Raw genomic sequence first — 72,089 nt, 5'->3', positions numbered from 1 at the left:
TGTCTAGTAACTTTTCCCCAAATAGTGTGATATGGAAAGTTACAAGTACATTTAATGAATGTGGATGCTGTACTCATAAGCAAAGTATCAGCAATCTGAATATAATCTTTTTGACAAAGAAAACAAATCATTACTGAATTGATATTATCACATGAATTATTTTAATTTGATATTAATAAAAGTATTAATGTAGTTCCCTACTATAAGGGACTATAAGAGGAAAGAAACATGATCATATACACAGGTGAACATAATGCTGGTTTTTTGTTTTTTTTTTTTTTGTTTTGGTTTTGGTTTATGATTTTTTGGTTCCAGGGATAGAAGCACTGAGCCACATCAACAGTGAACATAATACATTTTATAGAATTTAGCATTCTTTCCTGTTAAGAATTTTTGAGAACTAGTAATAAAAGGGAATCATTAACTTCTATCATCAATTGTGAAATGCAGATCAACTGTTGCCACAGCCTAGACAACTGGGACAGAGGAGAGAAACTGGTATTAAATAAAAAGGAACATAAGGGACCTTTTGGCTAGTGGAAATGTTTTATATCATGATGAAGGTAGAGGTTACATGACTATACATATATTTGTGAAAACTCATTAAATTGTACTCTTAAAAATCAATGAGTTTTACTCTATGCATATTTTACTTCAACAAAAATATAATCCACCCATGAAATTTAAAAAACTAGAAGAATTATAAAAACTCTTGTATACCCTCTTTTTTATTAATTAATTAATTTATTTTAATTAGGTATATATGATAGCAGATTACATTTTGATTCATTGTATACAATTGCAGCACAATTTCTCATTTCTCTGGTGGTACACGATGTAGCATCACAGCATATGTGCAGTCATTCAGGTACCTAGAAAAATGATATGCATCTCATTTTACCATCTTTCCTATCCCCATGCCCCCTCCCCACCCCTCCTTCTCCTTTGCCCAATCAAAGTTTCTCCACTTTTCCCATGCTCCGCCTCCACATTACAGATGAGCATCCACTTATCAGAGAGAATATTTGGCCTTTGGGTTCTGGAGGTTAGCTAACTTCACTTAGCATGATATTCTCTGACTTCATCCATTTACCTGCAAGTGCCATAATTTTATTCTCTTTTAATGCTGAGTAATATTCCATTCTGTATGTATACCAGTTTCTTTATTCATTCATCTATTGAAAGGCATTTAGGTTGCTTCTACAGTTTAGCTATTGTGAATTGAGCTGATATAAACATTGATGTGGCTGCTTTACTATAGTATGCTGATTTTAAGTCCTTTGGGTATAGACTGAGGAGTGGGATAGTTGGGTCAAATGGTGGTTCCAATCCAAGTTTTCTAAGGAATCTCCATACTACTTTTCAGAGTGGTTGAACAATTTGCAGTCCCACCAGCAATGTATGAGTGTGCCTTTCCCCCCACATCTTTGCCAACATTTATTGTCTATATTCTTTTTTATTAATTTTATTTTTTAGTTTTAGGTGGACACAATATCTTTAATATTTATTTTTTAGGTGTAGATGGACACAATACAATGCCTTTATTTTTAGGTGATGCTGAGGACTGAACCCTGGTCCCGCCCATGCTAGGTGAGCGCTCTACCGCTGAGCCACAATCCCAGCCCCTATTGTCTGTATTCTTGATAACTGCCATTCTGACTGGCATCAGATGAAATCTGAGTAGTCTTTATTTGCATTTCTCTAATTACTAGATATGTTGAACATTTTTTTATTTATTTTTGTTGATCGAATGTATTTCTTATTCTGAGAAGTATCTGTTCAGCTTCTTAAACCATTTATTGATTGGGTTGTTTGTTTATTTGCATTAATTTTTTTGAATTCTTTATATATCTTAAAGATTAGTTCTCTATCTGACGTGAGTGTGGCAAATATTTGCTCTCAAAATGTAGGCTCTTTCTTCACCTTATTGTTTCTTTTTTTAAAAAAAAATGTATATGTTTTTAGATGTAGATGGACAAATATCTGTTTTGTTTATTTATTTTTATATGGTGCTGAGGATCGAACCCAGGACCCCACACATGCTAGGCAAGTGCTCTACCACTGAGCCACAACCTCAGCCCCATTGATTGTTTATTTTGCTGAGAAGAAGCTTTTTAGTTTGAGTTCATCCCATTTATTAATTCTTGATTTTATTTCTTGTGCTTTAGGAGTCTTATTAAGGAAGTTGGGGCCTAATCTGATGTGATGAAGATTTGGGCCTACTTTTTCCTCTATTAGACACAGAATCCTAGGTTCTTGAGCACTTTGAATTGAGTTTTGTGCATGGTGAGAGATAGGAATTTATTTTCATTTTGCTACATATGGATTTCCAATTCTCCCAGCACCATTTGTTGAAGAGGCTATCATTTCTCCAATGTATATTTTTGGCACCTTTGTCTAGTATGAGATAACTGTATTTATGTGGGTTTGTCTCTGTGTCTTTTACTGTGTACCATTGATCTACAGGCCTATTTTGGTGCCCACAACATGCAGGGTTTTTCAGGGGTTTTTTTGGTTTTAATGGACACAATAATTTATTTTGTTTATTTTTTATGTGGTGCTGAGGATCAAACCCAGTGCCTCACACATGCTAGGGGAGCTCTGTACCACTGAGCCACAATCCCAGCCCCCCATGCTGTCTTAGTTACTATGGCTTTGTAGTATAGTTTGAGTTCTGATATTGTGATGCCTCCTGCTTCACTCTTCTTGCTAAGGATTGCTTTGGCTATCTCTTATTTTACCAAATGAATTTCATGATTGCTTTTTCTATTTCTATAAGGAATGATGATGAAATTTTAATTGGAATCACATTGAATCTGTATAGTGCTTTGGGTAGTATGGTTGCATACCCTCTTATATATCAACTATTATCCCCTGTTGCAGCAACTACTTCCATGCTGTTTTTAAATGAATGTGTTCAGGAGCTACCTTCAGGAGCTCTCTCCCCTGGATCTGCATCCTTACCCCTCCCTTCCTTGACTCATGCTGTCAAACATTACTTACATGAACCCACCTGCATGCATACATGTGAAACCTAAAAGTACAGGGTAGTTAACAGCTCTTGAGTTCATCTTGACTAGCAGGGTAAAAGAGCACATGCTTCTCTCTGGTAGATAGTTCTGAGATATGTTTTTCTCAAAGCTCCCCAAAGTGATCATAAAGAGATGTATTGAAAAAAAAATTCTGCAGGGCTGAAAGTATAATTGGAAAATGGTTTGGTATTGTTTAATAGAAATAAACAACAGCATACTTTATTAACTCTTAAGTACATAACACTTGCACATATGCCCTAAGCCATACTTAGAAGAATGTTCTTAGCAGTATTGTTCTTACAGGTGAATAATGGAACCAGCCCAAGTAACCTTTCTGGGAGAGTGGATGCATATTAATTTATAGTACAAATACACACTGGAATATTAGGCAACAGAAAAAAAAAACAAACTGATAGTACCTATCTGCATAGGTATGAATAAAGTTCAGAAATGAATCACATAAAAATCATACTGCAGGATTATATTCACGTAGCACTCAATGAGGTAAAACCAAAGTTATTGTTTCAAAAATACAAAATAAAAGCAAGAGACTAATTAATATATATTTTTGGACCACAAGTGCATCTAGCTGAAAAGAGGAAAAAGAGAACAGTAATTTGCATATGGTGTTCTGAGGTGCTGATGATACTCTATTCTAAATTTGATATGAGTCCATGAGTGCTCAATTAATTGTCATTGGTTGTATTTATATACCCTTTTTGTAAGTATGCTATGTTTCATAATAAAAGGTGTAGTTGTCAAGAAAACTGGCTTTAGGCTTGGCAATTTGTTCAAAGGCTAGAGCTGTCAGATGGGGAATTACTTCTCTGGAGTGAAGAAACTCATTTGCAATATTCACAGTGATTTGGGTATAACACCCTCCAGGGACCCACCTACCAGGCTGCAGTACCCATCCCCACCTCATGCATCCTCAATGATGTTTTCACAAAATTAGAAGATTGTGTACAACCGCCCTCCAAAATGTGTTCCACTAAAAAAATCACCCACCACAATTCTGGCCATAAGAGAGTTCATAAAAACTCCCTCCTGAACAAGTACCAGGCGTTTGGTACCTTGTAAAGACCCACGGCCGTCACCACTTCTCAGAGATTTTTTTCCTGCATTCTACATCTTTCCTCTTCACTGTGAATCTTAAGAGCATCTCATTCCCTCAGTAACATATGGTTGCCATATATCTGGATTTTACTTCTTGGTCTAGCACTTTAGGGTTGAAAATAAGTTTATGTGATCTGCCTAGCTTCTCCCCAGGATGTAGCCCCTTGCATTTCTTCTTTTATCTGCATTCACTGAACTGCTCATGAACAAATAATGCTCTGGCCCAATGCCAGAGCCTTTTTTACCCACCTTTTCTTGAAGGAAGAAGGGGTACATGCATCTGCATTAGCTTAGATGTTTTAGGTGCCTATTTATAGATTTCTAGGATACAAAGAAACAACTAACCTGGATGGAACTGAGGACAAACACTGTTTCAACCCCAAAATAATAAAGTTAATGATAGAACTTTAAAGAATATTTCTAGAGTATGTATCTACAAGTGAAATTATTTGATGAATCAAAAGCAAGAAAATAACCTTAAATATAAGACATTATAATGTTTATGATGAAAAATCATAATCCTTCTAAATATATAACTTCTCCCATTTGTAAATGAAGTGATATTATATAAATTTATTTATTGTTTTGAAAAGATAAGCAAATAATTTTATATTAAATCTAACAATCCTAGAATCAAATTTAATGTTTATGACCTTTTTCTAGGTTGAGAGGCAAATGAGCTCACATCTCTCATTTCACAAATTGATTGCTTAAAATCTCACATATCCTTATTAGCAATATACTCAAATTCTCCTTTTGGAAGACTTTAGCTTGCATTAACCAAAATTTGCTTGGTCCAAAGAAATAAATTTTCTTCCTCAAAGCTATGCACACTGAGAGCTAAGAAGCCCAGTTCTAACACCATTGTATTATTTTTATGTGGACTCATAGCTGGGCTCTTGTTCTCTGTTATCTAATATTGCATGTCCACCAATGAGATGGGGTCTTTGTGGTCTGGGCTCTTTGTGGTCTGGACACTTTGTAAGATACAAGGGGACCCTGATCTAGGGCTCCAACATCATCATTATGTGTGTGTTTAACTTCACATTCACATTCTCAGCCCTTATGCTTCTGAGTAAATGAGACCCTTTCAGTGTTTGGACATCTATTCAAGAATTTTATGATAATAGTCCAAAGATATTTCCTTTGAATAAGAGTTCAGTGATGAAAGTTCTCTATCTTTCAGAAATGAATAGTAATACAATTTTTAAGTATACTTTTTAACCAATTTTAGTTTTCAAAATTGAAAGGAAGTACAGCAAATTACATACACCCAGAGGGTATGTACAACTGCCCCATTACTAACATCCCTCACCAGAGTGCTAAATGTTATTTGCCGACCCATCATCATCATTCAAAGCCCAAAGTTTATATTAGGGTTGACTATTGGTATTTTATTTTCTGTGTATGTTGACAAATGTATTATGTATCCATCATTTTGGTATTGTAAGGATAGTTATAATGTCCTAAAAATCCTCTATATTCCACCTATTCACCCCTCCTCCTCCTCAACCATTATCTTTTTTACTATCTTCATAGTTTTGCCTTTTCTAGATTGCCATATAGTTGGAATCATTCTGTTTGCAATCTTTTTATATTGACTCCATTTACTTAGTACTATGCATTTGTTTCCTCTGTGTATTTTCATAGATTGATAGCTCATTTATTTACAGTGCTGAATAATATTCCATTGTCTAGATGTACTATTATTTATGCATTCACCTACTAAGGAACATCTTGATTGCTCCAAGTTTTGGCAATTATGAACAAAGCTGCTATAAACATCCACCCGCAGGTTTTTATTGTGGACATAAGTTTTTGATTCTTTTTAGAAAATACCCAGAAGCATAATTGTTGAGTCATATGGTAGGAGTAGATTTAGTTTTTTAAGAAACTCCTAAAATGCCTTCAAAATTGTAAGTACTATGTCTCATTCCCATTAGCAATAAATGACAGGTTCTATTGCTTCACATTCTCATTAGTTTTTTGCTATCATTGTTCCAGATTTTGGCCATGCTACCTATGTGTTGTGATGTACCATTGTTTAATTTGCAATTCCTCAATAACTTGTAATTTTGAACATCTCATCTATGCCTATTTGTCACCTATACCTCTTCTTTGGTGAGGTGTCTGTTAAGGTCTTTGACCCATTTATTAAACTATCTTAGACTTGTTTGTTGCTGTTGAGTTGTAGGTAAAATGAGATTTTCTCAGAGTATGAGTATCTTTTCATAAATCTTGTGATTATAGACCCAAGAAACTTCCTTTGGATAAGGGTCCACTGATAGAAGTTTCCTAATATCCTTCATGAAGAAACAATCATTGTTTGCTCAGTTTTTAAGTAGAAAGAGAACTTAGATCATTAAGAGTCATTCTGGTTTTGAATTGCATGTAGATTTTTATTCAATTATTTCCCAAATATTTATCTTTTTTTCCTCCCTAAGTTGATTTAAAAATTACCAGAACATGTGCAAATACCACAAACAGGTATCATAACCAACACAAATTGTTCTTGATAAACATCATCTTCATGTGTGAATGAATCTACAGTAGTCTTGACTATGCCTTGGCTTGCTTTACAGAGGCAGTAAGGAATGTTAATTAATTTGGTTAGCTGATTGAGTAGAAACAGGTTTTTACATGAGATTATGATATATTAAAATGAAATATAAAGTAACATAACACAAAATAAATCTGAACTGGGAGAAACAGGTGCCCCCACATTATATTTTATTATATTTCATTTCAAATACATGCATTCATTCATCTCTGGTTAATTTAGTAGTCTCATAAATATTTTGCTTGCATTTGTATTCAGATCATGCTTTACACAAAGTAAGTTTGTTGTGTGCTTTTTGTAAATATTGCTTAGTTTTAAAGACTAAGTCTCAAGGTGGAGAGAAAGGTCATTAGTGGTGCCAGGGGAAGAAAAATGGTGAATGGGGGTCAGTCTTGAGCTGCAGTCAACTAGCAGGAATAAGCAAAAGGCAATTAGCAATTTTTGTCAGTCCTTCTTCTCTCTGTATAACATTCCTTTATTTCTCCTTTAAAAAAATAAAATTAAAACAGCTGAGAAGAGAGAAACATTCTTAATGTTCTATCAATTTCAAATGATATAATTTTGAAATTTCAACTTTACTACTAGATTACATGGCCTTAGGTAAGTAACTCAAACTTTATGCAATGTAATTCCCTCACCTGAAATAAAGGGCAAGCATCTTCTTCTTAGTGTGCTCATATTCGTTTAATAATAATAATAAAAAAGAGCATGAGTAAAATACCTAGAAATGCTGGCAAATAGTAGGCATTCAATAAATTACAGTTAATAATAAAAGTAAAATGATGTATAGTGAAATCTCATTTGGAGCTGTTCATATCTCTTACATTCTAGATCATTAATACATTTGTATTATGACTTTTAAGTCTCTGACAGTCCTTGACCAGTCATCTGAACAGTATTCATTCTATCCTCTCTCTTTCTCAGCAAGACATTCTAATTGCTGACTTGAGATTGTATTTGATCACAAGACTCTTTATTAGATGAAAGTGAACAGATACCCATGAGCTCTAAAACATATTTCAATAAGGAATGGAGGAAGATTATTCCAATACTAAAAAGGTTTAAACTGTCCTTAGAAGATAAAGAAAATATAAAGTTGGCTTTTGACTCATGCTTGTTCAAAAAGACCAGTTACTCATAAATGGTGAAATAATTTCTAAAACCCAAGTTTGGGTTTTAGAATCCAAATACAATGGTTGTTCCCAAACAGTCTTTGCATTTTTTCTATTCAATACCTTCCCACACTTTTCATTCTTATTAGATCCTCCTCAAATCAATCATTCAGCTGTAGAGTGAAATCTAATTCAAACAAGATTAACTTCCATTCTAGACTACTTCTGATTTCTTTGAATTTAAAGCATCATTAATGGAAACTACCAAAACTGTCCTCCTTTATGCACTTAATCTATTCTGTGTTGCATTATTCTGATACTTCCCAGAGTAATGGTAAGAAGGCAAGAAACATCTTCTAAGACTAAGTAGTGCAGCTTTGGTGGGTATGATGAGAAACTTAGAAACAGCTGGAAAAACATTTGAAAGAGTAAAGGAAAAATGGATTGATGACAAAGCCACATAAGTGTGGCTTCAGCAGCAAAAATGTCTGACTGAAAACAGAGATCAAGGACAGAGTGAGCATTTTATACTACAGTTTCAGCAAGCATATGTCCGGGTTTGCATGACAGTCCTGATTTTTAATATTTTGTCAGGTTGTTCCCTCAGAACAGTTTGTCAGACCCTGTATCCTAAATTTATGTTTGATAAACATGCTGGCTGGCACGGATCTGACTTGGTAATAGAAAAACCAGCATCATATTAAGTAAAATGTCAGTAGAAACATTATCCCAAAATATGTAGATCATTTTCAGTTTGGTGAAATGTGACTATACATCAACAACAACAACAAAAAAAACAATTTTACTCTTTTCCTGGGGGCAGAAGAAGGACATTTACAAAGATACAATGTCATAAAACAATAAGATATGGTCTGTGTATATGTTTATGTGTGTGTGTATGCATATTCGTGTATTTTTAGACAATTTGATTCACTGTTTTCTTATTAAAAAATAACATGGATCATGTAGAAACTGAATATGACAAAAGAAGAAAAAGGAATAAAAAGGTTTAAGATTTTTATGTGTGTGTGTGTGTGTGTGTGTGTGTGTGTGTGTGTGTGTTGCTGGCAATGGAACCAGGCCTTTCACATGCTAGGCATGTGCTCTACCACTAAGCTACTCCCCATAGGGTGAGATTTTTTAAATGAGGAACAGTAAATTGTGTATACATACTTAGGAATGCCTTTTGATTGTTTTTCTCTCCCTCTCTCTTTCTCTATTTCTCTCACTTTGGATTAGGGGTATGGGAGTAAACATTGAAAACCAACAGGGAAACATCATGAATTTAAAAGGATATCACAAATGAATTTAGAATTAAGAAGCAGTGAACAACTGAAAGTATTTTGCAAGCAAGCATATCAATAATTAAAAGCATACCCTTTAATATAATTACCACTCTAGTTTTGCTAACTGGAAAACACAACTTTAATATATTTATTTTCTCCTATATTATTTGATGCTGCACTCAGAAACTTCAGCAAATAATGAAAACCAGATTTAGGGTTTTTTCTCTTAAAAGGAACACTGTTTCTAAGAAAGAAACATATTCTAGGAAAGACATGAGCAACAGCAGTGCACATCAATTCAGTCAATGAAAAATACGTTAAACAGATGAAAGAACTCAAAGCAAGTGTGTGTGTGCACACACAATATGTGCTTCTCCTGGGTACACACAAAGTATTAAAATGTATGACCAAAGGAGTGTCCACAAATTGAAATGAAATGACACTGAATTGGTAAAAAGATTCAAAATTGTATGAGAAAAATTGCAATAGGCATTGAATAAAATATACTGAACAATGATTAAGAATCTGCTTTATCTGTCTTGCTTTATCAAAATTGTTAATATCTTGTCAAGAAATAATAGCGTTATGAGAAATCACAGCTTCACTTGGTTCACTGTAGGTCAGTGGTGTCAAAACATAGAATAGTCATGTCAATCACCCTGATTCAATGTCAGCCATGAAAAAATGGTCCCTAAAATGGTTACTAGCTTGTCAGTCAATCTTAATTGTCAACTGCAATAATTAATAACTTTTAATTACATTCTATTTTTCTCCTGATTTACCAATCATTCAAATGAATTGAACTTCTTAAATTCCATTTAAAGTAAATTTTACTTGCCTTCCACTTTAATTTTCTCTCCATCATTCTCAAAAACTTGTATTCAAAATTTCTATACATCATGCCCCCTGGATTTCCTCATGGACCTCTCTAGCTTCCTTTTACATTAATAGGCAGCTTCTATTTCCAGCTCTGATCACAGGCACACCACTTTTTGTTAATTAAGGAGGTTATACATAAGATTCCAAAATCTGATAACTGGGTCTGCAAAGGCCAAGAAATTAAAAAGGAGCCCTAGGAACAAATGTCAAAGTGGCCAGAGTTTCAAACCAGAACAGTGCAGCTTCATCCTCTTACTTCACATAGATATTCATTTTCAAGCAGGTAACTCTCCTTATTTAATGGTCTTTATCAGTGTGGATTAGCTATACTATTTTACTTTGTTTCATGATACTCTTTTAGACGACTTGGATAGTTGAACTTCTGCCTCTTACTTCTACATCTATAGTAGATCACTTATGAATTGTGAGGCCACATGAATGTCACAAGGTAAATTCACAAGAAGCCAGGTGTCACTCTTTGTATTCCTCAGTTATAAAAGTTATTTTTAAAGTGCACCTGGAGAGGTATCCTCATTCATCAGTAAATTAATACATTGTCAGAATCATAAGCTACACTGAGAATCATTGCTTGCAGAAATGGAAGAATAATGAAATAACCTGGTTGAGGACTGTCCAGCCACTTTCAGAAGAAGACAAGTCCTGCAATGCCTGAGAAGATAATGTAGATCAATGCTTCTCAAACTTTCACTTAAGGATCTCATTAAACTACGGATTCTAATTCAATAGGTCTGGGGTGGGGCCATAAATTGGTATTTCTTGTGAACTTTCCAGTAATTCCAGTACTGCTAGCATCTGCATTTATGGTTCAAGAAGTGAGAATGATAGGGATGGAAACTATTGAAGGAGCAATTGGTGAGAGGAGGGAGGGATGGGACTGACAAAGATGAGAAACTAGATGTGACTTCTGATGAGGCAAGCAAGAGATGGAAGGTATTATTTTTCTAGTGTAGGTCTCCTTCCTTAGGACTTCCTAAGTACTCTGAAAAGTTTGTAACTTCAAACCTATATTTTGTCATTTGACTTATTTCTTCTGGAAATTGGTGAAGAGTCTGACATTTGCACATAGGTTTGCTAGGGGCAGAATTATGTATTTGAATAGCTACAGAGCCAAATACAAAGAAGAAAAGAAGCAAGAATTTGGAAAAGGAGTTTGGACTATGAAGGATCATGAAATCAGAGATTTGAGCAAAGTTTACCTAAATCTCCCAGGGACCTGGAGGCCTTAGCTGACATCTGGATTATAACAATGTAATAATTATGATTAGTGCTTACCATATGCCAGGAATTACACCTTATGTACATTAACTCATTAATCCTCACAACAACCCAATGACATATCACCCCATTTTATACAAAAGGGAACTGAAGTTAGTCACATGATCAAAGCTACATAGTCCGTAGGTTTCAGAGTGAGTATTTTAACCTTGATCTTGTTGAATCAAAAGAAATTCCCATTCTTATTTATTGAAGCATAAAAAGCTTGAAAGGAAAGAGAAAAAAATGTAAATGAGTTAAGCTAAAGAAAAGTGGAAAAAAATATTCAGGAAATGACATAAAGTACCGATCTTCATGTTGTTCTGATATTTTGCACCCATGTTTGTTTGGACCTGAATGAGCTGACATTTGGAATTTTGACAGACTGCAGATGTATCCTGCAATACTACTTAGTCACTTTACAGACTAATTTTAAAAGGTGAAATCTAGAGGTGAGAGCTGCACTGAAATAAAATTCCTAGGAGGGCCTTTTTTCCATTACCCTCAATCCCTTAACACTGCTGACATTTAAGACCACCTTTTGGAAACCCCAGAGAGTAATAGCTTCGTTGTATTCTTCTAGTTGGAAGTGTGAGTATAAATTGCCCCAGGTACCCTTTCTACTTAATCCTTTTTAACTTCAGCCTTTCCTTCAATTAACATTGAGCCTCAGTGTACTTGGGATATATAATTTGAGGCCCATTATTATTATTACTATTTTTTGGTGCATGAGAGTCATTTAAGCCACAAAGAAGAGGAGGGACCCATATTTTCCAATGAAGAAGAATTTTTTGACACAGCAGATACAAACCCTAGTAAGAGAACACTGGAGAAGGTTTCTCAGCTACAACAGTTTTTAGAATAACTATTTTACAAAAATAAATACATGAGAGAGAATATGCAGTGCCAACCATAATGTATGAACTTACTGTCAAGTTGAGAAACTGACACTATAACACTCTCATTTGGAAACTGTATCTAAGTAGGTATTAGACTTTTTCCATCTAGCTGCAAGTACCCCTACTCAAATGCCCAAGGGTAAAAGGTCTCTATGAAAAGTTGTCTTTATGATAACTCATCAAGAAGTGCACAAAGGTGGCTTTAGACTAAAACTTAAAGTCATAGAAGAAGCTTAGCTAATAATCCTAAGGAGACCAGGGGTAAAGGATGAAGAACTCTTCATGATGTCTTTTAATTTTCCCTTCCATGTTTACACTAAATTCCTTGGTCTGTGCCCAAGTCAATATCTAAGTCATGATTCAATGGTAAGCCCCTTTAAGTTCCACCAAGCATAAGCTAAATCTGTTCATCTTACTGTTTCAACTATTCAGGGTAAGCATTTCTGAGGCTGTCTATGTTTCATTTTCAATTCAATTCCAAAACATAGAGAGCACTTAGCAACAGATATGGGAAAAAAGTATCACTCTTATGGTGTCCAAGGATACTTGAAATTCTATCAGCATGAGAATGTGTTTGTGGGCAGCATGCACTTGCTTCAGAATAACCAAAACTATATTGACTTGTAGTGTCAGAAACAAAAAAACAAAAAGATTAAACATAAAATCACGATATGCTTATACTTGGTCATTTCTCCACACAGCTATGAATGAATTCAAATAAAACACAAATGTGGAGGAAGATTTGTGCCTATAGGGAAAATTTGTTAAAGAAATAAATGCTTTAAAAAGATTGAAAAGTCATTTAGAATTAGTCCCATTGAGACTATTCTAATTTTCCCATATTCCTACCTCTTGGGCATCTGACTCACATTTTTTTCATTATGATAAACAAATTTATTTTAAAACTAATCATCCTTCTCCTTCAGTGTCCTCTAGTGTTTTCACTTCCATGATTTATTTCCTTTCTTTGTGGGAGAGTAAATTATTATGATCATGGGTACTATGAAACATCAATTCACTGGAAATCAAAATATCAATGTCAATAAAGAATGTATTATTATTGACTTAAATCTAACTGATGCCACAATATAGTACATTTTAAAATAAGCTGTTTTCAGTCTTTTATTCTTAATTTTTGTAAATGCTTTTTTATTTTTGTTTTGGTACCAGGGATTGAATTCAGGGGTGCTTAACCATTGAGCCACATTCCCAGCCCTTTTTTAAATTATTTTTTTAAATTTCAAGACAGAGTCTCACCAAGTTGCTTAAAGCCTCTCTAAATTGTTGAGGCTGGCTTTAAGCTTGTGATCCTACTGCTTCAGCCTCCAGAGCCCCTAAGATTACAGGCTTGCACAACCATGCCTAGCTTGTAAATACTTTTTAAAATAAATGAAGTAATATCAATCCTTAGTCATGGTTATTTTTTTTTTATAATTCTAAGCCAAGAACTTTGTCACAACACAAGAAAAAATCCCAGAAATGCAATACAGAATGCACCATAGCCTGAAACTCTCTTGACCTCATTAGTCATCATAAGTAGTAGACTTAGGTCATTATATTTTGATTTCCCTCACATCACAGTCCATCTTGTGTGACCTTGAGAATGACTTAAAGAGAGTACACCTCAGAAGTATTTATCTGTTTCTTGTTCCTAAAATATTTTGACCACATTATTACTTGTTACATTGGAAATGCGGTTGTTGGGTATTTCTAATCTTTTGATGACTGCTTCATTCTTTATTTTTCCAGGCAATTCGTCCCCCCCCCCCTTTTTTTTTCTCTGAGTTAGCAAACAGGTCTTAGCAGTGCATTCCTGGAGAGATCCCAGAGCTGAAAGATATTTCCAGGTCTGGGTAAAGAATCCGACTAAAAGTAGACTTCTCTGGACAGAGACTACTCCATAGGGTTGGTGGTCTGAGTTTAGAAAAGGAGGAAACCTCCCTCTGCCCATCTAAAGAAGGGTTTAGGATTGATAGCACCCAGTGGCTGCTGAAAGAGTGACAAGTTAGTGACTTGAGCAATGTGTAAAATTTGTTGGGCTCATTACTGAAAAAAATGAACAATTTACCTTTTTATCTGATTAAATCCCCTGTGTTTATTCCACATGACTGAAACAGTAGTTGCATACTTAATCTACCAAGCAAATATAGAAGATGCTTCCCTTGCTGATATGTTGTGTGATCTCAGGCTATTAATGTCTCTTTATTCCCTTAAGACAAGTTGGACGTCTGTAACCTAACCCAGTCCCCAGGACACTTTCTACTTTCCTGATGGACTTCCCAATATCTTCTAGACATCCAATTTCACATTCAACATTGCTGGTCTCTCTCTCTCTCTCTCTCTCTCTCTCTCTCTCTCTCTCTCTCTCTGGTTGTTGTCCTTGTTGTTGCTTTTTTCTGGCCTCATTGATTCAAGCTTGAGCTGATCTTTTCCCCGACTTCGGAAACTCCTTCTTGTCTTTCCCTAGCAACACAATTTATGTATTCAGTTTTCATGGAGCTCTTATACCAAAGGACAGAGTTAAGGACCATAGCTGATAGGCTCTTCCCTGCTGCAGTCCAGAGTCAGGGGTGACCATGGTGATACAGTGTCTCAGGCTAGACTCAAGCAAAAGATGAGGACTCTGGCCCTTGTGTCACATGAAAAGTGCATGGTCAACAAAAACATCACTTCTAAGTAATCTTGAGTCAATTCTTCCCAACCTTAGTGCTCTAATTTTCTTCAGTTCAATGTAGACCCTCATTCTCAAATCTAGGTCTATTTCGATCCTGTGTATGTGTGTGTGCATGCAAGTGTGTATCTTAGTTCTCACCTTTCACCCCATCTTCCACCCCACTTCCAGGCATGTACTATTTTTTGGTAGGTTTTCATTTAATGCATGCTAGTTGGAATACCTCCTCTACTTTTTCCATCTAGGGTAAATACTGGTCTATCATCCCTTATATGAAAATTTGTTTAGCCAGCTATGATGAAAAATTCAGGAAATTTCAGGTATTTGAAGAATACATTGGTATTCATACTGTAAATTATATAGTGGATGTGCACTGATTTGCATGAAGTGGGATAAATCAAAATCATAATGTTTAAAATAGGTTTTCCACCAAATGAATTTGTGGCATATTTACAAAAAGAAATAAAATACTTTGTTTTCAGAGCTTTTTGTATTTTGAAGAAGACTAAGAATAGTTGATCGTCCTTATGCTGTGCAAATTTTATAAATAAATAATAGAGAAATAGAGGAATGAGAATTTGGCTTTTTGTTGTTTAAAAAGTTTTTTCCCATAATTTTGGAAATAATGTTGAGGAAAAAATTTTAGGAATACAAAGAGGAATGGAGTAACTCAAGTAAGTTGTTGAGAATAACCCAGGGAAAAAAGTAAATAAAACAGATGTGGAGGTTAGAGGTTATGGGTAGGGGTAGCCAGGGAGGAAAGCCTGAATTAAAAGGAACAAAGATTAAAATATTAGCTAACTTGAAAAGTAACTTATTAAAGAGAAAGTGATAGAACTTGGAAAAATATTTCTTTATAACTTCGAGAGCATGGTCAAGAAATTTTCTTAAAGATTACTTCTGAAAGTACATTGTAAGCCCACAGATAAGTCCAGATTTAAAAAAAAAAAAAAGATGTTTACAAGCCTGGTCACCCCTGTTTGTCCTCCCGGTTTTTACATTTTTCAGTATTCCCTAAAGAATATTCTCAAGGAGAGGCTGTTAGGCTTGGTTTTACTTTGGGGAGGCAAAGAATAAGGTTGGAAGTACCAGGTTATGGAGCTCAGAGTGCTACCTTCATTCTTTGTGAATGGTTCTACAGTAATTAGCATGATAATGATTGAGCGGTTAGGGGACTGTCACCAGTTATCTCATTTATAAATGTAAGAAAATAGTGGGGTTTTATTTTCCATCGGATTGGTTCTTATTCTCGAGTCTTTCGACACCAATTCTGTTGTTTGTTAGACACAAAACGTAGGTTCGATCAAGATGTGTCAATTTATGCAAAGAGGTGGTTAAAAAAGAATTGTTACCAACAAATTGAGGTTGGTATTTCAAAAAAGGGAGAGAGTGTTTTTCCATCTTCAGGTCTTAATTCCTATTTTGGGTTTCCCACCAAGTTTTGGAGATGATGAATGATCTAAGAACAACCTAAACTCCTCCAATGATCTAGTTGATAAATGTATTTTACCGGAAAGCTAGAAAGTAGCCAAGACAGAACCCTTCAATCACATACTGAATGAACTACCCAAATTCAAAACCGCAATTTCAGTTTCAAGGGATGTTTAGTCGTCATGCATGGGGAAAAACACGAAGTGTCTCCTTAAGAATCAGGACAATGCCCTATTGGGCTGAATCTACAAATATTTATTGAACCCATAGGTGTTCAATAAATATTTGTAGATTCATTAGTTTCCCGTTCAGGGAAGATAATAACAATTTTTTTTCTTATTACAGGCCGGGGGCTAGAGCTGGGGATAATTCAAACAGGAATAGATTAAGGTTTTAGTCAACGCGCAAAGGACAGAGCAGTGAAGATGCAAATAAGGTTCTTTATATTTTGCGTAATATCTAAGTTCTGCACGCTCTGAGCAAACGCCCTTCATAGGGGGCGCAAAAGCAGGCGAGCCCAGAGAACAGAAGCAGAAGCCGGCTTAGAAAACTGAAGAAATAGGGATCCCAGGGCTCCTTGGCCCGTCCCGGGTTTGAAAAGAGGGCGAAATGCCCTTCGTCACTTTTCTCCACCTTTCAAATCCTTCAGTATGTGAAACTGGCCTTGGAAGAGAGCTTTGCATCATAGAGAGAGAGGGGACTTCTCCTTGCTTCAAGGCCACGCTTAAGAAACCTAGGAATTCACATCTAACGCCTTCTAGAAAACGACCCACTGAGCTCCTTAGGAAAAGGAAATCCACGTGATTGAGCGAGGATTGGAGCGGACGACCCTAGAGCTAGCGTGGTCTGGGGCGGGATCCGGGCAGGGCTGCTTGGAGGAACTGAGGAGCGCAGCGGGCGCGCGGGGTTGAGGCAAGGGCAGCGGCAGAGGCACCGGCATGGGCACCGGCCGGTGCAGAATCAAGGGCGGGGTAGGACGAGCTAGAGTCTCTAGGACTGTGAGCCAGAGCCCGAAGCAGCCAGGGTGCGGACCCTCCGCCCCTCTCTTTTGGCGCCGCCTCTCGCAGCCCGGGGAGGGGCCGGGGCGGAGCAAGTGGGGTTCGCTCAGGGGCGGAGCAGGCGCGGGCGCTGGCAGAGCGCGCGGCGAAGGTCCGCGACGGGATCAGTGTCGCGGGCGGCTGCTATCGACCCCCATCGGGCCAGCCGCCTCCACAGACCCACCTTCCCCACGCGGCTGGAGGCGCAGAGCCCCGAGGGACTAGTCCCCGCGCGCGGCGGCTCAGCTGCTTCGCTCCTCTGGGCGTCGGGCTCAGGCTCTCCGGACCCGCCTGGTGTCCTCGCCTCCGGGGCGGGCGGCAGCGGCGCCCCGGGATGGCTTCGGCGGGCAGCGGCATGGAGGAGGTGCGCGTGTCGGTGCTGACCCCGTTGAAGCTGGTCGGCTTGGTGTGCATCTTCCTGGCGCTGTGTCTGGACCTGGGGGCGGTGCTGAGTCCGGCCTGGGTCACCGCTGACCACCAGTACTACCTGTCCCTGTGGGAGTCCTGCCGGAAGCCCGCCAGCTTGGACAGCTGGCACTGCGAGTCCACGCTCAGCAGCGGTGAGGGCCCGGCGCGCCGCGACCCCTGCCTCCCTCCCCGGACTGTCCCGCGCCCCACTGCCCCGACGGCCACCGCCCCTCCCCACCTCTCCGGGTCCCCCGCTCCCGTCGTTTCCCCCTGTCCCTGCCCTTCGCGGAGCCTCGGCCTCCAGACGCGTCCCTGCATGCACCCCTCTCCCCGCCCGACTCCAGGTCGCCTAGCCTAAAGCGGCGTCCCACGCCCTCTCCCTCCTCCCGTGGCCATTCCTCCCGCTCTGGAGTAACAGGTATGCTATTTTGGGTAATTGTTATCGTTTAAGGCGAGAACCATGTGGCTGTGTAAAAAATGCAACTCCTTCCACACCCCCGTTAAAAAAGAAACGGGCTAAAACGCCCAACTCCCAAGATGTGTGGGTTCCCTGTTCAGTTTTTCTTCTTTCAAAGAGGAATTTGCCTGAGTTTACCTCTTAGAGCCCACGTTTTTGCCTGCTCAGCTCCACTATATCTGGGTTTTCTCGAATGAATTTTGATGCAGATTATATTTCCTTAAATTTGGGGGTGGCTATGGTGAGCTGGGAGAGAGGCAGTCTTAATCCCCCCCCCCCCTTTTGGTGATACCGTCGTTGATTCTGAGTTGCCCTTTTTTTTCTTTCACTGTAAGAAACTCCTCTCTCCTCTGTGAGCTATTCACACTTGCCTGGAAAGTTGTGCTTTATTCAGCCGGCTCTGAAAACTGCAAATGGATGGAATGGGGGTGGAGTACAAAGAAGGTAGCCACTGGAGCTGCTAGCCCCACGGGGATTTTATGGCTTTATTCTCTCCCTCCCCGACCCTCTAGTTGCCTCCAGCGCCCCAATTGTGCCCTTAACAGAAATCTGCCACTTCTAATTTCTTGCTGCAAACTCTTCCCTTTCCAATCTTATTCTTCAGCTGCTGAATGTCCGCACAGAGAATGGGGGATAGAGAGAGGACCAAGAACTTGTGATTTTTACACACACACACACACCTGAGAAACATTAAATTCCTTCCTGACAGTGTCATGTCTTCTCTGAAACCATTTAAAAAGCTTTACTGGAACTGTTTCAAGTTCCAATAAAGTTGAAATAGCACAAAAAGCCACAAAAATCTGATTTTCTTTTGTCTTTCATTTCTTGTTATATGAGAGATTAGTTCACTTGGTTAAGTTCCTTCCATAAGTTAAATTTTGTGTTTACAAAAGCTTTTTCTTTTCTCTTACCTCAAAATACCCATTAAAAGGTTTAGCCTTTGTTGATTAATTCACTGAGGAGGGGACTGGTTGGCAGCAGGAGGTCAACATTTAGGTCTTTTAATTCTTTCAGAGTTGGTTGTTTACAACTACAGATAAAATAAATCGGTAAAATGCCTTTCTTCAGTAACCCGGAGATCCAAATAAACTTTGGAGAAAATATCTTTTCTTTCCCCTCTTCAATAGAAATGGAAATTTATGTAGGAATGCCAGCTTCAGCATGTCTCCTTAGCAACGTGAATCTTTTGCCCCTTTCTCTCTGTCTCCTTAAATAATAGCCCTCTGATTGCATAAAGACTTTTCAGATAGGTTAGAGAAACCAGCTTCAACTTCCATTTGCTTTTCAGGCCATTATCCTTTTCTCTTGGCCAGGAATGTAGGGAATGGTGAGAAGCCAGCTCAAGTTTGTTTGAGCAGTATGCAGTGTTTGCTAATCTTTCCTTAATTGCCTCCATACCCATTTATTTCAGCATTTTTTTTTCTCCTCTAGGCAAAGAAATAGGGAGACCCAAGCTTAATGCAAATATAGTGGATTTTTTACTCTGCAATGTAAAAAGAAGAGGCATGCACAGTTTCTGACCACTTCCCCCTCAAGCATTTTTTTCTACCCCCATGCATATATTCATGGAAAAAAATAGTTTTCAGCTCAGAAAATGTAGTTTGTAAGTGAATGGGTAACAAGTGAAGGTGGTTTTGGTGGAGGCTATCTGGAACAAGTTCTTGACTTGATGTAGTAGCAGTTCAGTTTTGCTCTCCACAGTGGTGGTGGTGATGGGGGGTGATGGAAAGGAAATAAAAGATGGAAAATTGCCATGTCCCCACTAACAAAATGTTCTTTTTTAAAATGTTATGTTATGTGCACTTGAAACTTCTATCAGTATTTTTGAAACAAAAGGGGACACCAGAATCGAAACCAGCAATGTTTTGCTTGCCTGATCCAAAGGGTAGACAGCGTTTTTCAGTATGTTTGCTGTGTAGAGTAGCTAAAGGGAAGGGAGGGAAATGCCTTTCTCTGAAGGTTTGTAAGAGATCCACTTCCTTGTCTCTTGAAATGAATTATCTTGGGAGGAACCACCAAGGACAGTTTTACTGAAGGCCCTACACCAGGATCTTCAGGGCTTAATTAAAAACCTTTGTCTTAATTAGAATTAAAACTGCCGGGAAGAGGCAAGCTTGTATTTACAGAAGGAAATTTTCGGGAATGTTTCTTCTGACGACAGTGTGCCCTAGTTAGGCCCAGTTTCTACTAAAACTTTCCCCTAAGCCATTATATTTAAACTTGCATTTTAATTTGGGTACCAAATATGCATCGTTTGCTGTTTATAACCTATTTTATGGTTTTAAGCAAAAGCAGAACCATGCCTCTTGTGTCCTGGTGTACTGAAGGTTGCGTCAGCACTTCTAGTATGAACCAGTAATCTGGTTGTCAGTCAGCAAGAATGCTTTTCTCTGGCGTCTAATTCAGTAATTCAGTGTACTAGGGACAGTGCAGACAATGGTCTTAAGTTTTCCAAAAAGACAAATGAGAAAATGACTTATTGACTGTCATTGGTGGTGCAAAAAGAAAAGAAACATAAAGCATGCTTGTTAGGAAGTTTAGAATATGCAGTACTCACATGGCTGCTGGCCACAGAATTCCTAAGAATGGTTTTCCACAGTACTGTTTAGGACAGCCTTTTAATGAATCTTAAAGCTTACTCAAGGTTGTACCCTTTTTTTTTTATTTCTGTTTACTCTTGTTTAGTTTTGGTAACTTTGTTTTAGAATGTAGTTGTTAGGGTTTCACAGCCATAGCAGTTGTGAGAGAATCCTTAGTGCTAATAGGATGACTCAAGTGTGCACAGAAGGCTGATACCCTGAACTCAATATTAGATTGCTGTATAATCTCTGGGTGGTCATAAATTTCTTTTTAAAAATTATACATATGAAGCAGATCACTTTTTTATGTCTGTATGATTTATTGACTCAACAAAAAGCAGGGGCATACAGATAGCCAAATGAACACATTTTACTGGCAGTCATTTGGGAATATAACAAGTGCATTTATCCATCTTTCTATCCACAAAGTACTTGATCAAATAATGCCTTTTTCAAGGAATATTGTTAACATCATTCATGCACTATACTAAAAATAGCTGCATTTGTAACATGAGTCACTGTTAGCTTTGAAATGGCAGTGTACCATATGCTAATAACAGGTGAATATTAATTTTAGTATAAAACTCCACTTTGAGGAATTTATAAGAAAACCTGTTTTACGTGGTACTTTAAGATCAATAGAACTGCCTGAACACCTTCAGTTCTTAAAAGATCTGAGATACAGTGATTCTGAGTTCAGACATGTATCATCTGTGCATGCTTTTGAATCTGTACCTTAATTCAGAAAAATGAATTTCATTGGGAAACCTCACAATATGATTTGCCCCAGGGAAGGTTCATCTTGTTACTTGAAATGAGTTGATATTAATGGATGTTTACACATAGCTCAGCAAACCTGGAAGTCATTGCAGTTAAACCTCCTCTGATTTCCTCTAAAAGAACATAAGTAGGACAAATGCAACTTCATTAAACCTGTACAGCGTAGATGGTGAAAAATTAACAGTACTAGTTAGTACCCAAACTTTCTCAACTAATAAACATGAGAAAACTAAGTGTAACTTATTTCAAGATCTTCAGGATTTTTAAAAATATCTTCCAGAATTTCACATTCCCCAGATTTACTTTTACAAAGGACATTTTAATTTGTGGGCAAATATAATTCCTCTTTTGCTCACATTCATAGAAGGATTATAATCCCCAGGGAGCCACTTAGATCAGTCTTTGGCAGCAAAGGGATTTGATGGGTGTGTGAAAAGCCTAGCCTTTGATAAAACATATCAAAACAAAAACAAACAAAAGCATATTTCAAGCAATAGATTTTATCTGCTGTCAGTAATACACTGGAGGAATTTCTTTGTTTCTGTTTAATGTAAGACCCTTTGAAAGACTATAGATACAGCCAGTACTACTAGATATATTAGTCAAAATGGTTGTAGATGTTTCAAAATAAGTCTCTTGATTACCTGAATACCACAGCAAACTTATATATGAACTATGCTAAATCATAACATAATCCAGTGGCAGCACAGAGAGTATTATTATGGAGAATACATGAGACTCTGGGTTCTAACTGATCTGAACTTGGCCGCTTAACAACCATGTGACTGAATACAACTTATATAAGTTCTCAAATGATTTGTCATGAAGATTAAATATATGAAACTATTTATTTCATATCATGTATGTAGAAAAATAGACTCAGTGATTTAGGATGTCTTTTCCCTCTTAAATAGTAAAATTTCTTTGCATTGCATTTAATTTCAAGTTTAAATATTGATATGTATTACCTAGTGTTTAATAATATTCTTGGTATGTCATGATCACAAAACCATTATTCATTTCTACCCACATACTATGATTATTCCCAATGTCATAAACTTGCATAGTGGCTAATGTAATTCCTAAACACTGTTGAGAATACCAGGAATTTTTTGTGAATTTACTAAGATCTCAATTGATTGGCTGTAGAGACAAGATTTACCAAAGTATTCCAATTGCTAATGTTAGGAAGCTAACCATAACAAAAGTTATTGTTGTACAATAATCATTTTGTTATGTTCATTAATTATGTGGGTCAATAATTCAAATAAGGCATAATAAAGATGGTTTGTCTCTGATCCAAGATATCCAGAGCCATACCTAAGGATGACTTCAGTGACCTGGGAATGGAACATCTGGAAATGTAGAACCTTTTCCAAATAGTTTTACTCAGAGATTTGGTATAAATAACTGGAAGGGTAGCCTCAACTAGAACTCTTAACTAAAGCAGCTATAGGAACTCTTTCTAACATGGGGATTTTAGGATAGTTAGACTTATATAATGAGTGATTTTCCCCAGAACAAGATTCCTAAGAGAACCTGCCCCATTGAACTAGCATGGCAAATCACACATCTCTTTTATCACATTCTGATCCTTTTGAAGGAGCCCTGTAGTCAAGCTCAGGTTCAAGGAGAGGAGAATTAGACTTTACCCTTTGATGGACCGATCATGCAATCCATCTGACACTGTGCAATCCATCTGACACCGAGTCTAGCTGCAAATCTGCATTCTTTATTACCTCTGAAGAAAGAAAACAACCACATAATTTCTGCCTTCAGCCAGTACATGGCTTTAGTGATTGGTCACTTGCATGGGATCACTAGGATTTGGGATGAAATGAACTCAAGAGCCTAACCTGTCCACAAGTACAGACAGACAGAGATAAAAGATATATCTCCTTCCATTTTTTGTTTGTGGTTTTAGATAACCAAGGCTCAACTGATTAGGAATCTGTAATCTGTTACTTTGTGTTATGTAATAACATTTTGCTCATTTTCTAAGAAAGTTTTGTGTGTATCTGATGAGATGCTTGGAACAGGAGCGTTAAAATGTTAAAATTCTAGACAAGAGTCAACTTTTGCAGTGCTTTAGAGGTATTGAAGCTGCAGAGTTGTTTTTGTTTGCTTCCTTTTTGTTTTAATAGCATAATTCTTCTCTCGATAATTGCCATGTATTGAATTGCAGAATCATAGCACAGAGTAGAAAGGATTTTGTAAATAATTTAGTCAAATCACATGTATTGCATCAATAAGGAAAATTAAGCAGGATACAATGTTAAAGACTCAACAGAGAGATTGCACTTAGCCATAGTATTTTTTTAAAAGAGAGAGAGAGAGAGAGAGAGAGAGAGAGAGAGAGAGAATTTTTTCATATTTATTTTTCAGTTTTCGGTGGACACAACAACTTTATTTTAATTTTATGTGGTGCTGAGGATCGAACCCAGCGCCCCACGCATGTCAGGCAAGCACATTACCGCTTGAGCCACATCCCCAGCCCAGCCACAGTATTTTTACAGGGTCAGTTTTCACATTTTTCTGTAATATTGTAGATAACTATCTCTTGGTGTTTGAAGGACCATTGAATATGGAATTTTTGATGAAGAGGTTAAGGACTGCTTGCGAAATATCCACTTTTCGTAAAATTAATAGCCATATTTTGATTTCATCTGAAATTTACATAGAATTTAAAGTTTTCAAGTAAATATAGGTACAGTTGCATATATTGGTAAATCAGTTAGACTTAGATTTTTTTAATCATCAAATTTAATTTTTTATCATGGCTAAATTCTTTAATAAGCACTCTTTTGCTTTAAGTTTCTCCATGATGGGATACTATAAAACAGCTTAATTTTCAGTTGAAAATTAATTCCACAAGTATGTTGAAGTCAGCCATGTAAGTATCTTGAATTGATGAAGTGAATATAAATTTTCATTTGACAACTTATTGCATTCAGACTTTATTAAAAATATATAATAATTTATCAAAAGAGATTGATTTTTCTTTAAGCAGAATTTCAGCCTTACATGTCAAAGGCACTGACAGATAAATTTTACCAGTCTTCGCAAATTATTGGATCATCTCCCTAGAAATGTAGACAAGGACACTTCTCTTTAGCCTTTTTGCTCCTAAGTTTATGTGAGATCAGGAGACCCTAGTAGATCATCAATTTTCTATCCTATTCTAAGCTTGCCTTGGGCACCAAAGACTGCCATTTAAAAAAATACGAGACATCCATGTCTCCCAAAGAACCAAGAAACATCAAGTATATCATCTTGGTATCTATCTGCTTATTAACTAATATGAGGCTTAAAATGATAGTTAAATGAGCCATGTTTTGGGATAATATTGGTACTGTGCATTTGAATGTATGTTTATTAGATAAAATAATGTAGGAAAAATAGAAGTTGGGACCTACAAATCACATTTTCTTTACAAAAAAAGGACACCCCCCAAAAATACAAGTTTTTTTTAAAGAATTTTAACACTCTCATTTTTCAGATTCCTAAACCAAACATGCACCAAAACACTGCCATGGTGATCTGTGAATGAAACCTGGAATCTATTCTTAGCACCACTGGGTGACATAAATAGAAATGACTTGTCTCCATTTGCCTGTCATCTCACATGTACCCAGGAAGTTAATTTCACTGAAACACATTAATTTTCTAGCAACAGGTAGACATGATCCTGGTACACAGCCAGTTTGTGTGCAAACTTCTGTGCCAGTGCTGAGAGAAGAGGATGAATAAAACAAATGTTATCTTGTAAACAAATTAATGAAATAAATGTACAAAGTGCTACAAAGAAGGCAATAGAAGTTTTACTTCTATAGAGAGGTATAAGAAGGAGCTGGCAAATGCTTGCCCATTTTATCATTCCATATTTACTAAAGAGGTGTCTTAATACTGACTGTAGATGGCTCTCTGGCTGTGTATGCTTTTGCTTATTAGCTGTCCCAAACCCATCACAAAAGCATCTTAGTTACTTAGAGGAAGGTCGCCCACTCTTATTCCTGGTGTGGGTTTTCTTCTTCTTGCTTTTCCAAATAAGTAAGTTTTCACATTGTAACCCTCTTAGGGTTTTTTCAATCAGTGGGAAAGAAACAATTTTTAGTATACCAAACCCATCACAACCATATAGAAATACCATGTTCTGAATTACTATAGAGATATACCAGTACCCATTAGGTAATATTATCATCACATGATAGTGAAAGCTTTGTAACATAGCTCATGGTAAGAAACAACAGTCATTAGAGGTGATGGTATCTTTCTTTATGGCTAAATACTATAACATGCTTTAATGGCAGGGTTCCTTGCTAAGCTCTGTATATAGTAGTTTTATTGGAGGAGGATGATATGTTGTGGTATTTAGATTATAAACTACATTTCCACTGCATTTTCTAAGATAAATTCTATGAAGCAGGTTTGAAATTGTCATGGGTCAAAAATTAGTACCCTGTCTGGCAGTTTCGACAGCAAGGATTTTCCAAAAATTTGGCAAAATTGACATGCAGTTTGGTCATTAGAGTTGCTGTGTCACATATTTGAATGGTTGCCTTAAAATAGCTTAAAATCAGGTTGACACTGTACTTTTGATACACTCCTACTTTGTGAATGGGCCTAAAGAGAAGGACTCAAAATTGTTGCCAACTTGGTTAACATGGGTATCTAAAGCAGCTGCGTTTACAATAATCCACTTCATTTTGTACAGTACAGTGTACATGGTATCCATATTGTTTGCCATTTTATCAAATACAAATAGTTATTTGCCTTAAGAATTTGTTTGCATGAAAAAAGTGTTATTTTAATATCATTTGTTTGAGAAAAAAGAGATAAGACTTTTAATTATTAAAGTTGGAATCCTAATTCTTCTCTTGGCTGCCTTTGTTTGTGTCCACATAATGAAATAGTGGAAAATTAATGCAACACTGATGGATTTAGATCTAAATGCAACTTGGCCAAGAAAACAACGTTTAAACTGCCTCAGTAATTGTTTCAGTTTTCCACTTCATTTGCCACGTTCGGACTAACTTGGAAAAGTTAAGTATATTATTTGATAATTCTGGAGTTAGATTGTTAAGTCTATAATCACCTTCCTTTTACACAAAATAATATTTTCATTTTGATTAATTTTTTCGAGTATATGGCCTTTCTAGCCAAAATCAGGTGTAATGTAGCATTGATCCTAAAATAAAATCTTGTTGCATTTGATAAAAATAATCAAATACTTTCAGACAAAATGAGCTGGTTGGGACAAAGACATGGATAATTTGGGGAATGTAAGTCTGAAGTATTATTCTGTAACCGAGACCCCCCCCCTTAAACAAATAGCATCCTAATTATTTCCAGTTCCTGATGATAGAAACAGATTGACAATACAGAATTAGCTTTCTAAGTTCTCACCAATTAAATGGAAATGTTTTGCTATAAATATGTCTTACGTGATAATAAAGTTATTTAGAAGAACTGAATATTTGCTTGAAATGAGTAAAAATTGTTCATTTTATTAGGTGAATTAGAATTTGTGGATACCTTGTGAAGAGTGGTGTCAAGGTAGAGATGATCTAGTGAATAATTGTAGTTGTAGTTATGAATAGTATTTTAATTAATGTAATTTCCTTTGGGGGGTTCAAAGATGAAGATACTAGTGCCTATATGACAAATTTGAATGTGATTATAAACCTTTTTTTTAATTCATGTTTTGATTTGTAATGGGAATTACAGAGGTGAGAATCATCCATTAAAACCATGAATACATTGAAGGAAATATCATCCACACAAACAGTGGAACTTGAATTTAAAAGGTTAAGAAAACTGTTTTTTCATTTATTTTTAATCATATTTAATTTCCTAAAAGAAGTAGCAATTGTGTGCTTAGGGATTTACATATAGTAGAACTAATCTCAGCATATAAACAATTCTACAGAAATAAATAAATTAGCCAGTGTTTGATAAGTTAAATGTTTGGAAACGAGATGGATGGAGGAGAAAAGCTTTAGGCACTGGTGTGTGATGCTCTGACTTTGGCTTCAAAATGTGGAAAATGTACCCTCATTAAGATTTTTGCCTTTCCTTAAAGTAAGTGAATTTTGACTGTGAATTCCCCAAGGAAAAAAAAAGAGTTTTAATGCAGCCCATAGAATTTTCATAATGCAGTGGCTATTTCAGTCTAGTCTCACATATTATACTAAGTAAGTCAGCATAATTCTGCAGAATACTAAAGCATTTACAGACATAGAAAACTCTGATGCCAGCTAATACAAATACCTTGAAAGAGGACTCTACTTTAGTTCCTGAGTTGCATATTAATGTTAAATTTAATGTTATATAGGGATGGCCTGGTTTTTATCTTATTACCATGGGGAAATACATGTAAATGTACTTTTCTTGAACGTCAGCTTCTCTAGGTTCAGTTCCAAAGCCTCCAGTGTGATACTGTCAGTTTTGCCAAAATAATCTTGAGGGAATCTGACATGTAATATGGCAGCCTCATTTCAGATTTGGTTTCCAGATCCAAAACATGCTACCCTGCCCATCTGAGCCCTCACCAGCTTATAAACCAAGGCAGCACATTATTTCCTCAAAACTGATTACCACCTGCTCACCTACATCTTGGAAAACAAATTTAGATTTCCAATCAACTGGCCTAACATTGAACAATGGCCAGTTTTAATTGTGCAGAACACTGCAATTTGTAAAACAGCACCATGGCTATTGAAGTTGTTCAAGGCTGGATTATGTTTACTGTTTTACTATAGTATAAGTATATCACTTACAAAACTGGAAAACTAATGCAGAGTAATAAATCTCTAAGGATTCTTAACACTTCATCTGACTAAATACTGTGAGGACTTTCATTGGGGTCTAAGACTGGTACAGAAATGAACTGATGATGAGAAATTAAGATACACAACTTTTTAAAGAAATGGGGCTGAAAATTGAGAATTGTATATCATAATTTTAATTTATTTTACAAACACTGAATATGAGATAGCAAATATTTGCATGTAAACCTTAATGGAGAAACCCTTTGGGTAGAGATATAATATTTCTGTAAAATTCTCCAAGTCCTGTAGAATATAATAAAACATTTTATATGTACATATTCTTGCTAAAGCTAGTACTGGGCTTCGATTGAGTAATGAGAAGCCCAGTCTATTATTTTAATAGCCAGTGCTAGGTATCATTAAAATATGTTTTACTTTTTTCCCCCATATCCTAGTCTTGTTCAGTAAGAAAAAGGAAATGGTAACCATCAATCTACACAGTTTCTGACTTTGTGTTCACCTGTCAGGATGACTCTAATACTTAAACAGTGAATTCTGCTTATATTCTCAAAGAGACAGGATGCCACAAACCCTGTTCTCAGCTCCTAAATGCCCAGGCTGAACCTTGAAAAGCACCCTAGGCCTCCATGTCTATGATAGCCACATTTAACCAAATTCTTTGCTTTCTAATTGAGGTTAAGGTAGGCAGCTATTTAAAGTTTTAGTCCTACACAAACAGCCTGAGTCCTTCCAAGTGTATATGACAATAATGCTAAAACTTAGCACTTGTCCACCAGTGATATAGTCTCAGTAGTCCAGTCTAAGCACAGCTTCTGGCTAGGACAGTGGCATTCATGGACATTTCTAGTCTCTCTTGGAAAATAAAACAGCTTTTCTGTTTGAGTAGTTGAAGCTTTGGTTGTAGATCAAAGGGAAGGGTAGCAATACCACAGCAGTGATGATACTAGTGACTGTCCTTGTTGACGTTGTATCTAGAGTGACTTTCTTATTAGCGACAATCTCAATACTAAATATATCTACTAACATTTAGTAGAAAACACGAACTGCTTGTGTTCACCTACTTTTTACAAGTATTCCCTGTGCTATAAGAGATTCCTTTCCTGATAAGGTTCTAGTGCCTTTTAATGACATTTATTTTCCAGGTGTTTTCTACTGTGGCATTTTATTGGTTCTCCATATGAAATAAAGTATTGCTATTTGGAGGAAATTTAACATTGTGTGAAATTAGCACTTTTTGTTGTTACTTTCTATTGCTATTTTGGATAAACATCACTTTGTACTCTATATTACTCATTTATCCAAATTGACTTTATTATGTGATTTTTATTATTTGAGAGACCTTTACCTGGAAAAAAAAGTTGAACATTTGAAAATGAAACATTGACCAGGAAGCACCAAATAATAACCCAGCCACAGGGTCAAAACTAGCCTGCCACCTGTTTTTGTAGATAAACTTTTATTGGAACACAGCAATGTTCCTTTGTTTACATATTTTGTATGGCTGTTTTCATGCTACATGGCAAAGTCAAATAGATACAACAGAGACCATCACCAAAAAGCTAAAATTATTTATTTTTTGGCTCTTTAGAGAGAAAGTTTGATGTTTTTTCTTAGTCTATCAATATAAAATGAAAACAATTGTATATTGTGTTTTTAGCTATTCTTGGAGCCTATTTAAGATAAAGAGAGGGCTGGGGATGTGGCTCAAGCGGTAGCGCACTCGCCTGGCATGCACGGGGCACTGGGTTCAATCCTGAGCACCACATAAAAATAAATAAAATAAAGATGTTGTGTCCACTGAAAACTGAAAAATAAATATTAAAAAATTCTCTCTCTCTCTTTAAAAAAAAAAGAAAGAAAAAGATAAAGAGGAGTAGCCAAAATTATAACTGTTTGATTTGGGGTAGGAAGTGAAAATAGTCAAATGTATCATATTTTATGTATGTTGAGTTATGAAAAGGATCTTATCAGGAAAAAGCAAGTAATTGTAGTTTATTTTAAGATATTTTTAAATGGGTAGAGATTTAGTTTTATATTAGTTTAAATGAAACTAACACTTTAAAAACTCTGCATAAAGTACTTTATTGAAAGTTGTTAAATAATAATCATTTTATAAAAGTAGTAGATAATTAAAAGAGTATCTAACATAGGTGCTCTTACCGAACTCTCCAGGAATTACATTGATGGATGGATGGATGGGTAGATTTTATTCTTTTCTTTGTACCCTCCATGCTTTGATATAATTAAACTTTGATTTTTTTCTTTCAGAAATTTCAATTTACACACAAGTTTTCAGAAGGATTTCCAATATATTAAATAATGTGCTATGTATAAACTTTTCCAAAGAAATTTAGAGGCTTCCAAGTGTAAGGATTATTCTTTTGGCTTTTTTTAATTCAAAGCTACATGCTGTTCGGGAATAAAAAAAGCCATACTATGGCTATCCTTTTAACTTCTAGTTAAAAGCCAGATACACGTTTGTTTGAAGTTATATGACTTTCTTACAAATAGATGGCATAAAACTGCCTTCTACTTTCTTGTGATTCATCTTTATATTTTAAGAAGTGTGGATTTGTTCTATTTTCCCCTTATTTGTTTCCTGATTGCTGTTTAAGTTCTAGTTAAGAACTAGTGAAAAAAATTAGGGTTTCTTAGGAAAGAGTGTGGAAAAGTATACTTTGGAAGTTAGCTTTCCCTCCACTTCCACGTGCACCCCCCCATCCCCTCTCTGTGCTTCTGGTGTTTTCCAGGGCTTCACACATGGTAGGAAAGTACTCTATTACCCAGCTATGCTCATAGGCTTTTTTATATTTTAATTTTGAAACAAGGTCTCACTAATTTGTCTAGGTTGCCCTTCAACTTGTGATCTTCCTGTCTTAGCCTCCCAAGTTACTGGTATTGTAGGAGTGCATGACCATGCCTGACTACTTGGGAAGCTTTTTAGAAGGATAATTTTAAAAGAAAGCATCAAAATATCATGAGTCTGCACTTTGACTATAATATGTTGCAATTTAACAATAGATTAAAATGTATTTGCATTTCCTACATATTCCTTAAACTAAGGGCCAGAAGAGGCAGTCTGGGACTTAGAACCACCACTGTATAGTGTAATGCTTGCTAACTTGAGTAGTGTTTTCATAATTTCACATTGCTTCTTCTGAGAGAACATTCTACCTTCCTTAGGAAAGGAAAATGGGCCAGTTTTCTGTCATACCATAACTATTTCTTTATTTTTTGTAAGAAATGAGAACATTCATTGAGGTTTACTTTTTACTAAGTGTGTGGGAGACTCAGTTGATGTGTCCATAATGCTTGCATATACTAAGTGGTCAATATAGGCTGTTTCATCTGTGCATGAAGAGAGGGGGTCCTGCAGCCATTTTTTAGTCCATTCTCGCTCCGTAGGAATACCTAATTTCAGAAACTATTCTTGTAGTAGTAAATCTGAGAGTGAGATAAGAATGAAATAAAAGAGAGGACAGACAAACAGCAACAAATCCTCCTGAAGTTAATTGCCTGGGGAATTGTTTTAGTGGTTGAGGGAAGGCAAATAAAAACTTGGAGAATTTTTATGAGGTCAAAGAAGGCTTTCTAAGAAGGAACAGCACTAAAAAAGAATGTATTACTGCCACACACAACCACATGGATGAATTTCAGAGATTTAAAAGTCACACACAAAAGTGTTTATAATATTATTTATAAACAGGCAAACTAAACTAATCCATGGTGATAGATGTGATCACTAACCCAGGTAGGATGGTGGTTATTGACTGGGAAGGGACATGGGAACTTTCTTGTTCATTAATCTGGATGGTCATTATATTAGTATACATATATATTACCAATCCTCATCCTTATTTTTTTCTCTAAGATTTGTGAGCTTTATAGATCAATAAAAATTCAAATCTTAATAATATTGAAAATAGGTCATGGAGGGGACACTCGATTTAACACAAATGCTTAATAAGAGTGCTTGGAATAAAAGCATGGCAAACCCCTAGTCTAAAAACTCTGCTGAGCTTAGCATAGGAGCCATTTCTGAATAAAGACATTAATATTAATTTTTGTTGTAAAACATTTCAAACCCCAGAGGATACTTAGCGTGCAGTAAAATCACATTTGTTGAACTGCAGCAAGGTGAAGGCTGCTAAGTTAGTTCTGTTGATTCTTTGAGGACTTAATGCTTAAAAGCAATGCCTTTCTTTTTTTTCCTTTCCAGACTGGCAGATTGCTACTCTGGCTTTACTCTTGGGTGGTGCTGCCATCATTCTCATTGCATTCCTGGTGGGTTTGATTTCTATCTGCGTGGGATCTCGAAGGCGCTTCTACAGACCTGTTGCTGTCATGCTTTTTGCAGCAGGTAAATATATTCATACTTCCAAACCAGTATTAAAGTTTCAAGAACTTTTCTGCCATCATCTCTTCTCATACAGAAGCAGTATGTATTTTCTATATGACATAAAAATTGAGAAACATTTGTTATATTTTAAGGTAAATTGGCTGAAGACATGATATTATCAGTTTTTAGCATGTTAAACACTTCACAGAGCACAGTGGCAACTTCTAAACTTTGAACTCAAATGTGAATAAATAATGCATCTTGTCAGGGATGTTGCCTTAGGAATTACAGCAGATGTATTTACCAAGTCTTTTTTTACATCCATTTTTTCTTCTTTATACTGCCCCCTTGGTGATCTTAAGGCAGCATCATTTTTTTTTTTTCTGACATGAAACTGGAAAAAAAAATTCCAAAATGTGCACCCTCAAAAATCATACATCTATTTGGAAGTAACCATGGTTATACTGAAAAATCACCACATAACCTGAAACCATCAGGCAAATTAATTATATGAAGCCAATTGTATGTTCATTTATTTAACAACCATCTTTCTGTGATGTGTAGCTTGAATTAAAACATCAACCAAGGTAAACCAAAAAGCAAGAGAGCTGTGTAGAAAAGGAACTTGTGGACTAAAAGCCAAGTATATTATTTGATGAGAGTTTTAATTTTCATTTATAATAATATCCTTGAATATATTATTCTTTTCAACTTAAACTGAAAGATTCTTGTGGTGCCTTCGATTTACCCTGTCAATCATATCTGATTTGAAGACTGCAAAATAAGCCCCTGTGACTGTCAATAATGAAGACACTGACAGAATCATCTAGGCTGTTAGATGGATTTTTAAAAGCTGTTTAAAGGTTGGGATAGATGAAATTCCTCAGAATTTTTGAAGGGTACCTGGAGCTAAAAATGCAAAATCCAAAGTATTCTGCTGCCCCCTGCTGTTTGTCTTCATTTTCTTATACCCATAAAGAATGGTCAGAATGTCAGTGTCATAAAAACAAAGGCCTAAAGGGCTGAAGAAATTCAGAAGTACATCAAATTCATATATTTAAGTGACTTGCTCAATATCACATAGTAGTAGACTCATAGCCTATGGGACAGGAGTCCCCTGTGTTTCTCCTTTGCTAGCAAAGAAATAAACCTTCTTTTTCCTTTTTCTCAAAAACAGAAAATCACATAATAATTACTGACAGAGCTGGGGCTGGAAGGCTACTGAATCTTAAACTAGTTTAAGACTTATTTAAACTAGTTTAAGGTTTATTCATTACTGACTCCTTCGCACATTCATTGAACTATTCCTTGGGTACCTGTTATAGAAACATTGTATTAAGACAACTGTAAAATTGGCCAGAATATCACCGTGGTTACTGTCTAATAGCCTAGAAAGCATCATTACAGGAAACATTTTTAAGTTTTAGGAAGTGACCATAGTAATCATTACTTTATTACTCTCACATGTAATGAGAGTTTGTTGTGAATGATTTAGTACAACATGAAGGTTCTCCTAAAGATCTATCACTATTTTCTAATCTATTTCTTGGTTCATGGATTTACCATGACTTTTTTTCTGTCTTAGAATGAAATAATTTAGATATATCAATTTTATCATGTCTATCTTTGCAAATAGGATTTATTAACATAATGATTATATAATTGATTATAAGAGTATTCGTGATAAATTCAATGATATACAATTCTTGAAATGGAATTCTGTCTCAAAATGTTCATTGTTGATACCATATCTTATAAACAAGTTTAGAATATTAACTGGAAGTTTCCAGATTTTTTTTTCCTAAAAATATCTGTATTTTTACAAATACAGAAAAATTAGTGAAAATAAGTACTTGTAATAGAAAATACATTGTAAATGAACATAAGTAAAAGGTAATAGATTTAGCTGAAATAAATATTTTGATTTAGCTTTAGCTACTACATATATTATTAAAATATAAAATGATGAGAGGAATTCCTACATCAAAATTCACATAGTGTTGTTCTACCCTCTGAGACTGAAAATGAGCATTATACTACTATATTTTTTAAATGTACATATATTGAGATTTAATTTTACTCTTTTATCATTTGACAGTGTGATTATGGACATATTTTGAAATAACCATTATTTTAGTGTCCATTGTACATATAAGATGAAATTCACTGGCTGTTGTAACATGTCACATAAAGGTTTCTCTCTTCCATTTTAAGAGCATTAAAGAATTGCCTGCAGCTGATCTCTGGATAAGAAAGATATTCATTATGCATAATAATCTATTATTGATTTATGCTTAAGATTGGAAAAGTTAGATAATCTGCCTACTTGAAACAATGCCAGCTAAAGTTATGGTTGTCTATTTTTCTTGCCTCTTATTAAACATGCATTTAAGTAGTGATTCTTTCTAAATGTGTATTTCAGGCCATTTTCCCTTTTTACAAATCTTGTTCTACTTGTAAATGGTCTGTGTTTCTCTTTTCAAAATGTTTCCTTCTCCAAGTAGCCTCAAACTTTGTTACAATAAGCATTATTTTGGTGTTCACTCACATAGAGAATGATGCCTATCTCAAAAAAGAAATGTTTTTTTCATCTTTTGCTGAGACATGAGGCACGTAAATTCAATAAAGATATATCACTGGGACTTGGAAACATCTCTATCCAGAGCTACATAGTTAATTCTGTACCATGTGCTATGCCTGGTACTCAGATGCACTCAGTAAATCATTTCTGAATAAATGCTAAAAAGATGACTAAGTCATGTGGCTTATAATCCAGTGGGGAAATACAAAAATGTAAACAACAAACTGTAATTAAAAAACATTTCTATTGTTGGAACTTATGAAGTGGCAACTTTCATATGACCACAAAGCTAGTAATAATTATCAAAGTGATTGTTTTCATTTTAATATTTTATTCATTCATTAACAAATGTCAGACACCTATAGTATGCAAATATAATATCTTAACATTAGATAATAAATTCTAAGGATTTTTCCTGAAAGCTGATGACTAAATCTCATAAAGACAGGCAAAGGAATTTTAAAGATTGTATCTTCTCTTTGTCTTGAGGTCCTTCCTTACCACAAGGGTCAAGGGAGCTTGTTAGCTGCTTGAAAAGTTGATAGCAGAGCAAGAGCAAGCCATCATTACAGCCTTTCTAAACCATTGCCACATTTTTTATAACTCTCTTACCAGTCCTAGAAATCTAGATTTCAGAACCAGATATTATCGATGATGATGATGATGATAATCATCATCATCATCATCATCATCATCATCATCATCTAATCATCTACCATATGCCACAGTCTTAGACACTTTAACATGTGCTATTTCTGATATAACAATCTTAAAATTAGATGCTTATTTCCCCCATATTATTTATGAAGAAACAGGCTCAGAAAGGGAAAGTAATATCCCAGAGTTATCCAGTTGGTGTATTCTGAGCCAGAGTTTACATTCAGGACATCTATGTGAATTGACCGGTCATCTTTACTGGGGTGTGTATCATATATGCAAAAAAACAAAGCAGAATCAACCTGGATTTTGAATTCAGCTGCCAACTGTGTACTTTAATTGGAGTCCATCCTATAACTTCAGTTGCTCGATCTTAGGAATAACACCTGAAGGAAGTCATCAACTTGAGATGGCATAAAGACCATCTGATCAGTGCAGCATGCCTGAACTATAGCACATAAGGAAATCTGTGTGTGTTTCTAGTGCAGTTTACTACAGTATTTTCTTTTAGGATAGCTCTCAATGACAGGATATGATATGATTCTGAAAACTGGCACCCAGTTCTCTTAATTAAAAACTTGGTAAAATTGGAGGGATTGTCTTTCTTGGATCTCTTCTTTTATTGTCTGATTTTGAACTGGCTAGAGATCATTTTTATTCCCCACAGGGATTTAGGATGTTTTTCTTTTTCCCCAAAGCCTTATTAATACAAATTACAGAATATTTTTAGTCTCTTATGATTCAGATTTTTAATAAGATAATCTCCAATTATTATTTTATTAAACATGCTTCCTTTTTGTTGTATCTATAAAAGCCTCCTATGATTATTTATGTGGAATGGTGACTTTTTTTTCCAGGGTTCTGCAACTTATTTCTATTTCTGAGCTGTCTCTAATTAGAGGCTTATGGTTTACACCCCTCCTAACTAGCCTGTAAGTTAATACAAGATGGCTAGAGTCACTTGGAGTCTAGATTTTAGCAGAAAAGTCAACTTAGATTTCAAACTTCAAAGGACTTTGTACTCACAGTTCTTTAGATCCCATGTTACTTTCCAAGTACCAATATCAAACTATACTTTGGCTAGTACAATTTATGGTGTCGCTACCCAATAAGTAATTTCATAGACTACTACTACTTTTGGTGTTATAAGTTAAAGAAATTGATAGCTTCATATTAGTCCATCATGGACAAATCTCTTTACTCTTTAAATTGTCATTTACTTTATGTAAATTCTATATTTAGGGACCTGGCTAGAAAGGCCTGTCAATTCTGCCTTAATTTTCTCTTAAGTCTGCACCTTGTCTTCATACGCCACCATTATTTTTTTCAATATTTTTTAATATTTATTTTTTCATTGTAGTTGGACACATACCTTTATTTTATTTACTTATTTTTATGTGGTGCTGAGGATCGGTCCCAGGGCCTTGCATGTGCTAGGCAAGCACTCTACCGCTGAGCCACAACACCCCAGCCCAACACCACCAACACCACCAATACCACCCAACACCACTTGGTTGAAGCTACATATGTTCCTCAAGTGACATATCTCCGTTCCCAAATTTTGCCTCCCCCTACTTTCTTTTATTTTTCTGTACCAATATCTGACTTAAAATGTCTGTGACTCCTTTTCCCTTTCCTAGAATTTAGTTTTGCAGTTCTTTCTTATAGTCTTTCTTTATATTCTCTGGCTTTTCTTTTCCACTGATACCACCTTAGTTATCACTGCACACAGGTACCTAGGCACTGGCTGACACATTATGACCCCTTCCTTCTCTATTGTCTTCCCCATTTAGTCTGTCTTGCACAAAACAACTGATACATTTCTGAAATCTAGTCTCATCATTTGCCACTTCGGTTTCTATAGAAGCAGTCCCCAAGACAAGGAATCAAGTGTAAATACTTTATTCGGGAGGTTAAAATGAGGGGTATGGTAAGGGATATGGAAAATGAGACAGGGTTGGGAAAGCAGCCAATAAAGGGAACATTACCAAGCCAGTTGTCATTCAGAGCAGAAGCAGCTGGAACTTAATCTTCCTGGAGAAGTTGTTACCTCACTGGGGGACTAGGGAGCAGGGTTGTTTGTACACCAAATTTTGCAAGTCAGTGAGAAGGGGCTTAGTTGTGATTGAGGGATAGCAGTGTTTATTTTCCAGAACTTCTGATCCACCCCTCAGACAGGCAAAGTAGCTTTAGTGGCCAGAGGAAATTTAGGCAAAGAAATTCAAGTGCTTACAATTTGAAGGCATGTACTGAAGTGGTAAGAATGAGTATATGGATAGGGCACCAACAGCATTTACATTAAAATAACATCTCAGATGTCTCCCTAGAGAAACAAGTCTATTATTATATGATATACTAAGGCTTTTATAATCTGAATCTAACATCTTACTGTGCATGCATCCTTTATTCTACCCACATGAACTATCTATAGATATACCCTCTTATACCTCTGAGTTCATACAAACCACTTCTGGTTCCCAAGGGTCTTTTCATCTTTCTCTTCTGGCCAATTCCTATCCATCCTTCCAGAACCAGTTCAAACAGTGCTTCTACTCTGAAGCCCTCCCTTCCTTCTCTAAGCAGGATTGGTAATTGTCATATTATTGGAGCTTGGTCAGTGTATGTTGAATGGATTATAAATAAATATGTCCACAACTGCTGTTGAACACATTGCTTTGTACTTATCAGATAAGTACAAATCAAATCATAATGTGAAATGTTCAGGTCAAGGATCAAGTCCTCTCTTATTCTCTTCACCTGGAACATGGTGGACACTCAATATGTTTGTTGAAATATTCCCATAGAAAAAATATTGAATATTTCAATATATTGAGTGTTTTGAATATTTTAATATTGAAATATGCACGTAAAAGCACATGAATTAGTAGCTTTGTCATGCTTCTCTCCATATAATTTTTTAGTCAATAGTTTCATTTCCTCTTTTCACAAAACCAGGGGAAACATGAATGAACCCTAAATTCTTTATAAATTCTGAAATTTTTCATAACTTCCTATGTTGTCTGTGAGGCAGAGTGCAGAGAATACCGCAGCCAGTGCCTATTAAGTTTCTTTGATTCATGGTAAAATAGAAATTTAGTCTTAATGACATTTTCTTGAATTCTGAACTCTAGTAGTCTCCACTCCCTTTGCAGAATTTATGAAAGACAAGGAGGCATTTTTAGCTACATCCATGGAGAAAATTATTTACCAATAGAGAATCATATTTTTCTATTGCATGCATTTTTCTTTGATTCCAGAGAAAGTAAAATAATTCAGAGGCATAAAGCATTTTAGGGTAATTTTCGTCTGGCTTTATTCAACACAATAAAGGTCTAAAAGAAGCAGTTCAAGAAAGTATGCCACTGGAGTCTAATGCAGTTGTATTTCAGCTTTTGCACTATAAGGAAAGTATTTTTATGTTATAACATGGAAGCCAAATATTGGCTAAATAAAACACATTGAAATGAATATTAAAAGCAGCATAGGTAAACACGTTACTCCAGGGACTGGCTGGTTCTTAAAGAAGCATTGTAATACTTTTAGAGTATAATTCAGATTAGTTATTACTTCTGTGCTCAAATTCCTCTAGCAGCTGCCTGTCACACTTAGAATAAAATCCAGACCCCTAACCATGGTTTTCAAGGCTATCCATGAAACGTGAGTAGGTCCCCGCTGGCCCTTCTGGGGCTTTTCCTCTCTCTGTACTGCAACCACTGTGCCCTCTACCTACAGCACTCACTTCCCACTATATTGATTTGTGCCTCCATTTCATTCCATTCTGGTCTATGCACAAATGTTCCTTTCCAGAGGGACCTTTTCCCTTTTCCCTTTTTTTCATTATTGATCTGAAAGAGCAGCACTCATCCCTCTGACTGGTCCTGCTTTCTTGGATTTTCATGCCTCTTAAAAGTACTTGCCATTGTCATCAGTATTTATTTACTAATGAGCTGCCTACCCGAGGCAATAGCCCCTTGTCTCCTTTGTTATCAATAATGCCCTAAACTGTGTTACTTTAGAAACATTGAGGTATTTATTGAATTATGAATTTATTGAAGGAGTAAATGAATTCCTATATCTAACTCACATACCTGTCTCAATCATATCCTGGCAGGATCAGCCATATTTTGACTAGCAACCAGAGTATAGAAACCAAAGGAGAAATGCCTGTTTTAAAGCACACTTAGTAACTTTGGAATTTCTTTTTATGTAGTTCATGGTTGATAGCAATTGACTTTTTGTAAGTTTTAAGACATTTAAAATGTGAAGGTTCTCTTTTCCCTCACAAAGGCACAGAGCCACCTGACTTTTTAAATTAATATAGATTGTATCACTAGAAATAGGTGAAGTGTGGGTTATATAATATGTTCTCAACTGAATCCTGACAATGACTTAAACCTTAGTTTCTAAGTCTTTTAAGCTAAAACCAGGATGTGATTCCTATTTTGGCTATCAAGAGATTCACTTTTTATGTGAACCTATTTATCCATCCACTCTCAGTAGTAACTTGGAAGTGTGGCAGACAGATGGGAGCTTAGAGCAATGTTGAGCTACAAGGCAAAGGTGTTTGGAATTATTATATATCTAACTCCACATGACCCTTTATTTCCTAGTCAGGTTCTTAGAGAAAGTAATGTTTTTAAGGAATCATGTCCTGGTGAATTTGTTATAATTCTTCAGTTTTATGCCAGAGATCAATATTTGTTAAGTAGATTTTTCTAGGAATGTTAATCATTGACAAAATGATTCTTTACAAGCAAAAAGAATTGATGAGAGTGGATTTTAAAGCATAAAATTTCAGTGTTATTAAACATGTTATCCATACTGTTGCTCTTTTTAAAAAGCTTAGTAAACTATTTCAAAAGATGTATGCCTCTTAGGTTTTATGTATGTATGTGTGTGTGTGTGTGAGTGTGTGTGTGTGTATCTATGTATAAAACTATGTCAAAATTTGTTTTTTTCTCTTATTCCTTAATCGTTCCCTTTATTGTTAACATTTTTATTCTTGAACTTGAGAAATTTACAGTATTTTAGGATGAATTAAATAATAATAATTTTAGCTAAAAATTTTACTTAATATATCAGGGGTTAGCTCTTTTCTTTTGTGTGAAGGTCCAGAAAGCAAATATTTTTTGGATTCATGGGCCATTTTGTTTTTGCTGCAAGAATTCAGCTCTTCCATTGTAATGTGAACAGTATATCAATGGATGAGCATTGCTGTATTCCAGTAAAACTGTTTTTAAAAAATCAAGCACTACACCAGATCTAGTAGTTTGCCAATCCCTATTATATACAAATTGTACCCTAGATTTTTAGGGAGATTATTGTCTATTTCTTGAGAGTTAAAACTGTCATATAGTGGAGAATGAGGCAGATACTGCCCATAAATTCTCATTCAATCAATTTAAATAAAATATAAGTTATTTAATAATGAATCCAATAGGGAGTTAGGAATTTTAAACAGATGACACCATCTCTTCTATAATCCAGCATCTCCCATATAAAAATAACCACAAGATAAATGCCATTTTAATTTTAGATAGTTTTTAAATAAAACTTTCCTTCCCTTCCATTCCTGATTAATTGGTATGTATTATTTTGTTAGATATGACTCATCACATTTCCTTTTTGGTCCTGGCTGGGAACTAAGGGCTAACTAGAAAATAAAAGCTAAATTTTGTGCTCTGCTGTAGCAGCCATCATTATCTCAAGTTTTTCAGTAACATTAGCTTCCATGCCTTCACTGACAGAAAGTAGATGGGAAATACATGTGTAAATATCATCTGTTAGATCCAAAATAAACGGTATAATTCATTGTAGCTCCTTGAAAAAGATTATTTTTGACCTCTTTTTAAAGATCAGAAGCATGAACTAAATGAAAGGGAAAAAATGAAACTAGTTTTAGATCAAGACAATGGAAGGAAACACATCAAGATAGAACTTTCTGGAGTGTTGGACTGAGTTGGATGCAAAGCAACAATGAAAACAGGAACATCTTGGATGAATTCTGAATGAATGTAACTGGTTGACCAGTTTCATCAGGAGACATGAATTTGAATTCCCAAGTTCCTCAAGCACATAAATAAATAACAGGGGTTTAGTTTGCATTGAGGTCACTGTTTTTAGGGTACTATTTACAGGTTTTGTATAATAGAACAGTTTAATTTAACTAGTACTATTTGCCATCATAGTGATAATTATATATGTGTTTTTAAGGTTTGAATCACTACTTTGTATTCTCATATAAATTATTACATTGTACCAATTATTTCTTCAAATACTAGTGATTCACTATTAATAAGGTAATTCTTACTATATTGTGAAAGTGTTTAAACAAAAAACTTAATATTTTGAAATATACCATCTAGAATAACCAGTGTTTTAAATGTTTTGGCTTTTATGCTTATTTGATTAAAATCTCTATTTATATGTTTATGTTGTTTTATTTTCTGTAAATAACATTTTCTAATTTTTATTTGCTTTTCTTTCAGTTGTTTTACAGGTTTGCAGTCTGGTTCTTTACCCAATCAAGTTCATTGAAACTGTGAGCTTGAAAATTTACCATGAGTTCAACTGGGGTTATGGCCTGGCTTGGGGTGCAACTATATTTTCATTTGGGGGTGCCATCCTTTACTGCCTGAACCCTAAGAACTATGAAGACTACTACTAAAACCAAGTCTCAGATTTAAAAAAAAATAGAAAAAGCAACCATCCAGCAAAAGATTTACATCTGCATCTTTTCTAACTCACTATTTTCTAAAATACTTGTGGAGCATCAAGCAGTTTGCTCAGTTGATTTAATATCCTTGCCTTTTGGCTGTCAACATCATAACCAGCTTTTACATCCATTTTAGGGACCTGCACAAATTAAGAGAGCTGTTTAGACGTAGGCAAATGCTGCAAACTTCCAATATGTTCATGTCATTTTTCTTGAAAAGTGAAGGGTCTGTATGACAGCAACCATTGTGGGAAACTAGTTGGAATGAGAATTGCCTGAGTCTCCTGTTGCCTGCAGGGGAGCAGCTGGCATAGACAGCATTTAGAAGTTCCTTTGTACACTGAAAAGGATTCCACTGTTAGAGCCCTTATCACCTGCTTATCCCACCCAATAATTACATTGGCTGTTGGTTATGTGCTTGAGTGAGCTCTTGTAAAGTGAATGCCCTTCAGCCTCTAATGGGAGTTGTGAATATAACTGGTTAATGGTACACATTCCACCTTAGTGAATACTCTTTAATGGGAGGTTATGCTTTGGCAATTAGCATCTCCCTGGGAAGGAAGTCAAGACTTGGAGACATATGCTTTTCATTATGTGATTAGAAATTGTGCCTCAGACCCATCTAGAATGGGGGGGGGGCGGGAATTAAGGGTCTCTGCTTTCCCTGGGACAATCAGAAAGAAATATGCATGAGTTGCTTTTGTACCCTTTAAATCATTTACGAAACATTGCAGCAAACAATTGTGTATATGTAACAAGCCTAAGTATTTTTATAGAATGTGAACAATTAGTATAAATGGTAATAAGTTGTTCCATAACCATCCACATATCATTTACTAATTACACATACAATTAACATTTGCTCTAGTGAAGTGGATTGAAACACTAACCTTGTACACATTGTTAAGAGGCTTAGATTGGTATTCACACTTATTTACTATAAAAAAATACATATACCTTAAAGCTTTTGCTCTATGTTCTGTACTGTTTCAATGGAAAGTGTTAATAGAATTGCCTAAGAAGAAAAATTGAAATGGTGTTAATCTTAAAATTAATGATTCTTCTGTAAGCACTGTAGTTCAAAAGAGAGTAGCAATTAGAATGATCACTTTGTGTAAAATTCATTAAAATAGAAGGCTGCTATTTTTTGCAAGTATTTTAAATGTCTTCATTTTAAAAAAAAAGAAATAGTGATAGATTTATATAAATTTCTTGATAGAGGAGTAGAATTTGTTTGGTTTTCACCTGGTCCTCTAAAGTTAACCGATGGGCTGATTTGTGCACACAATTATGATGGGTTTATGTTAGGGGAATCATTTACTGACTATTTCAAGGGAAGGAAATATCAATACTAGCTACTAAGTTTGCAACTAATCTCTCATTGCAAGCTTATGTTAATTCTGTTTAATATACAAATTTGGATAGTTTAATTATGAACCTATTTTTATATAAAATATACAATTCTATAAAACTTATAAATAATTATTTTTGTTAACAAAGACACTAAAATAATATGTTCTGGTTTGGCCCTTCTGCAGAAAGAAGCATTGGAAAAATAACTTAAAACGTTCCTGTGTGCTATTGTATTGAAAAATCCATTAAAAGTAGGACCACATCAATAGTGTTTAATAATTTGCTTTACCTCCCAGAACAGAGTTCTGCTTTCAGCTTGTCTTAAGAATGGTTGCCAAAACAACAGCCCTCCTCCCCTCAAATAAAACTATTTTATTATTCAAATGCCAAAAGGCCACATCTTGTGAATTTTCTATAGAATCAAAAAGTAAATATGAAGTACCAGGTTTATTATTACTAGGTTTAGTAGTGATAGACAAAGGTGATTAAATGTATCCTAGAGAGAAACCTTTATAAACGTGTATGATTCTATAAAGAATCATAAGAAACTGTGAGAGGAAATTTTCCAGAAAGGTATTAGCATTATAGAGTATTTTGAAGTGATTTTCTTGAGAAATAGTAAAATCTGGGGCAGACTATCTTGCAGTTAATTGTGTATTGTCAGAGCAGTATGAGAAATATGATATTTGGATAGGGATTTCAGCTATTAAACATGTGCTATTGTGAGAAGTCTTTATTCCTGAATAATGGAAGTACAGTACTTTGGTGCTGACATCAATGAGGCACTTTTCTTGGATCTAGTGGAGGATGCAGTGTGCTGTTAGACCAATATCATTTTTAGAGTCTAATCAACTTTTCATTTTCTTGTCAGTATGACAAGCTGGATAGTGAATGACAGAATATGTTATAGGTTGAGGCATACATAATTGCCGTTTATTGAAAAGTAGATTTGTTCTAAAACGTTTGTCCTTTCCCAGTAAGAGCCCTATAGCCCTATGCTATATTTCTACCATCCCTAATATTTGGGAGTGTTTCATTATTAACAAGGCTCAGTACAACAGGAAAATTGTTGCTCATCTGAAATAACTATTTTGTCTATCAGAATAAACATGAGTGAAGTTTTCACTTAACATTAACATTATGTCTTTGTGGCTTTAGGTTTGTTTGATGTTTTCATAAGCAAAATTGTTAACCACAAACCCATTGTTTATCTTAGAGAAATAATATATATACACACATGCATATCATAAAAGTACTCAGCAGGGCTAGTTATTCAGATTTCTTGCACAAGTAATTAGCTTTTTGTAAGTTCAACATGTAAATTTTAAAGTCATAAATAGAGAGACCTATGTGTTTGAAATATAAATGATATATATGGAATAGCATGTACCTGTATATTATTAAACATGCAATGAATTGACTGGTAAGTGATGTCTAATTGTATGGCTAGCAATGTAATTTATTCAGACTGTATTTTTGTACAGAGCAGCACACACTAACCTATGCCTCTGTGTCCTCTTTAATGCCTAAAACTGTGCCTAGAAATTTCATCTGTCTTAAAAAATACAATATACTTCATGCTGTTTATGCTGTTAATTTCTCTACTGCTATACTGTATTTATTATTTTTAAAATATATGACATGTTTACTACTTAAATATGAATTTATGTTATCCTGGTTACTTTTTTTAACAGTCATCTGGGGTAAACCTGTTTATCACTCCAGTGAATTTTGAGTTTGCAGTTTCATGAGCAGTTCATTTCATGATTTTTGTAGTTGACATGAAGTTATCTATGTGGAAAAAAAATAAAAATAAAAGTGGTTTCACTGATGTGGTTTGGTTTGTGTCTTCTCTGCTGTGTAAACCATTTAGACAGCACTTCTAAATTACATGTCTTCAGTTCATTTTTTTTTCTATAAAACATATTTAGAAAACCCAGCATATGAGACAAATTTATTTTTTTAAGAGCTAGAGATCAAACCCAAGGCCTCACACGTGCTAGGCAAGCGCTCTACCACAGCTATACTCCTAGTCTCCAAAACAGGATTTAGAATTTTTTAAAATTTTGAATTCTTACCCAAGATCCCTACTGTCTTAAGCACCTGAATTATATGAACAATCATTGATAAAAGTGAGGAATATTATTAAATGTCTTCTTTAAACTTTCTGTTTTAAAATGCTCAGAAAGGAGATGCAGTGTAGACTATCATTTTTCCTATCTATAATCACACAATTAGAAATGAGAGTAGCAAAAGGGTTTGACAGTGTTTTTTGTTCTTGTGTAGTTTTCAGCATTTGCACAGTATTAAAGCAGGCATCCTGCTTTCTATTTTAATTAAAGAAACAAAAAATTCAGTGCATGTTCTTGTGCACATGTACATACATGTGCTTTTATGTGTGTGAAAAAAAATCATAAAATAAAAACTCCTCATAACACTTTGGTGTGTATAAATGGCAAGCATATTGGAAAGCAGTTTAAATTAGACATGCAATAGAATTCATTTGTATGTATGCCCAAAAGTTTTCCTGATGGTATAAATAGAATTGTATGCAATGAAGCAAACTTTCTTGCATTGATAAAATCTGTTTGATTATAAAATACATTTGTTATGAAGACATTCTTTCATGTGAACCTTTAAATTTTGAGTGGTTAATTTTTCTGCTAAGAAGAAAATTTAAATCACCTGATTATTTAATATCAAGCCATATATATATATACATATATTTCTGTTTTCTATTGTTTTAAACATTTCCCTTTTCAGTGGCCGGTATTCAACTTTGATGGAGTAGCATCATGAATTTGATACATTTTCAGTGTGTGAGAATTCTTGTGGGCAAATCACCTTTACAAACATGTTTTGCTTGGTAATTATCCATGACCCAGTTTCTCTGAAAATGGAAGACATGCAGACAAAACTTCACTAGTATTTGACAAAGGAAAATCCTCTACCTTCAGAGACTTCATTGTGAACATGAAACAAAGAAATTTTAATTTCCATAGTGTACGTACAGGCTATGAGCAGCCCCCTTTCTTGAGTCCATGCATGTTCCATTTCAAAGATTTTTGAGACATTCTGCTTGGGAGATAAATTGATAGTGAAATTGTAGTATATACATGAATCTGCTGAATACCTAAATTATTAATTTGTTTATCAAATTTTCAAGCTATGACTTTCTGTTAACAGCATTTCAGAAGTGCAATATTAAATGAGGTAAGATTAAAAGAACAAACAAAATCAGAATTAAGTGCTTAGGAGTATTTTTACAGGAAGCACTAATTTATTTTAATAATTTAGCTTCTATGTCAAGTTTTGGGACATGATATTGCAACAATCTCAAAAGTTAAAATTGAAGTTTGGGGCCTCGGGACATGCCTGTTGGGAGGCTAAGGCAGGAGGATCACAAGTTCAAAGCCAGCCTCAGCAACTTAGCAAGACCCTGTATCAAAATTTAAAAGGCTGGGGAGAACCCTGGCTTAATCCCTGGTACCAAAAACAAACCAAAGAAAGTTAAAATGAGAGTACGTAACGAAACTCCATGTAATAAAAAACTAATAGTTTTCTTATAGAAAGTGAGTTTGGGAACTATTTGGGGAGTCCTCACATTTCTACTAGCTACTAAATGGGAAGAGGTTCCATATAGCTATATTTGGAAAAATCTATTTTGAAAGAGTCACTGACTAGGTGACTCACATTTATATTCCAGAAGTAAGTCTAATGGCTCCAGAGTATAACTAAGAGAACAGGAGCTGAACTGTTCAAGTGGAAAGGATAATATGTAGTTTCTAAGCCAAGATTAACAGCACAGAAAGAATGGTGTTCTTTGTAAAAACCAAAGCTGTGTTGAATGGTTCACCAGAGAAACTCAATTTTGGCAAGCAATTATTTCCAAGTTGAATGACTTCATAGAAATAATGATTATAAAAGAAGCTTGGAACAAGTACTGGAAAATCATGTCATCAAACCACTGGAAACCTTGAACACTTCAACCCCTGTATGTAACAAGGATTAGTGCACAAAATCCTGCCATGTATACATATGTATTTTATATATGAATGTATGAAAACAATTTTTGCATGGAAATGGATGCATTTGTAGGTGACCTGAAGGCATTTCTTATAAACTATAGTTGAGAGACAGCCAGCCATGAAGTTAATGTAAAATGTTTCCTGTAAGAGATAATGGTACTGAAGATTGCTCCTCAGTTTGCTTTGAATTTATCATCATAAAGGTGGAATAAGAAATTTATATTAATCATTCATGGAGAATATTCCATTTTAAAATAGAAGTATAGTTCCCAAGGAAGACTTCAAAGAATTTGTTTTAAACCTGATCAGGAAACTAAGAAGTTAAATTTTAAGGGTTAAGTGCAGAAGAAACACAACTTTGCTGGTCTTTGATACTGTGTGTTAACTACAAAGGCAGATAGTGGCTATCATGATTGGCAACTTCTCCCAGGAAATTTCTGCTGTATCAAAGCATTTGGGGAGACTAAGTCCCCTTTTGTCCATATCACTGCTCAGGAGAATGTGGCAACTCCTCACATGTAGCACAAGTTTTCCCATTATTACCTTTTAGGTAATACATCCCTTTAAACATTTTCTAGTTCCCATGATTGCATTAATTACTTGAGACATGTGGTCTATGTAAATGACACAAAACATGAAATTGAAATAAACATTTAACCTGATTATAAAAAGCATGTTTCTCATTTGACTCCAAGCTATGAATGCTACTTATCATTGGAACATGGCATAAATTTGACGTAATACAGTAATATCACAGGGACAAAGTTTTTTATGTAATTTCCAGTTACAGTTCCTGAAGACCTTGATATTTTCAAATTCTTCACAATGAAGAATTTTGGAAAATCCATTGCTCAGTATCTTTGTGAGACCTTCAGTAGTTGGCACATATCTTTCCAGCCAACTTGCAAGCCATGAAACTTTTCTTTCCTATCACTCACAGAAAGTCAATAGACTTTAGTACATATTTAGCCCAGATTATGAGCTTTGGAAAGTTCAAGTATGATTCAAAACACAGTAACCTACTGCTCCCAATTATTGCATGACATCTTCAAGTCAGAAATGCTCTAAAGGGCCAGGTGTGGTGGCACACACGTATAATCCTAGTAGCTCAGGAGGCCGAGGCAGGAGGATCATGAGTTCAAAGCGAGCCTCAGCAACTTGGGGAGGCCCTAAGCAACTTAGTGAGACCCTATCTCTAAATAAATTTTAGAAAAGGGCTGGGAATGTGGTTCAGTGGGTAATAACCCCTGGTACCAAAAAACAAACAAAAACCAGTAAGAAATGCTCTAAAAGATGAGATAATTAAAGCTTCGTATGCTCATTCAGAACAAAAGCACTGTCTGGCTTCAGTTAGGCTTGTTTGACTTTTGTGCTGCTTGGATGGGGAAAACACATGTAATATGTTGTTTTCCTAAAGTTGGCCTGGTTTACGTTTATATGTATAAATAAATAAATATATATATATATATATATATATATATATATATATATATAAAATTCTATGCATGTATATAGAATTAGAATTAGAATGGTTTGTATAGTATCTGTTTTGGAATTGAAACATTTTTAGAATTGTTTACAATTTGAAAATACAAAGTTGAAGTCAGTAAGGATTGGGGAAAATTACCTACAGGAAAAGGAGATCAAACAGTTGACTTCCAACTGTTGCCACTTAGCCATAACTGCATGTTATAATACTGAAGGTATGAGAATGAGAGTAGAAGCCTGGACAGTTGATGTCATTGATTAGTTTGGGAATTTATGCTCCACCCACAATATTTCTTTGAGAACAATATAGGACTTGGCAGGCAGCCATATTTACACCACCTATCCCTGAACCCCTGGACAGAGATGATTAGAGCAGAAATGGTTTTTGCCTCCAGCTAGCCCTCTCTGTTTCTCTTGCCCATTAATTTGAAATTGGTCTCTGCATGTAGCTAGTAATAAAATGCATAAACTATGGGGCTTTGGAATGTGTGCAGAGATGCAAGGAAAACAAACAACAAAGAAAAAAAGACAAAACAGATACACAGAAGTAGCAAGAGGAGCCATATAGGACCCAGAGAGAAAGAAGAGGTAGTTTCAGTTCCTAGAAGGTCAAGCTGCCTTATGAAATACTTCTGTGTCTTTCCAATAACATCCTGTTTTGATTAAGCCAGTTTTAGTTGAACAAAGGAGAACCTTAACAAAAACCTTTCCAACAGAGGGTTCAGTATTCTGGTTGTGCTGACTTTCCAAGAAAGAATAAGGAAGTAGCCTAGTGCGATGGTGCATGTGTATAACGAGGCTGAGGCAGGAGGATCATGAGTTCAAAGCCAGCCCCAGCAATTTATAGAGGCCCTAAGCAACTCAGTGAGACCCTGTCTCTAAATAAAATACAAAAAAAAAGGGCTGAGGATGTGGCTCAGTGGTAAAGAGTCCCTAGGTTCAATCCCTGAAACAAAAAGGAAGGAAGGAAGGAAGGAAGGAAGGAAGGAAGGAAGGAAGGAAGGAAGGAAGGAAGGAAGGAAGGAAGGAAGGAAGGGGGAGGGAGAGAGGAAGGAAGGAAGGAAGGGGGAGGGAGAGAGGAAGGAAGGAAGGAAGGGGGAGGGAGGGAGGGAGGGAGGAAAGAAGGAAGGAAGGAAGGAAGAAGTAAAGATTTCTTGACACACTTCCTATCCTATTCCAGAGTGTTCAACACTCTGTAGTCTCCCATCAGAACTTACTCCCAGTTACCTCATTCACATTAAAATATAACTAAGTGAAAATATTTTAGTGTTAACTCTCCCTTCTATGTATATTTTTTCCCAGGATCAAAGTCATGTGTTAAGGGGAAGATCAATAATTATCAAATTGTGTGAAAGAAATCCTAGAATTTCCGAAATTACTTGTGAGTGTTTCTTCCAGATCTTACCTCCAGGATACATTGGCATTCTGCCTTAGCACCTAAAATAGCACCAGTTTCTTTGTACTTATGGCTTCTCTGGAAGACCAATATCTCACACATACAACACTATCAACTAAGGTTTCTATTGCCTTCACTCCAGTGCTGCTTTAGGCTCAGGTGAAATCAAGCCCAGAGAGAATCAAACATGTGGGAACAGACCTATTGACTATGATGAAATATTCTAGCTATTCAACACACCTGGAAATGCAAACTTCTTGTTTGTTTAAACAAGTTGATCTAACAGTTACAATTTCTCTCCCTGCCCCTTCCCTCTCTCTCTCTCAGCACTGGGAGTTTGAACCCCAGGGTCCCTTTCATAAAAAATTTATTTTGAGACAGGATCTCATTAAGTTGCTGAGGCTGGTCTCATACTTGGGCTCCTTCTGCCTCAGTCTCCCAAGTCACTGGGATTGTAGGTGTGGGCCACCATGCCTGGCTACAACTATTCTTGCATCATCCTTTGGCTGGAACCAAAGATGAAGGACTTAACCATCTGCATATTTGTGTTCACATCTTAACCTAGGGTTAAACAAGGCATGTGAAGTAAAATTCTCCACTTCACACTGCTGTGTTCTAAAAGTAAATCTATTTGTTTTTTAAAAGAAAAGATTGTGACTTGTTCATGAAAATTCACATGTGCAATATATATGTCAATTGGAGGTGCAATCATGACAGGTAAACACTTTAGAATGGAAGGACAGTTATTCTTGTAATGAACCAAAAATTAGGTGTTGAAATTATATGCTAGATGACTTGCTTCCTATTACAAAGTATCATTGGTAGTCAGATTATCTGTCATCTCTGCAGCTTTTATTCAGGGACTAAGTAAAGCATCTACTTTAAGAGGTTTTATTTTCTACTATTTAATTCAAAAATAAGTTCTGTTGATTGATGTGAATTTCAGTTTCAACAGGCATTTTTCTTTGATTCTGTATAACAGTGGATGGCCATAAGATTAACTGATTCATCACCAGAAGCATCCACTGTTGTAATACACTATCCTTGAATTTTCTGTACAGTATCTTCAAATTGTGTACAGAAACCACAAATACTCAGCACGTGAACAGAATAGCAGCTCTAACAACTGTTGTGACTGCAAAAATGACCCCTTAAGACTTAATTTATAAAAAATTTTAGCAATATGATAGGTGACCTCTGAGTCATTTTAGTTCTTTCAGTATTCAATACTACTAAGTATTTGACATCATCATTTTCTCATTTATTTAAATGTCTCAGGCCTTTAAAGATCCTTGAATTTATTTAACAAAAAGTCCAATCCTTTAGCACATTCTCTTTTTGTAACTGAGCAACAAGACCCATTTGTTTTTCAAATACCAGGCAATCGTCACATTTCCTGGGTCAAGGGAAAATACATGCCTTGTTATTTTCCATTCTTATTTGGAACTAACAATGCTGGGCAAAATAATTTTGCATCTCTGACTCCTTCATCAGGAAAATGACATAAGAATCCACATAGCAAACAGAGTACAAGCCATTTAGGAGTGCTGTATTTTACACACTATATTTAAATGCTGCAGGAATAAAATTAGAGTCTTAAAAATACATCCGGTCAAGACTTGCCTCCTCCTTTCTCCACAGCCTTTAAATGCAAACTCATGCATACTGACAGCGCTCAGAAAAATAGCCCTAATGAGAATTCTCCCTTTCCCAAGGGGTGCCCTCTGCCACCATCTATTTATGGAATAATAGCTGGCTCCTTACTTCATTCTCACATAGTACGTTTAAAAGAGCAATTTCCATTTTTGAAGTATTGCTGAAAGGAAAGAAGTCATCTTTTATCACAGTCAGGAAAGGTCAGCAAGTCAGTAATCCTCCATTCACTTACTGACAGAAATATCCTCTTTTCTTCCACAGCACACCAGAAAAGTGATTTATTTGAGATTGGCATTAATACATAAAATGGCCAATGCACCTAGCTATGCCTGGGCAATCCCTTACATGGTCCAGAGACTTCTTTTATTACCTGCTAAGGCTGTGAATTGAATCTGTTGGGGCAAGCATTGTAGATAGGCTTCTCAATTCCCTCCCAAGCACTCTTCCATAATATCGATTCCTGCCAAGGCCAAAACATTTTCATAATGAAGACCAGCCCACAGGTGTCCTTGGTGTGTGTCCAAATGACGGCCTTTTCTTTGCATTCAGGTACACACACACACACACACACACACACACACACACACACACACACAATTTACAAAAGTTTTTTTGTTTGTCTCTTACAAGTGTATTTCATATATTTGTTTTCTAGCCTAGGTTAGTCAGCTTTTCTTTGCTGTAACCAAAATACCTAAAAAGAACAACTGAGAGCAGGAAAGATTTATTTTGGGCTTATTCAGAAGTTTAGCCTATGGTTGGCTGCTTCAAGGCAGAAACATCATGGTGGAGTAGCATGGTGGAGGAAAGCCACTTAGATCCTGGCAGCCAGGAAGTAGAGAGAGGTGGGGGGAAGAGGGGAGAAGATATAATCCCTAAGGACACCCCCAGTGGCCTACTTCCTACCTCTGTGCCCTACCTGCCTATAGATATCACCCAGTTGTCCACTCAAATTGTTAATTAATCAAATGGATAAGTCCACTGATTATAGCTCTCATAATCCATTAGTTCACCTCTGAACACTCTTGCATTGCCTAACATTGAATTGATTTGGGGGGACATTCCAGATCACACCATAATACAGCCCTTCAACGCTTCTCCAAGTTTCATTGCATCTTTAATATGGGTGCAATACTATATAAAGCACCAGGACATTATTAAAGATATAATCTGAGACTTCCAGGGATTTATAATTTAGGTTGGAAACACAAAGTATGTGCATAGAAATAATAATTATGCCTTATATTGTAGAAAGACTTATAGTTCTCAAAGTAAGTTCACTAATTTAATGTACCTCATACTTTTATTAATAACATAAAGTATATAAGAACATTTTGACCAAATTTAATACATGGTTAAACAAAATGATACATGTAAGAATCTTTCTGAGTTTTCTTGTCCAGTTAGAGGCTAAATAATTTCTTTTGGGAAAAAAAAGCACATTTCTAATTACCAGTGTCTTCTTATTTTGTAAATCTCAAATTAATTCTAATTTTTTATGTACTAATAAGAAAGGATAAACACAATAAAGCTTTCATGGAAGGGTAGTCTAATAGGAATCCCCTGAATAAAACTAGAACACCAAAGGCTATAGATTCAGTGTGAGACCATGTGACTCAACAGAGTAGCCACAGAACAAGAAATGGCAATGAAGATTCAACTTATAAATTTTGACACTGGGTGGAGAATTTGAACAACTTATCAGTACTCAGACACACTAGATGAATTCATAATTCCATTGTGGTCTAAACAACCTCAAGCAGATAATTCAGTTTAAAGTCATCTCAGGGGGGTACTGTCTGAATGTAAATAGCAAAACAGTAAAAATTCTCTCTGGAAAACCTTTACTTCAATCTATGCTGACATAGATTGAAGATACTATTGATTATAAGGTGCACCTTGAGTCAAGTGTGCTGGTGCACTCCTGTTAATCCCAATGGTTTGGAAGGCTAAATCAGGAGAATCCCAAGTTCTAGGCCAGCCTCAGCAACTTACTGAGACTCTGTCTTAAAATAAAAAAATAAAATTAAAAAACTAGGTATATTGAGATCCAACATGGCGGTGGGTGCGGAGAGATCAAGTCCCTGACCTCTTCAGCTGCGCGGGCATAGGGAATCTTAAACCGTCTAAATGCTGTTTGCTCAGGATCACTAGGTAATGCTGAGCTAATGTGGATCTGGGGCAAACAGTCTGGGCCTCTCAGAACACACACTGAGCCCGGATAGGCTGAATTCAAGCTCCCGTTCACCTGCGTCTCGCAGACAAACCACTGTGAGTCAGTGCTAAATGATCCCGCTGAAGCAACTGGTCGGCCCTTCTGAACCTGCGGAGGTTAATAACAACCAAGCCTTCATAGGTAGTGGCCACAGGATTGAGACGGGGCTTGGGAGAGCCAGTCAGGACCCACCCGTGGCATCGGTCACCCGGCAAAGGGAACGAACTGTCGCCATTCGCTTTGGATACCACCATGGCAGAGAAATGACGTCACCAGAATGCGGCGGAGGAGATAACTTCATTGAAACCAGTGGCAGCAGGTGTATAACCCCCTAGCCTTCTCTCTCCACACAGCGGGGAAACCTCAAGGGCCCCTCCCAGCTCTCCTGTGACTGCGATAGTCAGACCAAGGGAATTAGGAGCAGTGGGCATGGGACCCGCAGCGCAGGACCCCCGGCTACCGCTCCCACCAGCGCTGAAAACTGAGGTCTCTTGCACCAGCTACCGGGGGCATGGCTACCGGAGGGCAGGCAAAATACGCTGAGGGTTCTCAGCCCCAAGCTCTACAACCTTAGGGTCTGAGGGAATGGCAAGCAGGGAGAGTGTGCCCAGTCGTTCAAGAAAATAGAGCTCCCGGGAGCAGCAGACCTGGGGTGTAGCCAGTATTGTGGTGAGTGTCACCGGTGAGCGGGGCCTGGCTGGAGGAAAAGTGGGGAAGTGACTAGACACAAGACAAGGCCCTAAGCACTCAGGATTGGAGACCCGCCCAGTCGGGGAGGAGAGGCTGCACAGTGATTGGTTCCCACATATTGAAAGGAGAAGCTTGGCCAGGTGGGCACAGCTCCACCTACTGGAAGAGAAGTTAATCAAACTCTAAGACTGCATTTTTTAAAATTTTTTTTGAGGGTTTTTTTTTCATTTTCATTTTTTTTAATTTTTTAAATTATTTTTTATTTTAAATTTTTTTTGATTATTTTTTTAAATTTTTTAAATTTTTTTTTATTTTCTATTTTTTCTTTTGTCTTCTCATTTCTTTTCAATTTCCTTATTCCCCTTTCCTTGAATTCTACCTGGTTACTCTCATTCTCTTTAGTGACTTCTTCCCTTCCCTTCTAATACCTTTCCTCCCAAGCACAATGATGCTATTTATGTGTAATTTACTAAATATGTATAGGTCAATGTTCCAAGGTGTTATATAGTGCTACCAAGTCCCTAGCTACCCCCAAATACTCCAGACCATTCTCCTATTTATATCCCTCATCAGTAGAGCAACACTCCAAGGTTGCCAAGAGATTCCAACCTCAATACCATCACATCATTCGACCTAAATATAAGTCCCAAGACCAAACCGCAGACCGCTATATGCCATCAGTTTCTGTACACAGTTTAGGAAATGAATGAATCTGCATTAAAGTGCAACAAAACTCATCATCTCTAGTCATAGTCTCCCATCACAAAAGAGAGACCCCAGAGACACACAAAACCAAACAAATTTGTAGGAGTAAACAGTAACTCAGCAGTCAAACAGAACAAGAAGTAACATGAGCAGCATGAAAAAGCAAGGAAGAAAAGGAGTACAAAAAATGCAGGACAGCCTAAATATTCAGGAGGACCTAGAGGCATCAGAAAAATGGTCAAATAAAGAAGTCAAGGAATACCTTAGACAGATGGAATGGAATCTTATAGAGGATATGAGAAAGCAAATTCAAACAGTGAAAGAACACATTGAAAATGAATTACAAAAACAGATAAAGGAAGCAAATAAGCATCTTTATCAGGAGATAGACATTATGAAAAATCAAACAATAATTCTAGAAATGAAGGAAACTATAAACCAAATTAAAAATTCAAATGAGAGTATCACTAACAGAGTGGAGCAAGTAGAAGCCAGAACGTCAGATAATGAAGACAAAATATATCAACTTGAAAAGAGTCTAGCCAACTCAGAAAGGCTGGTAAAAAAATCACAAGAAAAACATCCAAGAGATATGGGATAACATTAAAAAAAACAAACTTAAGAGTCATCGGGATAGAGGAAGGTATAGAGGTTCAAACCAAGGGAATGAGCAACCTGCTGAATGAAATAATTATAGAAAACTTTCCAGAAATAAAAAAGGAAACGGATGTACAAATTGTAGATGCATACAGGACACTGAGCATACAAAATAACAGTAGACCAACGCCAAGACACATTGTTATGAAGATATCCAATATACAGAACAAATAGAAAATACTAAAAGCTACAAGAGAAAGGAGGCAGATTACATTCAGGGGTAAACCAATAAGATTAACAAGGGATTTTTTATCACAGACGCTGAAAGCGAGAAGATCCTGGAACAACGTATTTCAAACACTGAGAGACAATGGATGCCAACCAAGAATTTTGTATCCAGCAAAATTAAGCTTCAGGTACGACAACGAAATAAAAATCTTTCATGATAAACAAAAGTTAAAAGAATTTGCAGCCAGAAAACCAGCATTGCAAACCATTTTGAGCAAAACACTACACGAGGAAGAAATGAAAAACAATAACCAAAACCAACTGTGGGAAGTACCTCAGTAAAGCCAGAGGGCGGGGGGAAAGCTAATCATGGAGAAACAAACCAAATTTAAAAAAAAAAAGATAAATAATCAAACATGGCTGGAAGTACAAACCATATATCAATAGTAACTCTAAACGTTAAGGGCTTAAACTCACCAATAAAGCGACATAGGCTGGTAACATGGATTAAAAAAACAAATCCAACAATATGCTGCCTCCAGGAGACACATCTGATTGGAAAATACATACATAGGCTGAAGGTGAAAGGTTGGAAAAAATCATACCACGCACATGGGCCTCGTAAGCAAGCAGGGGTAGCCATCCTCATATCGAATAAAATCGACTTCAAGACTAAGTTAATCAAAAGAGATAAGGAAGGACATTATATACTGTTAATAGGAAACATTCACCAACAAGACATAACAATTATCAATATTTATGCACCAAATAAGGGTGCTGCGACGTTCATAAAACAAACTCTCCTCAAGTTCAAGAATCAAATAGACCACAACACAATAATTATGGGTGACTTCAATACACCTCTCTCACCATTGGACAGATCCTCCAAACAAAAGTTGAATAAAGAAACTATAGAACTCAATATCACAATCAATAACCTAGACTTAACTGACATATATAGAATATATCAACCATCATCAAGTGTATATACTTTTTTCTCAGCAGCACATGGATCCTTCTCAAAAATAGACCATATATTATGCCATAGGGCAACCCTCAGTAAATATAAAGGGGTGGAGATAATACCATGCATTTTATCTGATCATAATGGAATGAAACTGGAAATCAATGATAAAAGAAGGAACGAAAAATCCTACATCACATGGAAAATGAACAATATGTTACTGAATGATCAATGAGTTACAGAAGACATAAAGGAGGAAATCAAAAAATTCTTAGAGATAAATGAAAATACAGACACAACATATCAGAATCTATGGGACACAATGAAAGCAGTTTTAAGAGGGAAATTCATCGCCTGGAGGTCATTCCTCAAAAAAAGAAAAAACAACAAATAAATGAGCTCACACTTCATCTCAAAGCCCTAGAAAAGGAAGAGCAAAACAACAGAAAATATAGAAGAAGGCAAGAAATAATTAAAATCAGAGCAGAAATCAACGAAATTGAAACAAAAGTAACTATTGAAAAAATTGACAAAACTAAAAGTTGGTTCTTCGAAAATATAAATAAGATCGACAGACCCTTAGCCATGCTAATGAAGAGAAGAAGAGAGAGAACTCAAATTACTAACATACGGGATGAAGATGGCAATATCACAACAGATGCTACAGAAATACAGAAGACAATTAGAAATTATTTTGAAACCCTATATTCCAATAAAATAGAAGATAGTGAAGACATTGATAAATTTCTTAAGTCATATGATTTGCCTAGACTGAATCAAGAGGATACATACAATTTGAACAGACCAATATCAATGGGTGAAATAGAAGAAGCAATCAAAAGACTACCAACCAAGAAAAGCCCAGGACCAGATGGGTATACAGCAGAGTTTTATAAAACCTTTAAAGAAGAATTAATACCAATACTTTCCAAGTTATTTCAGGAAATAGAAAAAGAGGGAGCTCTTCCAAATTCATTCTATGAGGCCAACATTACCCTGATTCCGAAACCAGACAAAGACACCTCAAAGAAAGAGAACTACAGACCAATATCTCTAATGAACCTAGATGCAAAAATCCTCAATATAATTCTGGCGAATCAGATACAAAAACACATAAAAAAAATTGTGCACCATGATCAAGTAGGATTCATCCCTGGGATGCAAGGATGGTTCAATATACGGAAATCAATAAATGTTATTCACCGCATCAATAGACTTAAAGATGAGAACCATATGATCATCTCGATAGACACAGAAAAAGCATTCAACAAATTACAGCATCCTTTTATGAAAACTTAGGGATAACAGGAACTTACTTCAACATTGTAAAAGCTATCTATGCTAAGCCTCAGGCTAGCATCATTCTGAATGGAGAAAAATTGAAGGCATTCCCTCTAAAATCTGGAACAAGACAGGGATGCCCTCTATCACCACTTCTATTCAATATAGTTCTCTAAACACTGGCCAGAGCAATTAGACAGATGAAAGAAATTAAAGGCATAAAAATAGGAAAAGAAGAACTTAAATTATCACTAATTGCATATGACATGATTCTATACCTAGAAGACCCAAAAGGGTCTACAAAGAAACTACTAGAACTAATAAATGAATTCAGCAAAGTGGCAGGATATAAAATCAACACACATAAATCAAAGGCATTTCTGTATATCAGCGACAAAACTTCTGAAATGGAAATGAGGAAAAACACCCCATTCACAATATCCTCAAAAAAAAAAAAATAAATAAAATACTTGGGAATCAACCTAACAAAAGAGGTGAAAGATTTATACAATGAAAACTACACAACCTTAAAGAGAGAAATAGAAGATCTTAGAAGATGGAAAAATATACCCTGTTCATGGATTGGCAGAACTAACATCATCAAAATGGTGATATTACCAAAAGTTCTCTATAGGTTTAATGCAATGCCAATCAAAATCCCAATGGCATTTCTTTTAGAAATAGATAAAGCAATCATGAAATTCATATGGAAAAAAAAAGACCCAGAATAGCAAAAGCAACTCTAAGCAGGAAGTGTGAATCAGGCGGTATAGCGATATCAGATTTCAAACTATACTACAGAGCAATAGTAACAAAAACAGCATGGTACTGGTACCAAAACAGGCAGGTGAACCAATGGTACAGAATAGAGGACACAGAGACTAATCCACAAAGTTACAACTATCTTATATTTGATAAAGGGGCTAAAAGCATGCAATGGAGGAAGGATACCATCTTCAACAAATGGTGCTGGGAAAACTGGAAATCCATATGCAACAAAATGAAACTGAATCCCCTTCACTCACCATGCACAAAAGTTAACTAAAAATGGATCAAGGAGTTTAATATCAAATCAGAGACTCTGCATCTGATAGAAGAAAAAGTTGGCTCCAATCTACATATTGTGGGGTCGGGCTTCAAATTCCTTAATAGGACACCCATAGCACAAGAGTTAATAACAAGAATCAACAAATGGGACTTACTTAAACTAAAAAGTTTTTTCTCAGCAAGAGAAACAATAAGAGAGGTAAATAGGGAGCCTACATCCTGGGAACAAATTTTTACTCCTCACACTTCAGATAGAGCCCTAATATCCAGAGTATACGAAGAACTCAAAAAATTAAACAATAAGAAAACAAATAACCCAATCAACAAATGGACCAAAGACCTGAACAGACACTTCTCAGAGGAGGACATACAATCAATCAACAAGTACATGAAAAAATGCTCACCATCTCTAGCAGTCAGAGAAATGAAAATCAAAACCACCCTAAGATACCATCTCACTCCAATAAGATTGGCAGCCATTATGAAGTCAAACAACAACAAGTGCTGGCGAGGATGTGGGGAAAAGGGTACACTTGTACATTGCTGGTGGGACTGCAAATTGGTGCAGCCAATTTGGAAAGCAGTATGGAGGTTCCTGGCAAGGCTGGGAATGGAACCACCATTTGATCCAGCTATTCCCCTTCTTGGACTATTCCCTAAAGACCTTAAAAGAGCATACTATAGGGATACTGCTACAACGATATTCATAGCAGCACAATTCACAATAGCAAGACTGTGGAACCAACCTAGATGCCCTTCAATAGATGAATGGATAAAAAAATGTGGCATTTGTACACAATGGAGTAAAAAATGACAAAAATCATGGAATTTGCAGGGAAATGGATGGCACTAGAGCAGATTATGCTAAGTGAAGCTAGCCAATCCCTAAAAAACAAATGCCAAATGTCTTCTTTGATATAATGAGAGGAACTAAGAACAGAGCAGGGAGGAAGAGCATGAGAAGAAGATGAATATTAAATAGGGACGAGAGGGGGGAGGGAAAGAGAGAGAGAAGGGAGATTGCATGGTAAAGAAGGAGACCCTCATTGTTACACAAAATTACATATAAGAGGAAGTGAGGGGAAAGGGGAAAAAACAAGAGAGAGAAATGAATTACAGTAGATTGGGTAGAGAGAGAAGATGGGAGGGGAGGGGAGGGGAGGGGGGATAGTAGAGGATAGGAAAGGCAGCAGAATACAACAGACACTAGTATGGCAGTATGTAAAAAAGTAGATGTGTAACCGATGTGAATCTTCAATATGTATACGGGGTAAAAATGGGAGTTCATAATCTGCTTGAATCAAATGTATGAAATATGATATGTCAAGAGCTTTGTAATGTTTTGAACAACTAATTATATATATATAAACTAGGTATATAGCTCAGTGGTAAAGCACCCCTTAGTTTAATCCCCAGTACAAAAAAAAGACTTATGATTGAAAAAACATAATTATTACTTATTTGTAAATAATTAAATAATACTCATCACACAATAAGCTCTTGGTTACAGTTAAAATATCTGAGATTTAGAAAGAGTCAGTTGTTTAATGTATCTTATTTTTGTGTACCTTTACTTCATCTTTATTTTTCAGTACCTTTATATCACTCTTTTCAGTACCTTTGTATCAATATTTTTCATTGCATTTAATATTAGGAGTCTTCTCTGTGTATTTTCTGATATATGTTTCTAGCCTAGCAATTCAGGTTAATATGTCATTTAGTCACAAAGTAATGATGATAAATGTCAGATAAGACTTTCTTTAGAATATATGAAAAAGTTGCTGTATATAAAAGCAATTATTTCTTAAAATTATGATTCTTAGTGGAATCTTAGACTAACCCTAATGAGATAGGAGAGAATCTTACAGAAGTGCTTTCATACATGACATTCTTATTAGAATTGGTTTTGTTTTTTTATCTTTTCATTGTGAAATAAAGCACACACACAAGTGTAGAAACACATTTGTAGAGTTTAGTAAATTCTCAGAGTGAGCATCCATATAGCCATAAAACCAAGAAGCAGAAATTTCCAGCACTGTGGAGACATGCTTATCTCATCACTGTCCCTCCATTTGCTCCACCCCAGAGAAATCATGTGTTTGTCCTGCTTTTCAATAACTTGACTGCATATCTATTTATTGCTATACATCCTAATTTTACTTGGTTTGTTTTTGAGTTTAGGAAAATTTGGACTTGTTTGGTGATTTCTATCTGTCTTATTTTGCTTAACATTATATTCTTGAGATTTGGCCATATTATTGCCTGTAGCTGTAGTTTTGACATTCTCATTCTGTATAGTTGTCCATGATATGAAGACATCACAATTTATTTACTCATTCCAGTATAGTTGGATATACAGGTGGCTCTCAGTTTAGAGTAATACAAATTTGATGCTGTAATTGTTCTTGTACAGGCCCCTATATAAGACTGTGGACACAGTTCTGTTGCATATTTATAAGCTGTAACATAATTAATGGGTAATTTGGGAATTCACAACTTCAACCTAATAGTCTTAAGCAACTTTTCCCTGTGGTGGTACCAATCTGTGTGCCCAACAGCAATGTTCAACAGAGTGCTAAATTTTTCTGGTATTTATTTATTTATTTCATTTTGTGCTGTGGATCAAACCCAGGGGCACTCTGCCACTGAACTACATTCCTGGCCCTTTTTTTGTTCTATTTTTAGACATGGATTTGCTAAGTTTCCCAGGCTGACCTCACACTGTGATCCTCTTGCCACTGCCTCCTGAGATGCTGGGATTACAGGCATGCACCACTGTATCCAGCTCTGATTTTTTAATATTTTGATCATTTGACTTATTAAAATTTTTTCTATGACTTTAAGAGTATGCAAGAATTTATCACTAGCATTATAGAATTATATGGTCAGGATGAAAACTAATGACAGGCTAGGACGATGATAGAGCAATGGAAATAATATAAAATTCAGCTGAAGCTGTACAAAACTACATCATCTGGCCAAGAGTAATATGAAGAAACAGTGTCACAGAATTTTATGTGATAAAGATGGTGGGATGTCACTAAGATGTAGCAATCAGAAGGAAAAGTACTATCCAAATCAAATTTGGCAGGGAAAATTTTGTCTAAGCAGAGCTTTGTTTTAGTCAGCTTTTTCACCACTGTGACTCAAAGATTCAATAAGCACAATTGTACAGGAGGAAAAGTTTATTTGGAGGCCCACGGTTTCAGAGGTCTCTGTCCATAGGCAGCTGGTTCCATTCTTCAAGGCTTCAGATGAGGCTGAATAACATGGTGGGAGAGTGTGGCAGAGGGAAGAAGCTCACATGATGGAGCAGAAAGACATCTCCACTTGCTAAATACAAATAAAAACCTCAAAGCCATGCCCCCAAAGCCCCACCTCCTCCGGCCATACTCTATCTGCCTTCAGTTACTACTCAATTAATCCTATCAGGTGATTAATTCACTAATTGGGTTAAGGCTCTCATAACCCAATCATTTGTCCTCTAAGCCTTCTTGAATTGTCTCACCCATGAGCCTTTGAGGGACACCTCACATCCAAATCATAACAGTTTGTTTAGCCAACCCCCAACAAGGCATGACCATTTCACTCAATGTTTGCTAAGTTAGTGAGTAATGGATAAATGAATGATTGGATGGTTTGTGTTGAAAGTGGAATGTTAGAGACTATAAATACTCCAAAATAAGGCTTATCTGCATGGTGTCTCTTTCCATGTAAATCCTTTTTATTGAAAGAAAATGAAAATTAGGTGACACTTATTAAATTATTAACAGAAGCAAATGAGCCGGGCACAGTAGCACATGCCTATAATCCCAGCAACTCAGAAGGCTGAGGCAGGAGGATCCTGAATTCAAAGCCAGCCTCAGCAACTTAGTGAGTCCCTAAGCAACTTAATGAGATCCTGTCTCTAATTAAAAAGGACTGGGGATGTGGCTTAGTGGTTAAGTGCCCCCAGGTTCAAACCCCAGTCTAAAAAAAGAAAGAAAAAGAAAAAAGCAAACAATTAAAATAAGAACCAGTCAAATCAAATCAAGGATTTGGGGGAGACATTATGAAACAACAGGTTTTATATAAATTATTTAAGTCATAGTTATCTTCTTCAAAGTTGAACTACCTTTTCTTATGCTGCCTGACCCATTTCTTTTGGCTGCTTTCTGTTTTTCTCCTCTGTTTTTCTTCTAAGTACATTTTTTTCTTTCTCCTTTTTTAAAAGTGTAATTTCTGAAGTTTATATAAATAGGGAACATTATACTCTAAAACCTTTCAATTCAAGAGAACCCTCTGCTAGTCATGCCCTGCTCAATTTAGTTCCTATACTTCAATAGAGTCATGCTCCCCATTACTCATTGCACCCACTAAAGCATTCTATTGTTAATTTTTTCAAGAGAAAAAAATAACTTTGAGAGGTTTCAATACATGGAAAGATGAAAAATCAAATGAAATTTAAAAAATTTATGCCCACAGAGAATACTCCATGTAAATAAAGTCACACCTCATAAACTTAATGCATATTAGCATCTCCAGACTTTTTTTTCTGTTTATTCCAATTTCAAGGCATAATCTGCTTCCTGTTTTGCACCATTTGTATATGCATGCCTTCTGAAGCTGAGGAATAAATGCCCTGTTTCATTGCGATTCCCCAAGGTTATTTTGGTTCAGTGGGCTGATGTGTGTAACGCTTCATAAAATTAAGAAATATCTTATTAATGTCCTCATTTCCCCTTCAGGTTTTTTGTCTATATGATCTATGCTACGGATTACATTTACTGTAAACTTAATCTATTTTTAATGACACTTGCCAAGAAAACCGTGGCTTTATTTTTCTGTTTACTTGGTAGTTGCCTAGCAAATAGCAGCAGTCTATCACTGATTCAGAAGGAAGGTGGCATGTTAAATTTCACCATTTATCAGTTTTCCCTATGTAACTAGCGTATCAAAGAACAGTGCATTTTAAATCATCTAGTGCTTGCCTGGGGTTTCTTTCTTTCTTTCTTTCTTTTTTATTATGAGACAAAGAAAAAATTTAACTGGAATTTTATAGCATCTTTGAAAAGAAGTTGCATTCTCATAATAATGCCTTATATTTATAGTGTGATTTAACATTGACAAAGCACTTTTTAAAAAAGATCTCATTTCATCTTCACGAGAACAAAGTCATTTAGTGTACTGGTTAGAATATGGCCTCTGGAGGTAGGATCTCTAATTTCAAACCCTTTTTCTGTCATTTACTGTCTGGTAATATAACCCAAGGCAGTTAAGGGAACTTTTCCCTGGATTTCAGCATCTTATTTTGTCCAGTGGAGATGATAATAGTGCCTTCAGATTCATTGTGTGAATTAAATTAGGTTCATTTGTATCTGCTAGTTATGGCCACTATAATAAAGGTAAATCCTCTGTAGTTTATAACTACAAATTTATAGATGGGGGTTGGCTAGAGGATGGTTGTACTGATCGTGTTTGGTCCCATTAACAAGTCTGGGAGTAGGTAAAATGTCCTTTGATCTCAAATGACCTAGGCTGGGATGACTTAGTGTCTTTGACTCTATAGTACATGTGCTTTAATTTCTATTAGTCTGTCCTGGACATATTCTCATAGCACAAAAGGGCAAGCCCCACTGCACAAGATTATTTCAAACCTCTGCTTGCTCATGCCTGTATCCCATTTGCTAAAGTAAATCAAATTGTTGAGCCCAAACTTAAGGGACAAGGCAGATCAGCACACTCATGTTAGAAAGATACTAAAAATGTGTATTGCAAATGGCACAAATAAAGGAAGAGGTCAACAACTGAAGCCACCATTGTAATCTACTACAACATGTAAAACCTAGCAGAGTGCCTATACCAAAAATGGATTCAATAAATGTGTGGCTATTACTGTTAGGTTGATCCAAATGAAATTATCATTCTTGTGGATAAAAATGATCAAATACCAGCAATTTTATAAGATCCGACTTCAAATTACTATTACAACATCCTGTGAAAAGGAATTATTATCTACAATTTTCAGTGGAAGAAACTGAAGACTAAGTAATTTTCAAAGTTACCCAGCTAGTAAATTTTACCTTTTTATTTCAATGTAATCTTCAGACTCTAAATCCAGTTATCTTCCCTTATATTACAGCTGCATTTCGAGATGCTTGGTAATAGATAAATAATTTTAACTGTGGCATGACTTTAGATCTAACACAGAGACATAATTCCCCAACACTTATCCTCATAAAATTCATGCACTGCCAGTTTGTACTGACATCTGAAACACCTGGACTTTTGCCAACAATAACCCCATAGCCTTCCATTTCTTGGTTACTAGCTCCCAGAAATAGAAAGGAAACTGGTAGTAGCTAAATGCTATATTAGTACTCTTAGAAAAGCCATCTCAAAAGCATTTGAGAATTTGTGAGTTTTGGCTAAATACAGAATTTCATTCTTATCTCGCATTCTCCTAAACATGATGGCTATGGTATTTTTCACATTTATTTCTTGCTTATATATCTAATTGTATTTGAGCCTGTTGTACAGCTACATTATGTGTAAATATATGTGTGGAATCTTTTTACATATGTACATATAACATTTATCACTGAACCCTGCATCAAAATGTTTTGAGATTTCTCATGTACTGCCTCTTGGGTTCCCTCCACTAAGTGAATTGACTAGATTAGGAAATAGCCAAATACTTACAATACAATTGATATCTCTTAAATAAGTTAATTAAATGAACATCCAAATCAAATTATTCTTCCAATTATAAATACTATTTAATATTGAACAGCAAAGAGAATATTTATAGATGGCAATAAACTATTGATGCTCCACATTATCATATATTGCTGCTAAATTAAGTTTCCTGGGCCATCAGTTTGTATCTTATTTAAAATAGATCCAATCTTATTCAGCCTTCTTATTCTCAATAAGGTCAGGATCATCAAAGGATTCTTCATTTCCTGGCAAACTGTATTCAAGACTGCAGTAGTCTGTGTTACTTATTGCTCTTTAAATTAAATGATTGTGATGATTTATTTTGTTGAAGAAAGAAAAATATTTAATACAAGTAAAAAAAAGCCAGAGCAACTTGTCTGCACTAGTGACACCCTAAGGATTCCCAGTTCTTAAGCATGATTTTTTTGTTTCTGAACCTGAAAGCTGTGTGCATATTGAACATTTGCCATAGGACCTCTAAAAAGAGTGTGAGAAGATGTGACATCACAGGATTCATACTTATTCCAATTTTTGTCTTGTACTTGTTCTGTGACATTAGGAGAGGTCTTTAAATTCAGTGTTCTCATCTCCAGTATTTGTATAAAACCTAACTCATAGTCTTGTTTGACATTCAATGAAATGTTGTGTATGCTTAAGGTCCACACAGTTGTTGGTCAAACTCTGAATAGTAGGATCCAGAGAACTATGTGGTAGATATCTGTTTATATATCTAGTGAAGGGGAAAATTTTAAAAAGCTACACAGCTTTTAAGTCTTAGGAAGTTACCAATCAAATCTACCAGCCACAATATTTTATTTTAGAGTTTGTCTTTTTTGCATATCAAAATTACCACAGATTATTTTGATATGACAGTGTAGACTTTTTGAAAAACTTGAAAACTTATTAAGAAATGCATTTTTACTATAAGTCAATATGCATCTGCTGTGAACATATGCACACATCTGCAAGAAAAGTTTCATAAACTTTTGCTACCTGTGCTATTATCTAATATTTTCTACTATCTCATTCTTATGCAATTAATTTTTTCATCTAAGAAAAGTTTGATCAGTATCCCTGCAATATGTCACAACATATGTTTTAAAATATTTGAAGATAGATCAAAATTCAAGTCCTGAATCATCCACTTGCTAGCATAGTGACTGTGAGCAAATTAAAATTTATCAATTTCCTTATTTATAAAATGGAAATTATAATAGAATAAATTTTATTTCATAGAGACATAGCCAAGATTAAATTATATAATTAATATAAAACATAAAGCGTAGTAGATGCTTATTATTTGTGTTTCAAATCACTACCTCCCTAGCACCATGAAAACAAATAAAATCATCACTTTTAATTGCATTTGAGTTTAAAATACTTTTGACTAGATTCTCTCAAATTTGGGAAATTAGACCTTAATCTGGACAATTTAGACTCTCCTCCTCCTCCTCCTCCTCCTCCTCTTCCTCCTCATTTTTCCACTTCTTTTTCGTGGTTCTGGGGCCTTGTGCATGCTAGGCAAGTGTTCTACTATTGAGCTATACCCTCAGCCATCCCCAGGTTTAAGTTATTAAATTTGTTTGTCATGAGATATTTTATAGAGAGAAATCAAAGACTATTTTAGGATCTTTAATGTGCTAAAAAAAAAAAAAAAAAAAAAACTGTCTCCAAACACCACTGACCTAGTTTAGTGGGAAAGGCCATGAATGTTTTGGAAGCATCATTCTGGAACTTGTCAAGTGTGTCACTGCTAAAAAGCCATTCCGGGGACTGGCCTGATATGATTTAACTCTGTTTCTGAGAACTCTAAATTCAGGTCAATATTTGTAGACACCAATGCACAATTAATTGTAACACCATTTTTCTCTCTCTCTTTTCCATCCTTGTCCCACTTTATTTCCCCAATATGACTCAATATTCAAATTTATCTGATAGTTCCAAGTGTGTCTGAGAAAATTGTATCATTGTTAGCCACTTTAGATTATAGTACATGGCCAAAATCAAATTCCATATTTCAAACCAGACCTACCCCTGTTGATTACTACTGTGACAAGCAGAATTTCAATTAATTCAATTTGATTTTTTCTTTAATTTAGTAATGAAAATTATTATACTCTGTACTGGATATGCTACAGTGTACAATGTAACTGAGACCTTGTTGGCTAGCAACTCAGAGAAATGAATCGATGTAGATTTTTTAAAACATTTTTTTTAGAAGTAGTATTTATTTATTTTTATGGGGTGCTGAGGATTAAACCTAGGGCCTTGCACATGCTAGATAAATGCTGTACCACTGAGCCACAACCTCAGCCTCAGTGTAGATGTTTATAGTGAAAAAATGACCTGTTTACTTAAAATCCACTTCTTTGTAATGTAAGCAAATATCTTTTCAAATGGTAAACTATAAGTGTTTGGTAACAGCCCTTTTCAGACATTTGGCTTTTTTTCTTTTCCTCTATCCTCTTCTGTCATACCTGGTAAATATTGTTGACAATGGGTTTCAAAACTTCATGCAAGTATACCATGCTTCTATGTCCTGTGGATTCCTTATCATGTCCTCTTAATATCACTTTACTTAATGTAATATTCCCCACACACATACTAGGTGTGCTACCAAGTAAAATAAGAGAAATATATTCTCCCAAATGAAATTTCCTAGCTAAACTAGAAACATGACTTCCCTATCTCACCAGGTAAATCTCATTTCAGTCACTTTCCATTAAGTCATATTTTAAAATATTTTTATATTCTATGAAGTGTTCAGGCAACCTTAGGAATGAAATTTTTTTAACTAGAGGTAAATCCCATTAATAAAATTGCTTACATTCTCTGGGCTTAATTGCAAGTCTTTTGGGGAAAAAAAAACACCATTGAATGGAATTTACTCAGAAATTTTAATGATACAGATATTAGAATTTGACATCTTTATAAATTTTAAATAAGAAAAAAGGAATAGGTTAATCATTCATAAAATAATGTTTCCTAACATATAGCTATTTTGTATTTTTATTATTTCATTACATCTTTGGACTTTTATAAAAAATGTCTAATTTCAGGGCTCTGAATCAGTAGTAATGACCTATCTCTGTCCACTAATTATTGCATCAGCTGAAATTTTAGGTTGGTTATTTCAATGATACTGTGGATATGTTGTTGATATGTGTTTATTATGTATGTATGTATCCTGTAGATTTTTTAACACAATGCAAATACAAGGACAGTAGCCTCATCAGGAATAAGGACGGAGATTTGGACTTAAAGACAAATGACAACAAAAAGCCCTAAATGAGTGAAAGAGATATGACTAGAATAATTAATTCCAATACCTGCATGCCTGCAAAAGAAACATAAGATAATGAAACTGGTTGGATAAAAGACATATTGAGGTATGGTAGAGTCTATGTCCAACAAGTTGGTGAGGAATTATTTGGCCCTAAGCCAGCTGGGCTTATGTGAGAATACAAAACCAGAGATTTCTAATTTGTAAATGTTGACAGTCATTTAAAAAATTGAACATTAATTTAGAATAACTCTCATTAGCTTTTTATCTCAAAGTGATCTTTATACATTCTTGAGGTATTATTTACACAACATAAATTGTACAGATTTTAAATATACACTCTTGAATGAGCTTTGTTATATATGTGAGCTTTATTCTAAATTTTAAAATATTTCCAATATCCAAAAATGTTCCATTATTTCCCATTCCAGTCAATTCCCCAACCATAGAGTTAACTACTGTTCTGATTTCTGTCATCATAGCTTAGATTATTATGTTCCAGAACTTCATAAAATTATAATTACACATAAAAATGCAGGTCACCACACTTACAATGTAATTTTGATTTGGATTATTTGGCTCAGTATAATGTTTTGGAGATTCACTCTTGTTGTTACATGTATCAGTAGTTGGTTACTTTAAATTTCTGAGTACTATTTTATTCAATATTTTAAAACATGATGTAGACCAAGTCTTATGATAGACTTGGTTGGTTACTTATGATAGACTATGGTTGGTTACTTCTGGGTTGGAGACAAGACACTGTGTGAAAGCAAAGAACGTCAAATACAGAAAGATCATTGTGCCAGTAGAGTGTTAAAATAAAACAATATAAAAAGGTGGAAATATAAGAACTGAAAAGCAGAACAGAGGAATCCTTTAATAGGCCTTTCAGGGTTTGTGAGAAGTGTGGTGTGAGAGGGACATAGATATAATCAAAGAAGTAAAAAAAATAACTGATGATGTATCAGTGCATGATTTAGAATTTGACTAAGAAAAAAGTAACATGATATCTAAACTCATTTAAGTGTAAATGTTTGGAATGTTTTGTAAAATAAAATGATGACTCACCACTCTTTCTTATACTTAAATGACATACTTGTTGGGTGCCAATGTCATATTTCCTTTTCATTTCATTGTCTTATATTTGATTCCTTTCTTATTTCTACTACCCTCTATTTGTTTGTTTTTAATTGTTTGCAGTAATACATGGACAGAATTATTTTATTTTGTTTATTTTTATGCAGTGCTAAGAATCGAACCCAGTGCCTCACGTATGCTAGGCATGTGCTCTGCCACTGAGATACATGTCCAGCCCCCTACCCTCTGTTTTAGTGAACTTATTTATTGGTTTTTTTAGTTATACATGACAGCGGGATCCATTTTTACATAATTATACAAGCATGAAATAAATCTTTTTCTATTTAGAACCCCATTCTTATGGATGTACATGATGGTGGAAATTATTGTGTTGTTTTCATATATGTACATGGGAAAATTATGCCAGGTTTATTCCGCTGTCTTTCCTTAGCCTATCCCCTCTCCCTTCCCTCCATTCCCCATTGTCTAATCTACTGCACTTCTATTCTTCCCTCCCCATCCCCCTTATTGTGTGTTAGCTTCCACATATCAGAGAAAATATTTAACCTTTGGTTTTGGAAACTGGCTTACTTCACAAAGCATGATAGTCTCCAGATCCATCCATTTGCTGGAAAATGTAAATAAACAATTTAAAATAGGGTTGGTGTTTTAGTCTGCTTTTTCATTGCTGTGACCAAAAGATCTGACAAGAACAATTTTAGAGGAGAAAAAGTTTATTTGGGACTCATAGTTTCAGAAGTCTTAGTCCATATG

The 72,089-nt window shown here is 35.6% G+C and overlaps 1 protein-coding gene across 1 annotated transcript; it reads left to right on the top strand.

Moving 5' to 3' along the window:
• Window positions 1-17,383: 17,383 nt before the first annotated feature.
• Tmem47 (transmembrane protein 47) lies at window positions 17,384-45,789 on the top strand. The gene is made up of 3 exons (XM_077106416.1): window positions 17,384-17,858; window positions 32,533-32,673; window positions 42,379-45,789. The coding sequence occupies exons 1-3, from the start codon at window positions 17,633-17,635 to the stop codon at window positions 42,555-42,557; spliced, it is 546 nt and encodes a 181-aa protein (XP_076962531.1). The 5' UTR covers window positions 17,384-17,632; the 3' UTR covers window positions 42,558-45,789.
• The last annotated feature ends 26,300 nt before the right edge of the window (window positions 45,790-72,089 follow it).

The sequence above is a fragment of the Callospermophilus lateralis genome, chromosome X, assembly GCF_048772815.1.
Source record: "Callospermophilus lateralis isolate mCalLat2 chromosome X, mCalLat2.hap1, whole genome shotgun sequence".
Taxonomy (NCBI): domain Eukaryota; kingdom Metazoa; phylum Chordata; class Mammalia; order Rodentia; family Sciuridae; genus Callospermophilus; species Callospermophilus lateralis.
The sequence above is the reverse complement of the archived record's forward strand: the minus strand, read 5'-3'. Positions and strand labels throughout refer to the sequence as shown.

Excerpts from the sequence above, each read along its gene's own strand:
- Tmem47 (XM_077106416.1), top strand. The coding sequence starts at position 17,633 with ATGGCTTCGGCGGGCAGCGGCATGGAGGAGGTGCGCGTGTCGGTGCTG. Across the intron at positions 17,859-32,532 it reads CGAGTCCACGCTCAGCAGCG|ACTGGCAGATTGCTACTCTG; the intron begins GTGAGGGCCCGG and ends TTTCCTTTCCAG. Across the intron at positions 32,674-42,378 it reads TGTCATGCTTTTTGCAGCAG|TTGTTTTACAGGTTTGCAGT; the intron begins GTAAATATATTC and ends CTTTTCTTTCAG.